Here is a 67844-nt window from a genome sequence, read left to right as displayed (position 1 = left end):
GTTCTGTGGAGGGGTTTGGCCCTCACCCTGGGAACCAAGGGACCAGGAAAGGGCTGCTGGCAGCAGAACTCAGGCTCCGACTTACATTTCAGAAGGTGAAAGACCCCCTGACAGCTGGGAGGGCGCACAATGGCTCAGGGGCTGGTGAGGAGTCCGTGAATACTGCCCCACCCCCAGTGCCCGCTAGAGCCCCATGAAGCCAGCCCCTCCCAGCCACCCCCGCAGAGAGAGAGGAGAGCATCCCGGGGCGGGGGGTGGGGGGTGGGGGACGCCTGGTGGGCGGGGAGTACATTTCTAGCACATTCCCTCCTCAGTGATCTCCGTGCATTCCCAGGGCCCTGATGAAGCAGAAAGTGGGGGCAGGCAGGGAGGTGAACCCACTGGGGCCCCTGCTCGCCCACATCCCCCCCCACCCATGCTGCAGAGCCTGCTGGGGTGTCTGGGGAGGAAAGGCGTCCTGGGCCTGCAGGCACGAATCCAGGCCAAGACTTCCAGACAGACCACCCTGGCCGGTGACCCGGGGTGACCTGAACCTCAGCTTCCCTGTCTGTAAACAAGAGAGCGACAGGGGCCGTGTCTCTGGGAGGCGGTGAGCAGGTGGCTGGAGCAGGCCTGTGCCAGCCAGGGCAGCTCTTAGAGAGCATGGTGACGTCCATTCCAGAAACATGCACCGTGCACCCGTCAAGGGCCGCGGTAACATTATGGCCTTGGTTCCAGAAGGCTCCGCCTTGCTCCTTTCCTGACCCCTGCCTCCCTGCCCCTCCGGGAGAGATGGCCGGGGAATGGCACGGTCCGCATCCCTCATGCAGACAGGGGTGGTGAGGACAAGCTCAGACGAGGAGCACAGCCCTGGGGGGCCCCATGTTCCCGGTGACCTGGCGGAGGCGCTTCCTCTGCCGGCATGGTTGGGCTGACACTTCCTTCTGTAGCCCAAGGGGGCAGGAGGTCTCTGGGGCCTCCCAGAAGAGGCAGCCCGCCCTGGGGGGAAGACCCCGGCTCATCCCGACTCCCCGGGCCCCACCCTGACCAGTGAGGCCGTGTGTGAGGGGACGAGGTTTGTCTGAGCCCACGTGAAGTCTAGGCCCCCAGAGCCCCCAAGTGGGGAGGAAGTGGCTGGCCAGGGGAGGCAGAGCCGTAGTGGCTGCGGGCTGAGTGACAGGCCCCCGAGGGCACTTGGACGCATCACGTGGGGGAACAGCTTACAGTGAGGGAAGGAAGCTGGGTTTCAGCTGTGAACATCCCCTTTCCAGTGCAATCCTGGCTCCCACCCAGGGAGGGAAGCAAGTTGCTCCTCCGTTTGCAGATGGGGGGACTGAGGGTTGGAAGGCTGCCCAGCCGAAGGGTCTCAGCTCTTGGAAGGGGAACAGTGTCACAAGACAGCCCAAGCCTGGGAGCAGCTGGCAGGGCTCAGGAGGGGGAAGGGAGAGCCTGGCTCTCCCACGGCCCCAGGCGAGAGGCCCCGATTCTTCCCCACGCTGCTGGCCAGCTTCCGAAGGTCCCAGAAAGGCGTCTTCTCTCCCTGAGCACGGGGACAGTGTGATTGGCAGTCCATCCTTCCAACAGCTGCCTAGCCAGCCTTTGTCACCAGGTGGAAGCCAGAGTCCCCTTCTCGCTGCTCCTGGGGACGGAGGCGAGGTTCCTGAGCGCTGGGTGGAGAACACGAGGACTGTAGCCTCAAACACCCGCTCATCCCAGCGGCTCACATCCAGTCCCTCCTGTGCGCCTGCCAGGGAAGAGGGGAATGTCCTGGCCGACCAGAGCACGTCCCTTGAGAACACCAGGACTTGAAGAAATCCGTCCCCCTTTTGGAAGTCCACGCACTCAAGATTGACACGGCTGTGGCCCTGTGTTCAGGCCTCCCTGTGACCACGCCTGGTGCCGTCCTGCCCATTGTCTCTGGGCTTGGCCGTGACTGGCTTTGGCCAATGGAGCATTATTAAATGGGACAAGAGCAGACAAGGCTATCCCTCCGCAGCCTCCCCGGGACACCAGGGAGGAAGCCCGACGTAGCTGTGGCTGGAGCCGTGTGGCCCACTGAGTCCGCACCAACCCCCAGCTGGAATGAGGCCATCTGAGACCGTCCAGCACCAGCGGGGCTGCCCCGTGACTGCAGGGGATGTATGCCTCTGGGCGACAGCAGCCGAAGAGCCACCCAGCTGACCCCAAGCGGCTGGCCCCCGGAGTCACGAGCAAACAGGGCCGACGTTGTTTTAAACCACCAAATTCTGGGGTGGCTCGTTACGCAGACATGAATAAGTCACACGCTGGCCTTTCCAAATCCATGACTTGGCAGGATGCACTGCAGACAGAGTTAGACCAGAAATGTGAAGAGACAGGGATTTCCATCTTGTCTCTGTAACTATTCTCTGAGCTTCTTTCCTCTTCCCGACGGGGGGATGGTGGTCTCCCGTCTCCCGTCTCGTGCAGAGGGAGTGGGACCCGAGAGTGACAGGGGAGTCAGCCGGTAGTCTGAGGCACCATCCCGGGGATGGTCTCGCTTCTCACTTCACCTGTCACAAGTCTGGAGAGCTCCCCAAACCTCACGGAGACTTGAGAACTCACTAGAAGGACTCACGGACTCACCGTTAGGGTTCCTTACAGCAAAGGATTAGAATCAGCCCAAGGCAGTGCGGCAAGATGGCAGTCCGGGAGGGTCCACAGGCGAGGTTCCTGTTGCCCTCGGGGTGTGTGACCAAATGCACAGAGCGTGGCCAGCTGGGGGTGCCCACTCCAGCCCCGGCGTCCAGAGTTTGTGCGTGGGTTCCGTTAGGCAGGCGTGATCGATCGATTCATTGCCCGCATGATTATAAGTGGATTGACGCTGCATGTCCCGAAGCCCCCATCCTAAATCACACGGCCGGTCTTTCTCATGTGGCCAGTCCCTGCCCTAAACAGACACGGCCACTAGACATGACGTGGATTTCCCTGAGGCCGAAGGCAAAGGCCGGACCTCAATTTGGACGAGGACAAGTTGTTCGCTACCCAGTGGCCCCAGTGGCCCCGTGGCGCCTGCCACAAGGGTGATGCTCTCTCTGGCTTCCTGGCTCGGGACTCGGGGCGAGTGGTTTCGTGCTCTGGGCTTTGGTTTCCTTGTCTGTAAAACGAGGGAGTGACGGTTCTCTCGCGGGCTGCAAAGATGAGCCGTGTGGCTCCGGTCGCGTGTGTTTGTCCGAATGTCTTGCTACGTCTTGTACGTAGTCTCGCTCCCTGCATGAGAAGAGCCACTGAACACAGCTTCCTGCTTTGTTGATAGCCAGCATTGAGGATCGGAGCCTCCGTTTTCCCAGCTGTAAAATGGGGACGCAGGGCTTAGCGAGCATATAGCCCCTGATGGTGACACAGGTTTCCAGAGGGCTCGTAGTTGGTGGGCAAAGCCCGAGATGAGCCCCAGGTCCCTCCCGTGATTCTTGGCACAATGCTCATTGCAGTGAGACCTCGCTGTGGGCTGTGGGGAAATCACCCCACCCCGGGGGGAGGGTGTCTCCGCGATTGCTTTCCACCTGGGTGCCAGTCTTCCCTCCTATCAGCCTGGGGCCCGGAGAACAGCCAGTGCTGCGTGCTGGGCCTGGAGTAAGGAGGCTCTGAGCAAGACAAGGCTTGCAGGCTGGGACCTGGGGCGGGATCCCTGGCTCCCAGAGGCCATGCCTCCTGATTTATTGCTTCCAGGGGCTCTCTGGATAGGCAAGGCCGGTGAGGTCGTTCCGGACAAGCAAGGGGTGCTCCCCTCCTCACTCTGGCAGGCTCTGTGTTCAGTTTGCTCTGTGGACCCTCAGGGACCACGCTGGCTGGCATCTCCCCAGCAGGCCACCTTGCAAGCAGTGCTCCCACGGCTTTCCCACGGCCAGGACCCAGGAGCCAGGTGTCTGCAGGGAGTGGGTGTGGGGCTGGCCAGGCAGCAGAGCATCACCCAGCCACATCGCAGCAGGCGCCAGGGAAACCCGGCCGCTGGCTTTCTCTTCTCCCTGCCAGTTCTCATGAGTGCTATCTCCATGGAAAATGTGAACCTCTCTGGAAGCGGTCCAAACACAGGGGACGCCATTGTTCTGGCTTCCGCCCCAGCATCTGGGGACCTGGCCCGCCTGCCCTTTCTCCTGGCGCCCACAGGTCTTGGGACAGCCATTCGGGAGCCTCAACCCAGCCACCTTCCTGGCCTGGGACACGGACCCTGGGGAGTGCCTGGCCTGGCCTGCCCTCCCACTCCCTTCCAGATGCTTCCACCATATGCTTCCAAGCAGCTTTCTCATCTCTGTCCTTCACTCACAAACTCGACTTCACCGGAAGGAAGGAAGGGAGGGAGGGGGCGGGAAGGTTGTAATCACATTCTGTGTGCGTGTGGTAAGATGTACACAATGATTCTGGCCGTTTTTAAGTGAGCAGTTCAGTGACGTTCGGTACACTCACAATGTTGTGCAACCAACACCTCTCTTCCCAAAATATTCCCATCACCCCGAGCAGAAGCCCCGACACCCGTGAATCAGTCACTCCCCGTTCCTCCCACCCCCGCCACCCCAGCCCCTGGCAACCACTCATTCACTTTCTGTTTCTGTGGGTTTACTCACTCTGGACGTTTCTAAGAGACGGAAGCACACGAGATGTGGCCCTTTGGGTCTGGCTTCTGTCCCTCGGCGTCACGTTTTCCAGGTTCATCCACGTTGTAGCGTGAGTCAGTGCTCCATTCCCTCCGTGGCTGGATGGTATACCCCGCTGGGAGGCTGCCCCACATCTGCTCACCCGTGGATGGACACATGGGTGGTTTCCGCCTCTCGGCTGTCGTGGATGGTGCTGCTGGGTGATGTCGCTTCACTGGCTTCTCACCTGCCCCCGAGCCAAGCATGACTCTACCCGTTTCAGCCGCGAGAAGGCGAAGGCCCACAGACGATCTGGGACGGGCGTGTGGGAAAGTTAACTTAGGAACGGAGGATAGAAGAGGTTCGGGGCTTGGAGGCGGAGAAGTCGTGGGAGCCCCAGAATGGAGCCCAGGCACGAGGCGCACCTGGGAGCCCGGCTCCTGCTGTGGTCCCCAGACACAGCCTCCCCCATGCCACCTCCCTGGGACATGGGACGGGTTTAATCCCATTTCAAATACACTTCATCTATTCCCATTTCAAATACAGGACACTGAGGCCCGTCTGTCTGCCGCCTGACAACGTGTCTTCATTTCTGAGTCTTGAAACCCCCCTCTCCTCCCCTCTGTGATGTGGGCACCTGGCTGGGGACCAGAGGATATGGTGGGTGTAGACGCTTCAGGGGCACCTGGCTCAAGGCTGCTCAGCTGCGGACTGTCAGCTGTCCTTCCTGCCTTCACGGACTGGCCATGCTGAGGCCTTTGGGGCTCCTGGCTCCGGGTCCCCATGGTAGAGGGGATGGGATGTCCCAGCGGCTTATCACCCCATAGGATGCCCCAGCTGCTTCCCTAGCTGGGGGATGACTAACTGCTTCCCCATCTGCTACCTTCTCCTGAGTCACTGCTGAGTCACTGAAAGTATGTCCCTTGGCGCCCTGGTCAGTGGCCAGCTAGCAGACTGAGTCCTCTCTGACTTCTAGGCCCACTAGTGCCTTCCTTCAGGTCATTCCGTTTATGGCAAACAGCACAAGGCTGAATCTTGGTTCTCTGGTTGGGTGGTGATTCTCATGCCTCCAGAGCAATGGTGGGCCCTGGGCCTCAGTTTCTCCATCTGTAGAGTGGGTCAGGATGTCTGGCCTTATCAGAGGAAAATGCACAATATTTTGAGGCTTCTGGAAACATGGAAAGAGATCATAGACCCCATGCCTCCCCAGGGGGACCCTGGTAGGTCTGCCACACTGGTGTTGGGGGCACGGGAGTCGGGATGAAGCAGGGGGTCTGTGGCTGTGTGACCTGCTGCTAATAACCAAAAAACTACACCCTTTATGGATGGAGAATATGACTTCTCTCTTCCTGCCAGGCCGTTATGCCCCAACGGGGTGGTATCTAAATATTCCCGAGGGTAGAAACCGCAGTTTTGCAAAGACCCCTCCTATGCCCATGGAGGCTGAGTGAGGCCTTTGCAGGAGGCTGAGTGAGGCCACCCAGCTTTATTACAAGAAAACAGACAAGTCAGGGCAATCAGGTGAGCAGAGGGACAGGCCTTTTGGGAAGCCACGGCCCCGTGTCTGCAAGAGCCTATCCCAGCCTGCCAGAAGGGACCTGTCTGCCCACAGAGCTGGCTGAACCTGAGCATAGCAGGTGGCAAAGTCCCAGGTGTAGGGAGGGACCTGTTTCTCAGAATGCAAGAGGTCCAGAAATCATGCTGCGGGGTGGTGACAAGCCGGAGCCAAGAGGATATGTACCTACTGCCCTGGGGTGCAGAGAGAGGGGCGAGCCGGGGGCCAGCACTTCTAGCATTTGCAGACTCCTCCGTTCTTGGGGCTCCCAGCTGGACTTTAGCAAGCATGATGATGCCTAGTAGGAAGTGTGACTCTGTGGCTCCAAAGTCCACACTGGGCCTTCCCTGGCCATCGCCTTCATTTCCAGGCTCAAGGAGGCCAGGACGGAGCACTGTCTTTCTCTTAGGTCTTAACAGAAGACACAACCTTCCCCAAAGGGGTGGCCAGGCAGGGACTGGATCTCCCCGCCCATCCCCTTACGCGCTCTCCTGGGTCACACACACTTCGATGTCCTGAGCACTTTCACTCATTGCACTTCCCTTTCGCAGTCAAGGGCGTTGATGAACAGAGAGCTCGTGTAACTTGTTCAGGATCACACAGCCGTGGATGACCAAGCCAGGCTGTGAGTCCACACCATCGTTCTTTGACAGCCTTGCGGGCGACGCAGGCTGCTCGCCAGGGAGGCCGGCCCAGCCCCTCCAGGCCGACCCCCGCAGAAGCTCAAGGAACGTGCAGTGGTCAAGCCAACAAGCGAGCGCCCTGGGAAGCGCGGCTAGGCGAGTGGACGTGCGGCCAGGGTTCCAGCCCCCGCCCCACCCCCACCTGCGGGTGGAGAGAACGCGGCCGGGCATCCACCCCACCTTCCCCGCCGGGCGCCCCTCGGCCGCGGGGAGGGGCCCTGGAGGGCGGACCCTCGCCCAGCGAGCCAATGGTGGGACGGGGGCGGGGCCGGCGGGCGGGCGCGCGCGGAGGGGCGGGGCCGGCGGGCGGTGGGCCAATGGCGGCGGGGGGCGGGGCTGGGGAATCGGGGCGGGGCCGGCGGGCGGCAGGCCAATGGCGGCGCGGGGGCGGGGCGGCGGGCGGCGGGCGGCGGGCGGGGGCGCGCGGAGGCGGTGGCGACGGCGGCGGCCGCGGCGGCGAACAAAGAGGCGGCGGGCGCGGGCGGCCGAGCGGAGCCGAGTGCAGCCGAGCCGGGCCGAGCCGGGCCGGGCCGGGCCCAGGAGCGCGCGGGCGATGCGGACGGCCAGGCTGGGGTTGGCGGACCCCTGAACCCCTCGCCGTCGGGCCAGCGAGGGAGCCCCGCGGCGGCCCGCGCCTCAGGCGGCCAGCCCGCCATGGCCGGGGTCAGCTACGCGGCGCCCTGGTGGGTGAACCTCCTGCACAGGCTGCCCCACTTCGACCTGCGCTGGGAGACCACCAGCAGCCAGTTCCGGCCCGAGGACACCGACTACCAGCAGGTGACGCGGCGCCCCCGGGTCGGGGGTCAGGGCCCTGGGTCACAGCCCCTCCTTTCGAAGGTCCGACGACTCCCGAACTCCCCCCCCCCGCAGTCAGTCGAGGGTCTCGGGGGGCCCCCCTCCCCGAGGGTCGCCGCCGCCCCCGTGCTCCTGGAGGGTCACGGCCTCCGCCTTCTCCTGAGTCACAGCCCCCTTTCTTCTCCAGGGTCTCCTCCTGCGTCCTGGGGCTCCTTTCCGTGAGCGTCTAAAGACCCCCATCCCGCATCGAGGGTCCACGGCCCTCCTGCAGATTCTAGCCTCCCTTGGTGTCCCTTAGGCCCTCCTTTCTGGGGTCATGTGGAGCCTCCTCGCTTCCCTCCATGGAGCCCCCTCTGCCAGCTGTTAGCTCCAGCCCAGGCCCCTGCCCATCACCTGGGGCAGCCCTGACCTGGGGCCCTGCAGAGCCCCCAACCCAGAGGAACCGGGGCTCTGAGACCGAGCTGATACCTGAGAAGACTAGGTGCAGCCGGGAGGGGATTCCTCGCTCCCTCCCCCAACCCCCAGCTGGGGAATCCCACTCCCTGCCAAGATTTTGGTGGGTGAGTGAGCTGGGCAGATGTCAGCCCTCTCTGGCCGGCAGTGACCCCCTGCTGGGTGGCCAGGCTGTGGGGTTGCACACAGTCCAGTGTGTGCTGTGGTTACACCGGCTGCCAGGAGCCCCTGAGGAAGGGAGGCCCAGCCACAGGCACTCAAGGTGGGCCTCCGTCTGGGAGGCTGGAAAGGGGCTGAGCCTGGGCAGAGGGGGGGGCAGTGGGAACCTTTGCAGCCTTCTCCGCAAGGGGCCAGGCTCTCCCAGTAGGACCCTAGGCCTGGGGTCATGCCAAGCCCAAGCACCACCCCCCTCACTGAGCCACTGTCATTTGAGTGCAGGGCAGGGGACAAGGCTGTGGACATTTCCTTCCTGCTGGAGATCCGGATTCCAGAAGCCCATGACTGGGAGGCCTGGTCACCCGGAACACCCCTAGGGTTCTTTCTTTCCATTGGTCATTGCAGAGCCCCGGGTGGAGTGGAATGGCCTTGCTTGTCAAGATGGCCTGGGAATCCAGGATTCCGTGGACATGATCACAGTGTGCTTATGTAGAACCATGTCTTCCCTGGTCACCCTTATCTAGAGGAAGAGAACCGGAAGCAGAGAGCGAGGGCGCCGTGGGCACCCACCACTCCCAGCCTCAGTGCTCACCTGGGTCCTGCTCCCCCAGCCCTGCTGATGTGTTTCCAAGCAGACTAGAAGGGGGCCAGGGATTGGCCCAGGCATGCCCAGAGACGGCAAAATTTTTATAAAGCTCGACGCCCACGTTCTAGAAGCCCAGCCTTGGGGTGCCGACCAGTGTAGGAGCAGCACCCTTCTGTGCCCCCCGGGGCCTTCCATATGTCATGGCTCTGCCACGTCTGTCCCCTGGCTCCCGCAGGCCAGGGGCTGTGCTTTACTTTAGGAAGTTCTCTGCCAGTTATCAGTTGGGAAGCTCTGGGGCTGCCCCTGGGGCCACCTGGAGTGTCTGGGACCTGCACAGAGCTGGCCTGCTGGCCTGCGGGCTGCATCTGCCATGCTGCCAACCTCGGTTGGACCAGCTGCTGCCCCTCCTGCCCTCTGGCGCTCCTGGGACACGTTGTGGGGAGTGAGGGGCCGATGCCTGTAGCCTGTGGGGGCCTCCAGAATGGTGGCCACCCCCCCCCAGCTCACCCTGACCCCCTGCAGGGCCCTGTGCCCCTGAGAGGTCGCTGGTGTCTGCCCCCAGCTTGTGTGAGCACGGTTCCCTCCTCCGCTGTGGGAGGGCTCTGACTCACTCTCCTGCCTCCTCTCTGCGGAGCAGAATTAGCCACTGAATAATTCACGGCGTGGAAACCAGCCTGTCTCCATCCCCCGCCGCCTCTGCTCCTGGCTGGGGGCTATAGAATGAGCCAGGCCTGGACATACTCCTCCCCCTGCCCTCCCGTGCTGGTGCTTTTGGGCCAGCACTTGACCTCTCTGATCCTTCATTGTCACATCCTGAAATCTGGGCCGGCACACTTTTGTGGGGTCACAGTGGGGGGTGCAAGGGCCCTGTGCTCTTGCTCCATTTTTGGTTGCAATAGACAGAGCTCCTTTCCTGGAAGGCTGGGCAATGGGTCAGTGTGGGCTGTGGCCTGGAGCCCCTTCCTGCCTCCCCTGGTGGAGGATTCTTCGGTGTGGAGGGGGGGGGCAGCTGTTCCCATCCTATTTCCTGCTGGTGGGTGGTGGAGCCCTCATCCTCCTGACCCAGGCACCCCCTCTTGGTCTGGAAGCCTGTTATGCCAGCCCCCACCTGGGCTACAGGGTCTGGCAGTCCCCCACCCCCCATGTGGCCTGGGTCCAGCTGGGGAGGAGGGCTTCTGCCTTCTGGACTACCCAGGGGAAAAGTGGGGCCTGGGTCCAGGGAAGAGGAGGTGTGTGTGGCATAAGGAGACCAGCCTTTGCCCTTCTTTGCTATGTCCTGCCCCCACCATCCACTGTTGGGAGGTCTGGTAAAATCCGCTGGAAAACCCCATGACCTAGGCCCTGTCTGGGCACACTGTGTGGGGCTGTCTCTCACTAGCCCTTTCTCACACAAGCCTGGGAGTTGAGGATGATTGTCTCTACTGTACAGATTAGCAAACTGAGGCTCGGAGACCGGATTGGCTCAGAATCACATAATGAGTAGGTGGTAGGAGCCAGAGTCAGTCCTGGGAGGGTGGAGTCCTCCTGGGTCCCCCTCTCCCGGCCCCCTGCAGGGGTTGGGAGTCGATACAGGGCTACTCTGTGGGCTCCCAGAGCCCTGGCTGGTCCTACACTGGGGACTTTGGAGCCTCTGCAGGAGCAAGGGTGGCCTTTCTCTTGGGACTGAAGGTCTCGGGCTCCCATGTTCCCAAGGCTTCTGTCCTGGAGAAGAGGGGCTCCATGGCCTTTGCATCCATCTCTTGGGCCCCGTGATGTTTGCAGAATGGACACATTATAGGGAGGGTGCCAGTGTGTTTCTGTGGGGGCTGATGGGATCTGTGGGTAGGCAGAAGGAGGCAGAGAAACTTCTGGAGTTTGCTCTGTGCTACCCCGCCTCCCATCTGCCTGCCAGGAGGGGCTGCTGGTCTGGTTCCTCTGGGGCTGGGGTGGGGACTCTCATTTTGGGGGGGGGCAAGAGGGAGGATTGCAGGCCCAGAGGAAGGAGGAGACTCCCTGGTGGCCGCACAGCTGAGCGGAGCCGGCTGGGCCCCATGTCTGGGGGCCTGATGTGGCCTGAGGCCAGCCTGCTCTGTGGTGATGGTAGGGCCTCTCCTGGCTTTGGGCAGGGGTCCCAGAATCTTCTCTTCAGGCTGGAGAGTGGGGGCCTGCAGCTCTGTTGTTTCCTGTTTGTGTGACCTTAGGTGGGACCAGCCATCTCGCTGGGCTTCCTTTATGGAGTCTGCCCCATCAATCCCCACCAGCCCTCACGAATCCCCTCCCAAGCCTCTCCACACCCCCGTATCCTGAGGCAGAAGTCAACTTCACTCTCTCTGCCCTCAGCCTCTCTTATTCTTGCGTGCTCTCTGCCAATTCTGGGTTGGTGGGGGTGGGCTGGAAGCTGTGAGGTGATGGAAGGGTCAGGACAGGGCCTGCAGGAACGCAGTGGTCAGGGAAGGCTTGTTGGAGGAGGTGCTACCTGGACTGCCGTGGAGGGTGTCAGCCAGACAGTGAACACCCAGAGGGCTGGGACTTGCCTGGAGCCTGGCATTAAGTGGGGACACTGGCTCACTTTCCAGGTCAGATGGTAGCGTTCACCTCATATTGGCTCAGCATGTGGGGCCTGTTTCTTGTCAGTACCCTGACTGCTGGGATGTTTCCATTGAGACCCTAAAGATAAGACTGAAGTAGCCATGCAGAGACCTTGAGGAAGACGGTTCCTGGCACCAGGAACAGCACATGCAAAGGCCCTGAGGCAGAGAGAAGCCTGAGCTGTAGCCCCAGATAAGGGAGTCTGAACGTCCTGCCTCGGGAGGTAGTGAGCTCTCTGTGCCCAGTGGTATGTGAACCCAGATCGGGTGGCCGTTTAGAGGTCAGTTTTGAGCTCTGGGTTGTATGACCGTCAGGCGCCAGTGGTCTCCTAGCTACGACCACAGCACATTGGTCCAAAGCTGAGACTCAAGTGAGGTCAGCCACGTACCTGACTGAGGCTGGTGGTGGCACTGCAGCCGTGTCCTGTGGGTGGGCTGGCCCTGTTCTTAGCCTCCTCACTAATACAGAGGTTCAAAAAACTGTGTATCACCCGTCCTCTCATTTACAAAAGAAGTAACACTCATGGAACATTTGGAAAATGGGAAAAAGCATGAAAAAGCCCCCAGCAAGCCCCTCTGGCTGGATTCTGTCCGTGCAGGTCTACCTGTGGGGTGGGTGTCACTTAAAACTACAGTCACACCGTGTGCCCTTACTGTCACCGCCTTTGGGACCTTATTGTTGGCCCTGGGTTCTCGATGCTTGGTCAGTGTGCCGATAACAGTCAGGATGCTGAGGCTGCAAGTGACAGAAACACCGAACGTGACCGAGCTCACAGAGGAGTGGGCGGAAGCTTCTAGAGCACCCTGTGCATGTGTAGAGCTGAGGAGCTGGACGTTGGGGGTGCAGTGGTGGGCAGACAGGGTAGCCCCTGCTGGAACAGATCAACTGGCTGTTTCCTTTTTGGCGGGGGGTGGGGGGTGGGGGCGAGTGCGGCCTTTGGTCACTTCTGCGCCCACGTCTACACCTTGGTGGCCGTGTCAGTGGGGGAGGTCCCGGAATCCTGGCACATCCCCCGCTTGGCGTTGGTGTGGGGTCTGCATCATCGGGCCCCACCCTTACACCTCTGGTGGCTCCTGGTGTTCAAGGGCCTGGGGACGTGGTGAGGAGCTGTGTCCCCGACAGCATCCTGCTCTGCGCAGGGGATGTGCGGGGAGGGACGTGAGCTGTCTTGGCCCCAGCCGGGGGCTCTTGGGCAGGCTTTGGGCAGGCTGCACTGTGGCTCTTAGCCCAGGCCACGGCTGCTCACACAGAGGGGCTCCCGCTGGGCTTTTTCTCAGCGTTTCTCTGGGCGGTCGCACAGTGGCCTTCGGGGAGGGCGTCGTGGTCCCTGTGGCAGCAGAGTCAAGGCCGCTGGCCAGCCAGCATCAGTGGGCTGGGAGATGTGTGCCGGCTCCTGGTCCAGCCTGCGGACCCCCTTTTCGTGGACACAGCCCTCTTGCAGAGACTCCCTGGGACCCCCAGCGGGGGCTGGCTCTGGGGAGTGCAGCAGGTGTTGGGACCGGGCCCCGCCCCCACTCGCTGCTCTGCTGACTCTTCCACTGGAGAGGAGGAACCGAATCTGCAGCCCAGGGACCGGGTCACAGATGCGGGAAGTGCCCCCCGGAGTTGCGGCATGTGACCGGGCTGGTGGTGGGTGTGGCAGAACCCCAGGCGTGCCTGCATTAGCCCTGTGCCGGCCCAGGACGCACAGGGCCCTCGCATGGCTCCGCGGGGCTTCTGCTCTTGGGTGGCGTGGGGGCTCACAGCCACACCCAGGCCATTGCTGTGCAGTGTGGTGAGGCTCTGTGGGCACACGCTGGGCCCTGTTGCCCAGAGCAGGGAGCCATCGCACTGTCATTGGTGGGGGCCGTTGTCCAGAGGGTACCCTGGGCTAACGTCAAAGGAGGGCCCCAGGAATGCCAGGGTCTGCCCTGGGGTACCTGCCAGAGATGGGACGGCACACGGCTCCCAAATCGGGTGTGCTGTCTGCCCGGCAGGCTCCTGTAGGGTCTGTGGCACAGCGGACATCTGCCAAGGCACCGAGTCTGCTTCATGCTCTGGATGGGGCTGGGAGGGCTTCGGTGGGCTTCGGCCGAGGCCAGGCCTCCAGGCCAATAGCAGGGGCAGGAGGAGGGCTGCAGGGAAGGTGCCTGGGTATGGGGTGTGCCCCCAGGAGCAGCACCAGGTAGAGGGCCCAGGGTGGGCCAGGGTCTGCAGGTGACGGGGGGGTCATGGGAGAGGGGCCGTGTGGGGCCCCTCATGAGACTCCCTTTCCACGGCCCCCCTGCCCAAGGCCTGGGTTGTTGGGTGCCCAGATGGGCTCGTGCACACACAAGCCCGCACATGGGGGCCACCTCGGGCCTCAGCTGGCGTGCCCCTTCCACTCCCCAGAGCAAGCTGGCTGAGGCCTGGGTCCCCACAGGAGGGGCAGGAGGGCTATGAGGAGTAGGTGTGTCGAAAGGGGCTCTGTTTTGTCCCACAGGCACCCACTGTGGTCGGGCCTCTGCCGTACTGGCCAAGGGCGTGGGGTGAGGCCGGCTCGCCCACAGCCTGAGCGGCCACCCCCTTCTTCCTCTGAGGAGGGTACCGGCCCACTGTGCCCCCCGCCCAGTTCTGCGCGCTCTGGCCCCGTGCTCTCCGGCTGGGTTCCTGACCATCGGAAGGGCTGCTACAGAAGCTCTGGTGTACGTCCGGCCCTGGCCCCCGAGTCTGGGGTTAGGCTGCACCCCCTGAGCCAGATCTCCCTGGTTGCTGTGTGTCCTGGCACTCGGCTCGGGCCGGCCCGATGATGGGACTGGGCCCATCTGGTGGCTTCTGGCTGCGTCTGAGGCCAGTGGCCTGGGTCTACCGGGGGTGGCCCGTGAACAGGCGCTTGTCGACAAGCCTGGGGAGCAGCAGAGGACTTTCCTGGGGGTCATGCTGGGAAGCGTGTTAGAGCACCAGGACCAAAATAGACACCCGCCGTGGGCAGGGCAACTGCTATGCCCTGCCGTCCTGTGACCGTTCACTCTTGAGCCCGTGTGGCGCGTGCAGCGGGAGAGCGGGATGGCCCCGCACCTGGAGGGCGGTGCGCGGGGGCTGGGTTAGGGGATAACCCACCAGATCTTCTCTCAGAGCCTTCGGCCCAGGTCCCGCCTCGCCACGCCTCTGCCCCCGTGGTTCCTGGAGGACAAGGGCGAGTGTGGTGTGGACCCCGTGGGGACATCAGGGCGTAGCTGCGGTGTGTCCGTGTGCAGCCTCCTGCTCCGGGTCTCAGACCTCAGCGTGGGGGGGGACTTGGACAGACAGCTGGGCCCCTTCTGGGCTCCCACTTGGCCGGCTGCTGGCTGTGCGTTCTCCAGGATGGCCACGAGCTCACCGTGATGGAATTCACGAAACCCAAGCCCAGCTCAGTGGAAAATCTGTTTTTAATTTCTGGTCGGCATCTGGGAGCCGCAGCCAAGTGTGTTCGAGGGGTGGGGGGCTGCAGGCCCAACAGCCAGCCCGGCGCCCAGCTCCGCTCCGTGGCCAGGGCCCTCGGCACCCACTCAGCCAGGCCCGGGAGGTGAGGAGGGCCTCTTCTGGACTTTCCTCAGGAGGTCTGTGTGCGCTCAGACCCTGCTTCCCATCACTTCTGTGTATGGGCCTCCGGCGTCCCTTCTGACCTCAGACCCCTGGCCTGGAAGGTGGGTGCCGCCCCCTCCCCAGGTGGCCTAGGGACCAGCAAGGCCGTGTGTGCAGATGGGCCACACCGGGTGCTGAGGCAGAGAGCCAGCCCTAGGGGAGTGGGCAGCACTGTGTGGTGGGAGCCCTTCCCGGCAAGGGATCCCGGACAGAGGAGCTGGGGCAGCGGCTCAGCCCAGGCCCAGGGCTGCAGCCGAGACACGTGTGGGTTCCTAGAGGGTGCCTTGGGGTTTGGGATCCCGCCAGCCTCCTGGACACCCTAGCCCGGTCTCTTCCTCTGGAGGAAGGCCCTTGGGCGTTTGGGGGCTGGGGTACGACATTCCCACCGGGAAGCAGTTGGAGGGTCCTGCTGCTCCTGTCCCCCCGCACCTGTCTGCCCCCACTCTATCCACCAGAGCCCCTCGGGACGCAGGCCTGCAGCCTGGATCTCATGCCGGGCCTGTGCCCAGGCCGTCCCCCTCTGGAAGCACGGCCTACCTCTCATGGTGCCCTGCTGGCGCTCTCTGACACTTGTTTTTGCACCCCTGGTCGTCTGCCTGGCTCCCACGGCCTCGGAGACTGTGGGGCCTGCCCTGCCGAGGTCCTGGGAGACGCCCTCCCCGCAGGGGCTGTGTCTCTTGTACCCCGTGTCCCCTCGTCAGACACGGTGCTGAATCTGGATGCCCATGTGCTGCTGTGCCGTGGTCTCAGGCTGGCCCTGGACCAAGGGCCTCCCCATTCCAGTGAGGCAGGGGTGACCGACAAGAGGATATTGGGGTGTGGGGCAGTGAGGTCGTGGGCCCCTGGAGGAATTTGGACTTGCCTTCTCTTTGGAGCCTCGCCCTTTACTGGAGGAGCTGCCTTGAAGGGAGGGGTGGTGCAGGGAGGGGTGGGGGCGAGCTGAGGGGTAGGCCTGCCAGCCATGGCCTTCTCCAGGGGCACCACCTTTGCAGGGTTTGGGGCCTTGCCGGCCCCTCTCGTGCCACGGGCAGTGGGGAGACCTCAGGCACAGAGGCTCCTCTCCAGGGAGACAGTCCGTTGGAGGTTCCGATGTGTGGTCCACGTGTGGCATGCTCCCGCACAGGCTTGCGTGCAGCCGTGGCCGGGCTGCCTGTTGCTGCCCGGGGTCCTGTGTGGCTACCCTGGCCTGGTGGCCTTGGGCACATCGGTGTGGCCTGCGCTGAAGCTGAGCCTGGCGCTGCACATGGGTGGGGTACAGATGCCCAGGCACTGACAGGCCGTGTCCAGGCCAGCGGTGGGGTGTCGAAGGGACAGGCCCGCGGCTTTGAGCCCCTCACACCATGGTCTCTGTCAGTGGATGGGGCCAAGCCTCCTGCTGCAAAGCTCTTAATAAGGTCTGGTGACACACTGTGGGCCCTCCCCTCCCAGGGCTAGCTTGGGGCCCCCAGTACCCCGACTGCCAGCAAGCCTGGGCTGAGCCAGGTATCCCCCCATCCCGTGCAGGGAACGAGCTTAGGCTCACATGGAAAACAGCTGCTTCCCTGGGCCCCCTCCTGCCCCCTGCTCCCCCGCCAAGGCTGGGGTCGTCGGTCCCTCGGCAGGCCTCAGACCTGGGCCAGAGGAGGCTCTAGACCCGAAGCTCTGGCTCACCAGTGTTTCCAGCGTGGATGGGGGCTCTGGGGGGCCTCAGGGCTTGCAGGAGAGTGGGTGGGCACAGGCCAGGGCAGGGGGCCGTGCTCTGCCCGGGACTGCAGGGGCCTTGGGAGGACAGGCTGGTCTGGGGCTGAGAAATGAGCTGGAGAGCCAGGAGGGGCGGGAGGGCCACACTGAGGCCTCCCCGCAGGCGCCTTCACAGAGCCCCATGTGTTCTTAGCGCTTCAGGTGGCTGGCAGCCAGCACTGTGGCCAGCGGTCAGGATACGGGCCCGAGCGTCTCGCCTCGCCTGACCGAGTGCTGACATCACTTCCATCACAGACGGAAAATTCCATTTGGTCAGGGCCCAGATGCTGATCAAACATTTCCCATTCTCTTTCTGAATGGGTCCAGGGGAAGTGATGGGGACGCCAGCTCCTGGCAAGGGGAGGCGGGGCTGCCACGGGAATGCCAGCGGAAGGCTGTTCTCTGGGAATCTGGCCTTAGGAGATGGGGGCAGAGGTCACGCTGGGCGCCCCTGTGCCTGGCTTGTGCACCCAGCTGGTGACAGGCTCTGCAGCTTTGCCCTGATGGGCTGGACGCCCCCCCTCCAGTGCCACCGAGCCCCAGTGCCCCCCTGTATGAACCGGGAGGGTGCTAGCACCTTCCCTGGGGGCTGAGGGGAGCTGTGGAGGTACAGGCCCAGACCCTGCCGTCCTGCCAGACATAAAGCTCCCCAGCCGCTCTGACCTTGGGGTGGGGAGCCAGGGGGCCAGGGTTGAGTGCCAGAGGGGGCACCGCCTCTGCTAAATTGATGAGCTCAGCGAGGCCTTTCCAGCACCCCCCCCCCCGGAAGGTGTGGGCACACAGACCCCGTTCTCCTAGTCACGAGGCTTCCTGGAGCTGGGCAGACAGGCATGGTTACAGGGCTGATGTGTGGGTGGCAGGGGGGCACCTGGGCTTCTGCCTGATGTCATTGGTTCCAGGGAAGCCTCTGGAAAGTAACTTACCCCCTTGGTACTCAGCTCTGAGCCCCAGGACATATGATCACCGTCTAGCCAGGCCCTGGGGCTCCCTGGGCAGTGGTCCTCCCCTAAGCCCTGCTCCTTGACTGGCTCTGTGAGGCAGGTATGGGATGGAAGTGTCCTCCACCCCTGTGGCTGTGGCGGTTATGCCCCATGTGTGAGGCAGCCTTCCCCACTTCCCAGTCACGGCAAGTGTCCCAACACCAAGGTGCTTGGGACCAACCCCCCCCCCCTGCCCACAACCCCCAGGAACTCCAGCCACAGGCTGCTGTTCCTGCCTCTGCTGGGGAGATCACAGGGTGACAGCTTCACGTGCACGTGTGAGTGTGAATGTGGGCGTGAACGTTTGGGAATGCATGGGTGTAGACGTGCGCGTGTGAGTGTGGACATGCGTGTGCAGGAGTGCACATGTGGGCATAGCTTGTCCGTGAGCAGCCCTGGACACCCCCCCCCAAGCAGTCAAGGGGCCCACCCTCTGCCCCCAGCCCACCGGGCTGCATGGTGGCAGAACTGGCCGTGGAGCAGCAGCCCTCGGCACCCTGACCTTTCCAGGGGAACCTCCGTGGCGGTGCTGTTCTGTATGTTCGCAGGGACAAGCTCCTGCAGTCCTCACAGTCCCCCCGGCCAGGAGAGGGACGCTCTTGTCTCCACTTTATAGGTGGGGAAACTGAGGCATGGAGGTTGAAGTCACTGACTCGAGCTCACGTCTTTGAGCCAGTCTGAGCGGCACTGGAACCTTGGTGCTTTGGTTCCCAGCAAGCTGGACCGCCCCACGTGGGCATGAGATTAAGGGTGGCTGGGGGGAGGGGCGGAACACCCCTCCTTTGTACCTCGGTCTAGCAGCAGGCAGTTCTGGGCTTCCTGAGCCAGTCAGGGGTGTCCCTCCTCTCCATCTTGGCTCCTGGGGGACTGGGCACCCTCAGGGCCTGTGTGACCACGCCATAGACGGAGAGGGGCCCAGTTCGGCTGCCAGGGGCCTTCTCCCCAGGGTAGCCCAGGGGGCCGGGGAACGCTCACATCACCTCACAAAGGCGAAAACGGGGTGCAGGGAGTGTGGGGCCTGACTGCATGGGAACGCTCACGTGGCAGAGCTGGGCTCAGACCAGGGGCCTCCCACGCGCAGCTGGAAAGAGCTACTAACAGGTTTCTGGTTCTGCATTTTAATTATAAAGTTAGTACAAGTGTGTGGTTTTAAAAAAAAGAAAACCCCAAAAGACCCACAACAACAAAACAAACCAAATCAAAGCTGTAGGAGAGGACCCGAGAAAGGTACAAGCGTGACTCCCGCCCACAGGGGCGCGGCGCCCCTCCCTGACCTTCCGGACGAGGACAGGCCGGCTCAGGGAGGTGCCCGGCCGCGGTCATCTCACAGACTCGTCCCGCTGTGCTCCCCCGTCCTGCTCTCTCTGGTTTGCGTGGCCTGGCTCGTGTCCAGCAGGCACGGCCCCCTGCTCCCTCCACCGGCCCGGCAGCTCCGGGGGCTGCGGGCAACACGCCGGGGACCTGCCGGGCGTGCACCTGCCTCGGCTCCCAAAGGTGCGGGGAGCCTCGCCTTGCTCCAGGTGTGGGGGTCGCGCTTGGCCGGTGGTGCTTCTCTTGCCTGTTTTCCCATCTGGCCAATGGGAGTGGGTGGTCCTGACACGCCTGAGGCAGGGAGCGGGCCTGGGAGCGCTCTGGGGAGTCGTGATGACAGTGAGCGCCGGGCTGGGTGGCTCTGGTCCCGGCTCCCCCACCTCAGGACGAGGTGCGTCCGTGTGTGTATTTGAAGCCCCACTCCAAGCCCACTGTGTTCTCCGTGTGTGTGTGGGGGGGTACGGGCAGGAGAGGAGGTGGCACGGTGGCAGGGCAGGGTTACTCCAGCCAGGGCCGAGGGAAGGCTGTTAGAGCAGAGGTCACCTCCAGGGGTACTGCGAGCATGGGCGGGGACAGGCTGGTGGGCTCGGCCCCAGAACCATGGGAACCAGGGTCAGCAGGGCCTTGAAAGGGGGCTCGTTGTGGGTGTGGTGTGGTCTCTGAGGGTCTGGGGCAGGGTGGAGAAGAGGTGGCAGTGTCAGGACATGGGGACTGGGGACCGGAGGGCGGCCTTGGCCATGGAAGCGCAGACGTCCCGAGTGATCCACGGCCCCAGGGGCAGTGCTGTGTTCTGCCCTTTGCCTCTGCCTGGGCAGGAGGGGCTGGGCAGGGCCTGCGGCATCTCAGGTCAATGTCCGGCCTGTGCGTGTGGGGCACATCCCGGGGACCCAGCAGACAGTGCTCTTGCAAGCACTCTCCTGTTTATTGACGGCCAGTGCTGGGCGGGGGCGGTGCCTGATACCAGGACCCTCACGGTGAGCCCCCTCCATGACTGGCCTTTGGCCCCTGACACGCCCCGGATTCCGGCCTGGAGACTCCTGGCTGCGGCCTGGGTCTCAGGAACACCCTCTGTGACCCGAGCGCCCCTGCCCTCCAGGAGCCTTGGGCTGATAAGGTGGCACTGAGGCCAGCTCCCCTCCCCCTGCCAGCGCGTGAGCAGGGGTGGTGGGCGGCTGCACCCCAGGCCTGAAGGAGGAATGGAGGGTGCCGGCCCACTGTGCCCAGATTACAGCACGGGGCAGCCCATGGGGCAAGGCTGTGGCCTGTGACTGCAGCCACACGGTGCCACCCTGGTCTTCCCCAAGATGGGGCCCCCACCCTGTGCCTCATGGTGCCTCCAGACAACACCCGGCCCCCAGGGCACCCATGTTGCTTTGAAGTTGGCTGGAGGGCCTCCCTGGTCAGGTGGAGGTGGGAGAGCCCTACCTCAGGTGTGGGGGGCTGGCCAGGGATGGTGGGCCTGGTGGGAGACCTTTGGGACCTGCGGGCTCCTGGGAGGGTGGGGAGTGCCATCCTGCCCCTGCTGCCTGGCAACCATCTCCTGGGAGACAGCTGCTGGGGGCCAGGTAGCGTCCCAGGGCCTCTGTGGTTGAGCCTCTCTTCCCCAGGGGGCCCTGCAGGGGGGCAGGGGGGCATTCCACCCCCCAGAGCACTCCAGGGCTAGCTACGTTGCTGAGCGTTCAGACATGGGGAGGGCGGGTGTTTCCAGGTCCTGGTGAGGCCCAGTGTCTCTGTGGCAGTGCCAGTGAGGGCAGCGTGGGTGCCCACACCACAGATCTGATGGCCCGTGGGGTGGGTGCCACCGTGTGTTGGATCTTCTGGTGGTACTTACCACCCCCCCATGTGGTGCACGTGGTCAGGCCCAGCCCACAGCCCTATCAGGCCACCGCCCGCACCCCAACAAAGGATGTGGGCAGAGATCCCAGAGGAGCCGTGACGTGGACGCATGGGTCCTTCCTCCATATCTTCTCTGAAGCCAGTTTCTTTACCAGTGAAATGGAGGGGACACACTGGGCCAGGCGAAAGGGAGAGCGTGGTGCCCAGGGAAGGCAGGGCTGACACGTGTTCCAATGGATGGAGGCCCAGCCCCGGGCCCAGCCCTCAGTGGGTGTCCCTGCTGGATCAAGTCAGCCACTTCCCATGGGGGGTGGTGACCTTGGTGACAGGAGGGTGCTGCAGGGGGCACTTAATCCCTGGTGACTCTTGGGGATGTGACTGGAGAATTCGGGGCCCTTCTGGCTGCCCAGGGTCAGGGGGGTTCGCAAAGGCAGCCAGGTCCAGAGCACTGTCCACGCTGAGGGGGAGGGCCCTGCTGTGTGCCTGGCCCTACGACAGGTGTGGCCTTCACTGAGACTCTCTACCAGCCTCTTTTGGGGAGCGCATTCCCCCTGTTTTACAAAAGAGAAAACAGGCTGTGGGAGATTAGGGGCCTTCCTCAGCCACAAGGCCAGCAGCAGCTGTGCTGGCCCTGCCCACCCAGCACCTTCTTACTGGGTTTGGTCAGGGGCCCCTGTTCAGACACATCCTGCCTTGGGCTCCGCTGCCCAGGGCCTGGGAGGACCCCATGGCTGTGCCCACCCGGCCCCTCCGAGTGTGGCTTAGGTCCAGTCCTGGTGGCTCGTGCAGGGTTTAAGGACAGGAGTCTGGGGGGTCGCAGGCAAGCACCCAAGTGTCCCTGGGGCTGCAGGATGGTTCAGTGAGAGTGCCCCCCGGGCGCGGAGTGTTACAGGTGCAGCAGAGCTGGGCGCACGCCCGCACCTCCAGCACCGCCTTCCCACCTCGCACAGGCGCTGCTGCTGCTGGGGGCCGCCGCGCTGGCCTGCCTCGCCCTGGACCTCCTCTTCCTGCTCTTCTACTCCTTCTGGCTGTGCTGCCGGCGGCGCAAGAGCGAGGAGCACCTGGACGCCGACTGCTGCTGCACAGCCTGGTGCGTGATCATCGCCACCCTGGTGTGCAGGTGAGTGTGGGGCGGGGCGGGCCAGGGAGGGGTGTCCTGATGGGGGCGGGGCCGGGAGGGGCGGGGCCAGGATGGGGCGGCCAGGCCGGATCCCCCCCCCCCCCCCCCCGCAGGGTTCCCAACCTGCAGGCGAGGGGCCGGCCGCACCCTCATGCACCCCCTGCCCCGTCCCAGCGCCGGCATCGCCGTGGGGTTCTATGGCAACGGGGAGACCAGTGACGGCATCCATCGGGCCACCTACTCGCTCCGCCACGCCAACCGCACAGTGGCAGGGGTCCAGGACCGCGTGAGTGGCTGTCCGATGGGGAGGGGGGCTCTGTACCTGCCCCTGAACGCCGTATCTGCGTGCATGCCCGAGGGGTGGGCATGTGCTGGGAGCGGGTCTGTGCTCGGGCTCACCGGCCCCCGGCCTGGCGCAGGTGTGGGACACAGCGGCCGCTCTGAACCGCTCAGCGGAGCCCAGCCTGCAGAGCCTGGAGCGGCAGCTGGCTGCACGGCCAGAGCCCCTGCGCGCGGTCCAGCGGCTGCAGGGCCTTCTCGAGACGCTGCTGGGCTACACAGCTGCCATCCCATTCTGGAGGAACCCTGCCGTGTCGCTCGAGGTGCTGGCGGAGCAGGTGGACCTCTACGACTGGTACAGGTTCGGCCTGCCCTCTTTTCCGCCTGCCCCGCCTGGTCCCTAGGGCCCGTGTGTTAGGGGTCGCCCTCCATGGGCTAGTTGCCCATAGAACCTGAGGTCTGAGGTTTTATGGGTGGGAGGAGCCGAGTATCCCAGGACCCCTTTTACAAGACCTAATGCCGCCTGGTAGTCTCCCGTATTGCAGAGCTGCCCCTGCCTGCCCCTCTGTCCCTCTGTTCTGCGGTGGCACCGCCCCGTCCCCTGGGCCCTGCCCACACCCACTGTGTGCCCGCAGGTGGCTGGGCTACCTGGGCCTGCTGCTGCTGGACGTGGCCATTTGCCTGCTGGTGCTGGTCGGCCTCATCCGCAGCTCCAAGGGCATTCTGGTTGGGTGAGTCTGTGGGCCTGAGGGGCAGAGTGGGGGAGCGCAGGGGGGAGGCACCCACAGCACCATCATCTGAATCAGCCCTGCCCTCCCCTTCCCCATCTGTGGGTCTAGCCACAGGTCTGACCGAGGGTGGGGCTCCCCATGGCAGGGCCCCACTCTGGGCCTCCTCCTGTGCCCTTGGCCTGTGCCCCCGTGGTGCGCACATTTGCCGTGGCTGTCCTGGGTTCCTGCGGGGCTCCTCCCCCTTGAGTCTGCGTGCCGTAACCCAGAGACACCTGAAGACCTGTGCAGGTCAGCTAGTCATGGGGACACCAGAACGTCAAGCTGGAGGCTCTGTCCTTGGCCTGGAGGCTGCCTGGGTTCAGGTCCCCGCTCTGCGGCTCACTCAGCTAGCCACCTTGGGCAAGTGGCCCTCTGACACGGGGACTCCGTCTCCTCACCTCAAAGACGAAGACGGGGATAGCTCATCTGTAGGATAGCGATGTCCTCCTTCCCCCCGGGACAGTTGGACAGCCGTGTCCTGCCCCCCCAGGCCAGGTGCTGTAGGTGACCGTGCTGTGGGGAAAGGGAGAGCCGGGGGTGGGTGGGCAGGGAGTCTGCAGTGCGCATGACCCACCAGGAGACCTGGTGGGGAGGGGAGACTAGAGCAGAGGCCGAGGGACCCAGGGACATCTGACCGCCAATGCATGGTCTGCAGTGTGGGGTGTGAGGAGCAGCAGGGAGACTGTGGCGGCTGGACCGCAGGGATCAGGGAGGCATGTGAGGTCAGGCCTCAGGTGAGGCTGGTGGTCCGAGGTGGCACCCTGCAGGGTTTGGGCCCCATGGGGTCTGGCCCAGGCTAACAGGTTCCTCTGGCCATGCTGTGGAGAGCTGGGTGAAAGCCAAGACCCTTTGTCTGCTAGGGGGAGGGGGAAGCAGGAAGACCAGTCCCCCTACTCTGAGTGCCACCCCAGCCCCTCGAGGTGGGAGGGGGATCCATCTGTGACCGGCCTTCGGGTGGCTCTAGCTAAGGCTGGGCCACAGGGGGAGCCACAGCCCCGATGTTCCCTGGGGCCCTGGCCCTCTGGCCTGCGGCCACCCCAGCCTGGGGGGTGCTGATTGGCTTTCTTTGCCCCAAGGGTCTGCCTACTCGGGGTCCTGGCCCTGGTCATCAGCTGGGGCGCACTGGGCTTGGAGCTGGCCGTGTCTGTGGTGAGTGACAGAGGGAATGTGTAATCCCGGTCTGCTGGGCCTAGGCATGGGAGGGGGTGGGGAATGTCACACACCTCTCCCCTGGGACACCGAGGTTCCACGAGGAGGGGGGACCTTTCCATGGACACACGGCAAGTCAGTGCCTCCCCAGATTCATATTTTACTGTCTGGAGCTGAGAGCACACCTGGGGCTCAGACTCCATCCATGAGAGCTGAAGGAGGGGTACCTAGCTTGGTCACCCCATCTTCCTTGCCTGTACCCCCCAGGGCTCCAGCGACTTCTGTGTGGATCCTGACACCTACGTGACCAGGATGGTGGAGGAGCACTCGGTGCTGAGTGGGGGTGAGTCTGCAGCTGTGTCTGAGCCGGCACCCCAGTGGCCAGGCTAGGGAGACCCAACTGAGCGAGGACAAGGCATCCCCTCCCTCCCGGGCCCTCGGTCTCAGGGAGGCAGGACCCACCCAGATCAGGAAGCTAGTGAGTGAATAGGAACACCTTCTGTGAGTGCGGGGTGCTGAGAATGAGGATAGGTGCTATGTGAGGCCAGTGATGGGGGGGTGGTGAGGGCGGAGGCAGGTGACGGAGGGGGCAAGTGATGACAGGCTGTTTTGGAGCAGACAGTGTGGCCTGCCAAAGAGGTGGCATTAAAAGTGAACCAGAGAAGGCTGTATGTTTTCTGCAAAGGCCCTGAGGCAGAGACAAACTTGATATGTGTGTGAGGCAGAAAATAGACCAGTTGGGAGAGGAGAGGGTAGGAAGGCCAATAGGTCAGGTTGAGGACAGAAGTTTGGGCTTAATTCTGGGGGGTCCGTTGGAGGGCAGGAAGCCCGAAAGAGACATGGTCCAAGATTGGATTGCCTTCGGGCTGTTGGAGCGACAAGGAGGTCAAGCAGGAAGGCAGGGAGCCTGTTGCGCCCCTCCAGGCAGGAGACGGGGTGCCTTGAGCCAGAGGGCCGAGAGGTGGATGGGGACGTGCTGTGAGGCAGCATGACGGGGCTCCTGGAGAAGCAGGCTGTAGGGAGGGAGGAACCGAGGACTCTGTTCTCTGCCTGAGCCGCTGTGGGCACGGGAGCCGTGGACCGAGGGTGGGGAGGGGGCGGGGAGCAGGTCTGGGGTTGGGGGCCAGCGGTGTGATGTGCGTCGGCCTTCCCAGGAGACGGATGCATGTGGGACTCCAGGGCTCGGGTGCAGCCAGGGCTGGAAGGGGCTGAGCTCGCGGGCTTGCCCGGCTGTGAGTGCCACGTGTTCCTTGAGAGAAGGGTAGAAGGATTGTCCCTGCGGGGACGGGGTGCTGAGGGGCCTTAAAACGCTGGCCCTCATGGGACTGTCTTCTCCTCTTTGCCTGAGAAAGCCACAGGGATGAGCAGGTGGGCTGGGTTTAGTTTATCTGGTTGAAGGAACGGTTCCATCTAAGGCCGAGGAGCCCCCGGGAGAGAGGGTTGACTCATCCCCAGTGGCGGAGGGGTGGGCCTGCCATGCTCACCACAGTCCCTGGCCTCCCTGGGTCCTCCTAGCTCAGGACTCTGGGGTCCTTAGCAAGCCTCAAGAGAGTGTGAGCTCCTGCCTGCAAGCCACAGACCACCCCTCCCAGGCCTGGCAGAGCCAACGCCAGCACGCTGGCTCCATTTACAAGGGGCCAAACTGAGCAGGGTTTCCCATAAGCTGGGTGGGAGCCCAGGCCTGAGGGGCCGAGGGGGGAGCCGGGCAAGAAGGTCCCGGGCTGTGGCCGGCCCTGTGCGCCAGCGCTTGCACTGGGCCTCACAGCCCCCCCCCCCCCCGGAAGGGAGGCGCCTGGGACTGCAAACCCAGTATTCCTGCTTCAGGGAAGGGCCCTGACCCCAGGGGGCCTGCGTGCACAGGAGTCTTGTGGGCGTGGCGGCAGGCAGACAGGGCCCTGGCTCCTCCTGCAGCTCCAGCCAGGCTCGGGTCTTCTAGGGTTTTCAGAGTCAGAATTGTAAGTGAATCCCCGTCTTCGAATGTTGGGCACTGAATCGACACGTGTTAACGGGGAGTAGACAGGCCACCTGAGTCTTGGGCCGTCCTGGCAGTCGCGTCCGGGCTATGTCCCCCCACCCCCGCCAGCCTAAGAACTGTTAGTCTGCCCAGTGGGCCAGGAGCAGACGTGTCGGTGTGCATCTTCTGCCTCCCGGCCCAGCCCCGGTGCGCTGCGTGCTGCCCCGGGCGGAGCGAGGAAGAGGGCTGTGCCCCGAGAGGCTGTTGTGCGAGCTGGAAAGACCCTGCCTGGAGCGGAAGGATCTGGGCCCTGGCCCTGGGCTCCCTGCGGGCCACATCTCCTAGCACACGTGCTCGAGCACACAGCCACAACGTGCAGATGCATGCACATGCGTGTGTGCACACACAGCCACGCACACATGGACATGTGCACACAGACACGCAAGTGCAGGAAGACACACACACACACAGAGCTCCATGCAGATACACAGTTGTGTACAAGCATGTACACCCACACACGTGCACACAACGGACATGCAGGTGCACACGGATGCACGTGAGCACATGTGGACGCGCATGCGTAGACATGCACACAGCACACGCACACGGCTGGCCTCACGCGGCTGCTTGACCTCTCCCCGCAGACATCCTGCAGTACTACCTGGCCTGCTCGCCCCGTGCCGTCAACCCCTTCCAGCAGGTGAGTGCTCGGGCCATTCCCACTCGTGGGAGGCCAGCCGGGCCCTGACGTCCACAGCCCCGGTGTCTACAGCCCCTCAGCCCTCCGTCCCTCTCCAAGACGTCGTTAGAGCCTGGGACCAAGGAGCTGTTGGGGGGCAGCTGGATGAATGCCACGTTGACATCACTACCTGCCCCTGGGGTTGGCGCCTTGATGCCCTCGGTGCAAGTCCTTTGGGTGGACTGCTTAACGCCCCCAAATACCTGAGATTCCTTTCAGTTCTTGGGTTGCCCGTGGCCACCCTGCGAGGCAAAGCCAGCCGTGCAGCAGGCGTGGAGGGGCCCAGGGATGCCTCACCGTGGGAGGGGTAGTGGGCCCACTCTGTGGAATAACTGGACAGGTGTCATGGTGGAATTTGGGGGGAAATGCTTTGGCCCACCACCTGTCACTCCCCTCGGGGTCCTGCATAACTACCCCCTTTGGAGTCACCGTGCTTCCGGTGATGGGTACTATCTCTGGGCATGTGGCAGTCTCACGGGGACCAGGGGGCGGAGTGTCCGAGCGCTGGCCAGAGCCGGGGGAGGGGAACCCCGGAACCGCCTAACCCGGGTGCAGGTGGGGCTGGGGGAGGGGGACCCGGGCCGCTGCGCCCCGGCTGGACTCAGCCAGGCTCTCTGTGGAGCAGAAGCTGTCCGGCAGCCACAAAGCCCTGGTGGAGATGCAGGATGTCGTGGCTGAGCTGCTGAGGACCGTCCCCCAGGAGTACCCGGCCACCAAGGTGAGTGGGCGGCAGGGCGAGGGGCACGCCGTGCAGTGCCCACCCGGGACCCTGCGGGGGGTCCACCCGTCCCTCTCACCCTTCCACGGGGAGGCTTCTCCTCCCCTTCACCCGCCCTTCATTGCCCTGGGGCTTTGGGAAAGGTTTTTAAAAATAATGCTGCTCTTCATTTTAAAAGTAATACAGACTGTTCGAATTAAAAAAATAGAAAGGGAAAATGGGGACAGTTGTACGAACAAAGGAGGGTCTGCCCCCGGCCCTTGGGGGTGTTCCGGGAACTGGGGAGGCGGCGTTTTTTCCCCTGCGCTGTTCTGGGGCCTGAGCGTTCTGTCCACACGTCTGTTACCACGCTCCTGATGAAGCCCAGCGTCCTCGGGGGGTCAGCCCGCGGGGGTCCTGCCGGCGTGCGCGCCACTGCGGAGCGCGGCGGGGGCGCATGTCTGTGTGCACGCCTGGGCTCGGACCTCTCGTGTGACAGCTGGACCTTCTGTAACAAACTGCTCACAGAATTTAAGTTAAAAAAAAGATGCACGCGTAACACACGTATTACATTTACTTCCTCTCATTTCTTATTTCTGCTCGGGCCAGGGCGTCCTCTGGGTATTTTGCGAGCGAGTGGGCAGGGAGGGGGGCCGCCGTGGCGGAGCTCCACATCCCGGGGGGACCTAGACAGCAGGGATTCTCTCCCGCACACACTGGAGGCTGGAAGTCAAGGTGATCGAGACCAGGTGTGGGCAGGGCTGGCTTCTCCTGAGGCCTCTCTCTGCGGCGTGTAGATGCCCTGTTCTCCCCGCGTGCCCGTGTGGTCGTCCCTCTGTGCCTGTCTGTGCCCTGACCCCCTCCTCTTACAGGACCCCAGTCCTGTGGGATTGGGGCCCCTGCCTCGTGACCTCCTCTTGCTTTAATTACCCCCTGAGAGGCCCCACCACCAAATACAGCCCCATTCTGAGGTATCTGGGGTTAGGAATGCAACATATGAATTTGGGGGGGGACACAGTTCAGCCCCTGGTGGTGAGTTCTGTTATCCTGGAATCCGCTTCAGAATCGCAGGGCGCTCTTAGACGTGCGCCACGTGAGGCGGTACTGGGTCCCGTGGCTGCTCTGGAGGCACCAGTCAGCCCCGAAGTGTTTCTGTGAGCTCGTCTTTCCACGGACGGGATGTGGGCAGGGGTGCGCGTGTGCACACACACACACGTGTACACACACACACGTACACGTAGGTGCACAGGCACACGTGTGCACACGCAGACGCGTGCGCACACGTACACAGAGGCACAGGCACGTGTGCACACACAGGCAGAGACACGCACACTGTAGGACCCAGCTCGCTCTATACAGAGTATTTGGATAATGTCTTGTCACTTAAAATATCATGAAAAATTTCCCTTTAACTGCTCCTTAAAGTAAGATCTTTAAGAGAACCAAGCCCCCACCGGGAGCTACGTGGGTATTTGCCGTCTCCCCTGTTTTCACAGGCATTGGTGGGTCCCACTCTCCCCTGTATACTCCTGTCCTCCACAGCCCCTCCAAGGCCAGGACACAGACTCTGGCCATCATTTCTAGAAGCCCAGGGTCCTCAGGACCTGTGCCAAGACTACGGGTCGAGGGTGGCCTCGGTGGCAGGGTGTGGGTGGATGGGCACCTGGGGGGCTCCCAGAGGACCTGTGCCTGGCTCGGGCTCCCGCTCCTGACCGTGGTGCTGACCCTGTGTGCTACGTGTCCCCCCAGGACCCCCTGCTCCGTGTCCAGGAGGTGCTGAACGGCACAGAGGTGAATCTGCAGCACCTCACCGCCCTGGTGGACTGCCGCAGTCTGCATCTGGTGAGGCCAGGTTCCTGGAGCCAGGCCATGCGGCTGGGGGGCAGGGGTGCAGCTGGGGGGGCAGGGGTGCAGCTGGGGGTGGGGGGCAGAGGGAGCAGCTGGGGGTGGGGGGCAGAGGGAGCAGCTGGGTGTGGGGGGCAGAGGGAGCAGCTGGGGGAGTGGGGGCAGAGGGAGCAGCTGGGGGGGTGGGGACTCAGAGAATGGGGGCTCGCCCATGGGTGGCCGGCCCAAGGCCCAGGCTAGAGCCGGGGTGGTCAGGCCGCTAGCAGTGGGCTGGGCTGAGGCTCTGGCATGTCTCATCTCACCCTGCCTTCCCTGTCTCTCTCCTGGTCTCTGTGGGCCATGCTGTCCCCATCTGGCCTCAGGACTACGTGCAGGCCCTGACGGGCTTCTGTTATGACGGCGTTGAGGGCCTCATCTACCTGGCCCTCTTCTCCTTCGTCACGGCCCTCATGTTCAGCTCTATCGTCTGCAGCGTCCCCCACACCTGGCAGCAGAAAAGGTGAGGGGCTCAGAGCTCGCCCCAGGCCATACCGCAGGCAGGATGTCTTAGGGGTGTGCCTTCTGGACACGCCTGTCCTCATCCCCAGAGACAGGAAGCAGATGCCTTCTCCCTGCCAGATACTCCGTAAGCCTCTCGGTGCTCAGACACTGGCGAGTCCGCACTGAGCAGCCCTGTTTCACAGATGCAAAACCGAGTCTAGACGAGCTCCCAGCCCAGGTGACACGCGAGTCCAGGCAGGTGGAGCCAGGTCTCCTGCCCGCTAGTGCCCGCTCCGTGTGCCACGCCCTTCCACACCCGACTGGCCGTCTCCCCGCCCCTCAGTGCGCGTGTGCAGGCCTTGTACATGAAAAGAGCAGCTGTCTAGCTGTGGGGACTTGGAGCTTCTGCAGGGAGGGAGGGCCCCAGGTGGCTGTGGCCTCCATGGCCCATCCAGCTGGGTGACCAGGATGGCAGCTACTTCCCGTGGGGCTGTTAGGTCCTTATCTTTGAAGTGGGGGGTCCTGGCAGCTCCTGCCTCAGTCTCCCTGATCAGTACTGGGTTGAGTGGTGTAGGGAGGGGCCAGGCCCCTTCCCTTACTTGGGCCCTTACACTTCATCTCCCAGACTCACCACCTCCCCTCCCCTTGCGCGGTAGCTGCTGTTTGGTGGCCCAGATGAGATGACAAATAGCTCAGCTCAGATCTCTTTTCTCTGTCTGGATTTCTGCTCTATTGTTTTCTGTGGTGATGCTGCCAGTGGTGGTGATGGTGATGATGGTGGTGATGGTGGTGATGGCGGTGATGGCGGGGGAGGTCATGACGATGGTGATGGTGATATGGTGATGGTGGTGATGGTGATGATATGATGATGATGATGGTGATGACGATGATATACTGATGGTGATGGTGGTGATGGTGGTGATGGTGGTGATGGTGGTGATGGCGGGGGAGGTCATGACGATGGTGATGGTGATATGATGATGGTGGTGATGGTGATGATATGATGGTGATGATGCTGATGGTGGTGATGACGATGGTATACTGATGGTGATGGTGGTGGTGATGGTGATGGTGGTCATGACGATGGTGATGGTGATATGACGATGGTGGTGATGGTGACGATATGGTGGTGATGATGCTGATGGTGGTGATGACGATGATATACTGATGGTGATGGTGGTGGTGATGGTGGTCATGACGATGGTGATGGTGATATGACGATGGTGGTGATGGTGACGATATGGTGGTGATGATGCTGATGGTGGTGATGACGATGATATACTGATGGTGATGGTGGTGGTGATGGTGGTCATGACGATGGTGATGGTGATATGATGATGGTGGTGATGGTGATGATATGGTGGTGATGATGCTGATGATGGTGATGACGATGATATACTGATGGTGATAGTGGTGGTGGTGGTGGTGATGGTGGTGATGGTGATGAAGGTGGTGCTGATGGTGATGATGGTGGTGATGGTGATGATGGTGGTGATGAAGGTGATGGTGGTGATGGCGGGGGAGGTCATGACGATGGTGATGGTGATATGATGATGGTGGTGATGGTGATGATATGGTGGTGATGATGGTGGTGATGGTGATGACGATGATATACTGATGGTGATGGTGGTGATGGTGGTGATGGTGATGATGGTGGTGATAGTGATGACGATGGTGATGACGATGGTGATGACGATGATATACTGATGGTGATAGTGGTGATGGTGATGGTGATGATTACGGTGATGATGACAGTGATGACGTGATGGTGATGACATGATGGTGATGACGATGATATACTGATGGTGATAGTGGTGGTGGTGGTGGTGATGGTGGTCATGATGATGGGGATGGTGATGGTGGCAGTGGTAATAAATATGGCAGCTGAGAGAAGTGGTCAAGAGAATAGACCGGGAACCACATGGCCTAGATTTCAGACTTTTGCTTATTGGGTGACCATGGGCAAGTCACTTAACCACGTTGGGCCTCCATTTCCCTAACTGTGAAGTGGGGGTTGTAGGAGTACACCCCTGTCGGGGCCGGGTAAGCACTAGGTGAACCACTGCGTGTAAGGGCTTAGCCCTAGGCTTGGCTGGTAATTGACGCTCAGCCGGTCGCTACCCCTGTCCTGCTTATCTCACTGCAAAGGGCCCAGAGAGGAGGCCCTCTGCTCAAGGTCACCCAGCTGGTGGGCGGGAGGTGGAAATAGAGCAGGAGGATTGGGCCCAGGCCGGTCCACAGGGACTCAGGCCACCCAGAGGTGCAGGCTGGGACCTGCAGGGCCAGAAGAGGGCACCCCCACTTCCAGGCCCCCAGCCCTCTCTGCCCCCCAAGGAGGGACCATGCCCCCTTCCCCTCAAAGCAGACAGCGTCCCTGTGTACAGGCCGAGGGTCGGGCCCTTGGCTCCCCCGTCTCAGAGGACGAAGCCAGGGTGACTTGCCCACAGTGCCATAGGCCATCCGTGGCCAGCCAGGATCGGAACGACATGTGTCTGCATCCACGCTGACCCCACACGGGTCTCGTGGCTGACTGCCGTGGGCCAGGGTGTCACCCGGGCTGGGTGTCCCTCCCTGCAGAGGCCCCGACGAGGATGGGGAGGAGGAGGCGGCCCCAGGGCCGAGGCAGACACACGACAGCCTCTACCGCGTGCACATGCCCAGCCTGTACAGCTGTGGCAGCAGCTACGGCAGCGAGACCAGCATTCCGGCTGCGGCGCACACCGTCAGCAACGCCCCGGTCACCGAGTACATGTGAGCTGTGCCCGGAGCTGGGGGAGGGGCGGGGCCCGGCTGACCCAGGCGTGCCCAGCCGCGGTGGGCAGCTGGCAGGGGCGGCTGGGGTGGGGGGCTCAAGACCGCGGGCTCACGCTAGGGCTGCCCAGGCTTTGGGTGGGGTTGGTCAGACGGAGGCTGCTTCTAGGCTGTGGGGATGCCGTGGTCGAGGGCCCGGGGCTGGCCACGTGGTTAGTGGGCGTCCGGGCGGGGGCTGGGCCTCCTCGGTCATGCTGCCAGGGTCACGGGTGCCCCAGGCCCTCGCTAGGGGGCTGTGTGCAGGGTGGTGATGAGAAGGCGCGGGGTCGAAGGTGGCCAGGCAGAGCAGGGTGGGCAAGGGGTCTGCCTGGCTCCAGAGCGGCCTTCGACGGGCGCGGGGCCTGTTGAGGCTGGCAGCCGCTCACGGCCCCCTCTCCTCACACCGCAGGAGCCAGAACGCGAACTTCCAGAACCCCCGCTGTGAGAACACCCCCCTCATCGGGCGTGAGTCCCCGCCGCCCTCAGTAAGTGTCAGGGCTGGTGGGGGGCGGGCAGGCCTGGGGGGTGCCTTGCGGCCTCCGGAGTCTGGTGTCACTCTCATGGGCAGTGTGGGCCCAGGGCGGCAGCTGTGAGCCTCGAGCGCCGGGGTGAGGGATCTCCCCAGCCGGGGCTCTCCGGTGGGCGTCTGGCCTGAGGAGACAGTGCCGAGTGGGCCCACAGGCTGGCCTGGAGGTACCTTGGGGCCTGAGGGGCAAGTGGGTCAGCTTGACTGCAAGGGGCCTTGGCTTCTCCTTTCCTGTCTGGTCCACTTTCATTTCTTTCCTCGATTTCCTGAGCTCAACTCAGGACTCAGCCTCTGGCTCTTCTGGCCGTTGTCCCCTCTGACCTCAGGGATGAGTCAGAAAAGAGGGGACAGGGCAGTTTGGTGCCAAAGAGAAGGAGCCTGCTGACTGACAGGGGCCCTGGTGGCCTTCCTGGAGGTGGCAGGCTGCAAAGGACAGGGCCAGAGAAGCTGAAGGCCACCCTCCTTGGGAAATCCATGCCTGCGCAGTGGCCCTGTCGTGCCCTGTGGGGCCTGGGGTGCCCTAGCCCCGGACCAGGGTCCGTGCGGGCATGCAAGCCATCTGTCACACTCCAGCGGCCCTCCCCGTCGGCACCGTGTTCCAGCCCCCTGCAGCCTGGCGTTCAGCCCCCCCCCCCTCTCCTGCACTCTTCCCACCCTGGGCCTTCCTAGCGCTATCTGGCGGCCTTGGACTCTGGCAGCCACGCAGGCTGGCAGTTTAAGCCCATGGATAGTGCCCGAATGCTGTGGTGGCCGTGCCCTCAGAGTGACAGGTACTGACCCACCCCAGGTGGCCCACCCTGCACCGCCTGCCCACCGCGCCTCCGTGCCTCATGCTGTCCGCTCACTGCTGCCCCCTCACCAGGGCCAGCCTCGGGCCCATGTGATGTGCTCCAGGGCTGTCTCAGCTCATGGGGTCCCTGCTGGGCCAGCTCTGGGTCATTACAAGCCTGTAGACTTGTCAGCCCTTGACACGAGAGACCTCATGCTGGCCTTGGGTCCATGACCCCATCAGGGGCAGTGAGCCACTTCCCCACCCTGGCCCAGCTGCAGGCGGCCCCAGCCCCTGTTGTCACCTCCCAGCAAGGGGACCATCTCTGCAGGCCTGAGGGTACGCCTACACCCGGCGTAGGCTCAGTGAGCTCGCTGCCTGGGGTGTGGCCAGCGGGCCTCGAGGTGTCACCCTGCATGTTCAGAAGTGCACACAGGTGCATGTAGGCAAGCCATCCCCCCACGTCTGCGCGTGCCTGCTTGGGCTCCTTCAGGGTCTGGGGTGCTGCCCCCACCCCTTGCTGCATGTCCGAGGAATGACGTGGCTCCCTGGTGCTCACAGCACCTCCTTCTGACGGTGTCATGGCCGACCGACTGGCGTTCACAACCTTTCTCCCCCCCAGGAGTTCCAGGAGGGCTGTCAGGGCCCGGGAACAGTGTCCCTCCTCACCGGGGGATGGTGGTGTGGGGACTTGGGTGTGGGGTCAGCCTGCCACGCTCCCTACCACTGGCGACGCTTGGCACATGCCTTGGCCTATGTCCACACCCCCTTGGGCCTGGGGCCGTAGCACATGCCTCCTCCATGTGTGTGCACCACGGGGACACCCGCGCACACGTGTGCACCGAGCGCCTTGTGCTTCGGGTGGGATGAGGGGAGAGAGGATGTGCCATCCGTGCCCTCCCCACGCCCCACCCCAGCTGCCTACGTCCCTGCATCAGGAGCCGGGAGGAGCCCACGCTTCGTTCCTGACCCAAGCAGGTGGCAGCATCCCCCAGCCTGAGGGGCCTGTGCAACTTCTCTGGGCCCCCCTTTCCCCGGGGTGACGGGGCAGAGTGGCTGTGGGGCCTCCTCGTTCCTGGGGCCTGTGGGCCGTCAGGACTCCCTGACCCTTTCTTGAACCCAGCCCGACTCTGCCTTTGCACAACGCTCTCCTCCCGGTTCCTCCATCAGGATCCCGCTGGGGGAGGAGGGCTCCCCACGTTCCCCGAGCCCAGCCGTTGAGGGCAGCTTGCGTGTGACCTGTAGGTCCTGTGCACGTGGGGTGCAGCTAGGGAGCCTCCAGACACTGGCTCTTTATAGGGCAGAGCTCTGCCTGGCCGGGGGCCCGAGTGCCTGAGTGCGCTCCCGTCACCGGAAGAGGAGGCTGGTCCCATCCCGAGCCTCACCCTGAGCTGCCACCCTCTGCACACGGAGCCGGCCGCCCACTCCGGAGCCCCTCTGCTGGGGTTCCACTGGCCGTGCCACCGCCGTCCTGTCCTGCCCACAGGGGGTTCTGGCTCAGCTCGCCAAGGCCCGTGCGGCCGCACCCAGCGTGCGCTGACCCCGTCCCCCCATCTCCCTGCAGTACACCTCCAGCATGAGAGCCAAATACCTCGCCACCAGCCAGCCTCGCCCCGACTCCAGCGGCAGCGGCCACTAGACCACCCCGGCCGGCCGCCCACCCACGTGCCAATCGCCCTGCTCCTCCCCGTGCCAGCACTGCCGCTTCCGCCCGTGACCACCCGCCGGACCCTCCGCACGTCTGCCAGGCCCACGGCGGGCACCTTAGCACCACTCGCCCCGCCCCTCCCCTCCCCGCAGGGGCACGGAGATGCGCAAGCTCTCCTTGGGTCACGCACCTGGACACAGGGGAGCAGTGCCACCGACACGGGGCCCTCCAGCCCCCCCATGCCCCTCTGCCCCTAAGGATGGGGGTTCACAGAGCCCCACTCCGGGCCAGACTTGCTGTGTCCCTGACGCTTACTCTGCAGCAGGCCGACCTGCGGACCCCCGTCTTCTCGGCTCGCGCCCCAGCCTGCTCTTTCCCTCCTGCAGCTCCGATGCTTCTCCCGTACCCTCAAGGCTTCTGTGCGGCCCTTCTTGCGTTCACAGGCTGTGCAGCGCCCCCTCTGGGCGGGGCAGCTGGAGGGGCCTCGGCGCGCTCGCCTGCTAGGCTCCAGTGCACAAATTTCCCGGGAGCTCCTCCTCCTCACTCCACCTGACCACCGGCCCCCTCTGCCAGCTGCCAGAAGCCTCCCGCCCAGCACCGCTCTCTCCCCCAGCGCCTACCCTGCCCGTGGAGCCCAGCCCTCCACAGCGGCAGGAGGACGGCAGGTGCCACGCCGAGCCCAGGCTGCTCACCCAGTGCTGGCCACCTTCTTGGTGCCAAACCCCCTCCCCCACCCCAAGACTTGGCAGCTCGTCTGGTTCATTTTTGCACTAACCACATTTGTCATCCTAGGGCAGGCGGGGCTGCCGGCCGAGCAGCACACTCCCTTCTCAGTTCCCTCTCTGTCCAGGACAGGCGCAGCGTCCCGAGCCCGGCCTCGGGGCTGGACCCGAGCTGGCTGTGAATGTGCCCTCGGCCCCTGCCGCCCCTCCTTGGGACTAACCACTAACCTCACCCAGCCTCTGCGGGCACCCCTGGCCGACCCAGAGCCAGCACGTGTCGCCCCGAGTCCAGGCTAGAGGTGAGGCCTAGGACAGTCGGCTGGGAGTTGGGCTGGAGAAGCTGTTTCTTCTTGGGGTGCTGCTGGGGAAGGGCTGTAGACCGACAGGCAGCCTGAGAGCCTGGAGACCCGTCCCTGGGCAGGTGCTGCCCCAGGACGACCGTGTCCTCGGGAATGAATGTCCCTTGGGCTGTCGGACTGAGGTCCCTGTGGCTCAGTCTCCCTACCTGTGAAGTGGGAACAAGGCTTCCCTAAGGTGCTCTGGCTTTAGTGTACAATGTTTGCTGTGTTTCCTGCCGTGGAGGGTGCGCCACCCCAAATCAGGATGGGAAGCCCCCTGCCAGTCCCAGCCCTGGCCTAGCCAACCTGAAACAGAGAGGCTCTGGCCTGTGTGGGAGGCGGGCAGCTGGCCAAGCCTCTTAGAGGCCTGTGGGCTCTTCCTTCCAGAGTCGGGGCAGTGCCCTTCCCTGGGACAGGCCCGGGGAGATGCCGCCTGCCCTTCCCCCACAATCCTTTCTCTGTGCTGGTGTCTGGGACCAAAAGGGCAGGTGGGCTGGGGCCCAGGCCACATCTGCCCCACTCCTGGGTCCGCCTCGGCCCCGGGAAAGGAGGGGATTGAGCAGGCAAACACTGGGGTGCCCCAGCCTGGGGCCCTGAGCCTTGCATCTGAGCCCATGGGCCTAGCCAGACCTCACTGCAGGGCCCTGTGTGCTCCAGGCCCCACCTGGCCGCTGTTCTGGGCCCCCACAGCAGATCTGCCCAGTTGTTCCTCTGGGTTCCTCCAGTGGCGGGAGCGTTCCTGGCCCAGTGTCAGGAGCGAGGCCCCAGCCGCCCTGCCTGGGTGCCTGCCGTTTGCTCGGCCACTGCTCAGAAGCACAAATGGCTGGCCGCGGCCCTGGGAGGCCGCCCGCAATGTGAATGTACATAGCATGAGGGGCCGGCGCTGTCCAGACAGGCTGCGGGCCGCAGCCGTCTTGGGAGTGCCCACCGTGCATCGTGTGCGTGTGCCTGCCCCGTCTGTGACTTCATCAAGTTCCTTTTACTCACCGAGGTTGAATAAAGGAAAAGGAGAATCATCAAAAGGGGTTCAAACCCAAGCCTCAGTCTCTGGAGGGGAGCAGGTCCTGCCATTGGTTTTCTTTCTGTTCTAAGTTTTAAGGGTCCCCTTCCTAACCACCCCCCATCCCAGTGACCTCTCCACATCCCTTCCCGGCCTTGCTCCCCACAGGCCCTGCAGCATCTGGGGGGAGGGGGGCTGCCCTCAACAAAGTGGGTGGCAGGTGGGAGGGAGGAGCCCCTGGGGCCTTGAAGCCCCACAGGGTCCAGCTGGCTCCTGGGGCCGACAGGCGGGGCCAGCTGGAGGCGGGGTCCAGCTGGGACATCTGGCCCATGGGGATCCCCTACCACGCCCACCCACCCCATCTCACTATGCAATTCCAGCCCAAGCACCATTCCCTCCCTCCCCAGGACTTCTGCCCAGCCCCCGCTGGGGGGGGGTAGCCTCCCTGGGCTCCAGCCGGGGGGGGGGGGGGGGGGCAGGCGGGCAGGGGCTGGGGCCGCCTCGTGGGACTTTTCGTTTAACCATAATGGTTGTGCGCTGTACCACTTTGTTATATATAACATATCACTTGATATAATTTCGTTAAGACTCCAACCTTCCCAGTTCCCCTCCTGGCCCCCGCCCCTCCCCCCCACAGTGTGATTTAGGGCCCTGAGCGGGAAGGGGGAACTGAGGCCCAAACCACTCGGGGTCTTCCTCCTGCATCTTCCTCCAACCTCCGTAGGGCCATGGCTGTATGTGCTGTCGCTGTTGTTTTTATTTTTTTGTTTTTGTTTTTTAACTGGGTTTGGGGTTTGATTTTTATTTCTTTGGGGGCTTTATTTTTCTTGGCAGATAACTAAAAATCTCGTCAATGTAATTTCTGTGGTTTCTATTCAGCTTGGGTTTCATGTTTTAAAATAAACAAATTTTAAAAAACAGGGCTCTTTTCCCAAGTTGATTTGGCTCCTACCCGAGTGTGTGGGCAGTGTGGTCGCGTGCTGGGGAGCCAAGAGCCCCCGGAGTGGGGGCAGGAGAGGGGGGAGCTGACCCAGGATTTGGGGGAGGGAAGGTCTCACCAGATGGGCTGGAGCGGTCATCTTGACATTCTAAAAGCCTCACTTTGCAGGCTGGACATCCCCTGGAGCGGCCCGGGGTGCCTGCGCGGAGTGAGCTCCAGCCACCTGGGGAGGGGACAGGCCCGGCCCTGGGCAAGGGTGTTGGAGGGGGACACGTGGGAGCAATGGTGGGTGCTCGGGAGGGGCATTTCCTGAGCCCCACTGTGGGGGCATCTGCAGTCACAGCCCTCCCCCCAGGCCCAGGTGGGATGGTGGCGGGTAAAGGAGGAAAACAGCCCCGTGTGCGCTGGGAGGGCGGCAGGCACGTGCCTGCCTCCAATCACGCACCCAATTGCCCACCAAAAGCGAAGACACGGGTATCTCCTTGCCCGGCAACAGCCCAGCCAATGAGAGGCCGTAGTGCTCAGCCAATGAGAAGCCACCCCCTGGGTGTCCTCCAATGGGCTCCCATGCAGGGCAGCCCCCCCCCGCCTCCCCTCCTTCTATAAAAGCAGGCTCCGCCCCCTTTATTCTCAGCCTTGTTTGCTGGTCGAGCGCAGGTGTGGGACCTGGTTGCGGCGTCCGTCCCGAGTCAACTCGATTGGCCGGTGAAATAACTGACTGCTTTAGTTTTAAGGTTAACAGTCACCCTTGTTCTCGTCTGAGAAATGGACTCCGGAAGGTGCCACCCAATGCCGCGCGGAGCTCCGGAGGGCTGCTGGTGAGCTCACTTTTCTCACGGGGGCTCAGAGCCCGGGGAACTGGGGGGACGCGGCACCCTTTGACCGGGAAAGCCTTGGTGTCGTAGGCCTGCAAGGCCCAGTGGCTGACACCAGGCTCAGGTGGCATTGCTGGGAGTCCGGGGGTGGGCAGGGGCGCGCTGGGCTACAGCACACACCAGCCGCCTGGGGCCCCCAGCCCCGGATTTGACCGGCTGCCAAGGAAGGGGCCCAGAACTGGTCAGCTCTGAAGAGGGGACGCTGAGCACCCAGGGTGAAGACAATGGAGGCTTCTAGGGCGCCGTGTGGTAAGGACAGTGAACTGGGGACATGGAGCCAAGGAACCCAAAGGCAGGAGAGCCCCACGAGGGAAAGAGCCCAGGCACTTCCTGCCCCTCTTGGACCTCGGTTTCCCTGTCCGTATGTCAGGGAGGGCCCAGTGACATCCTAGTTCTAGAAGCGTCACCTTCCTTGGTTCACAGCCCCTCCATCTTCAAAGCCGGCCGTGGAACGCCTTTGGGTCCCCCAGTCTGACCCTGAGCCTCCTGCCTCCCTCTCCTAAGGGCCTCTGTGAGTGCACTGGGCCCAGCTGCATAGTTCAGGATAAGAATCTCCCCATCTCGAGGTTCTTAATTTACTCACATCTACGAGTTCCCTTTGCCATGAAGGTGACATAGTCATCGGTTAGGGAAATGAAGATGTGGACACCTTTGGGGGCTACTCTTCTGCCCCACAGGGAAAGCTGGTCTTGAGGATACCTGGGCAGAGAGAACAGCCAGTGCAAAGGTCCTGAGGCAGAAACATGCCTGGTGTGTTTGCGCAAGAAGCAAGGGTCACTGGAATAAAGGAGCAGAGAAGGGTAGTCCGAGAGGAAGCAGAGGTGTGAGGGTCACAAAGGGCCTGTGGGTCTCATAAGGACTTGGAGACTGGCTCTGTGGGAGGGGGAGCCATGGAGCATCTGAGTGGACCCACACCACCTCACGCTCATTTTAACAGGATGGCCCTAGCTGGTGAGCTGGGAAGGGAGCTGGGACAGAAGCAGGAGAGCAGATAGGGGACCTTGGCCACGGTGCAGGCCAGAGCTGAGGGCAGGGTGCTGGCCAGCTGAGTGGTGAGAAAGCCCTGGGCTCTGGAAGGAACGCCAACAGCACTTTCTGGCACACTGTGTGGGGGTGTGGGGTTTCGGTGGAGCCACAGCCGGTGGGGGTCTGTGTTGTCATAAACAGAGATGGCAGCTGGGGAGGGAGCAGGTTTGGAATCAGGGCCTCAGAGGTCCACTTTTGGACATGTTGAGCCTAAGAAGTCTATAGGGTTCCTCCCCCGCCCTGGGGAGGTGGGGGGGGCAGTGAGTTGAGGAGTCAGGGGAAAGCACTGGGTGGTGATGGTCAGCTGGAGTGTTTGGCTTGGATGCTGTGTTGAAAGACACGAGCCTGGGTGACATCCCCCAGGGAGTGGGTGCCAAAGAGGAGACAGCACAGCCCATGTTTGGGGTCTAGGAGTGGGGAGGAGTGACCAGCGAGGCAGGAGGAGCCCAGGACGGGGTGTCCTGGGAGCTGCACTAAGACAGTGTGGAGGAGAGATGAGGGACCGTGCCACGTACTGCTCGTCGCCAGTTCCACGAGCACCAGAAGTGACCAGTGTTCGCTCAGCCACCTGGACACCACTGGAGTCTTGGACAAGAGCAGGAAGAGGGGACAGGTCATCGGTGGAGTGACGTTCCTGAGTCACCAAGAAGGGTGGGACCCAGGCCACAGTGGGGGGGGGGGGCATAGACAGGAGTGTGGGCCCCGGCTGGCCTGGTGGTCAGAGCATTTGGGCAGCAGGGGAGGCGGGGTGGGGGGTGGGTCCCATGAAGTAGGGAGGCTGGAGGAAGTGGTGGGGGTTAGGGGGAGAAAAGGTACAGCCCCCACCCCCGGGGCTGTGGGAGAGCCAGAGAGCAGGGACAAAGCTGGGACAGGAGACTCCCCAGCAGCCCCAGGCTCCATCTGGAACTCAGGGTGAGGCTCACCAGGCGCAGAGGGCAGGTGCAGGACGTCAGACACCAGAGGCTTGGCTGAGAGAGGACGTGGAAGCAAGAGGCCAAGGGAGGTGAAGGTGGTTCATGGGCCTGACTGGACCCAGGCCTTCAAGCAGGGTTGAGTCCGTGAGGTGTGAGGGGGCTGGGCTCCAGCAGGGTCAGGAAATGGGAGGGAGGGAGCTGGACAGACAGGAGGCGGAGGCAGAGTGGGGTCACGGGGCAGGCAAGATCTGGGGAGTGACCTTGTAGTGGGGACCACTGGGGGCAGGGAGGCCAAGGGTGTGGGAGGGATAACAGCAAAATAACCCGCAACGGACGCAAGAGCAGGGTTCGAGAGAGAGCCTGGGAGCCAGGAGCCAACATATCCCTGAAGGAGGGACCTGCGGATACCCACAGTGGTGGCTCCGGGGGGGGGGGGCGGGGGGCAGGTGTTGTGATCCCCCCCACTGGGAGGTCCCGAAGGAGGAGGGTCTAAGTCGTGGGAAGAACATTTCCAGGAGTGAGGCACAGATGTCCAGCAGGGGGCGCCGGGTCCTCAGAGGATGGGAGACTCGGGCAGGGCTGGTCCCAGAGACCGCGGGGGACCCGTCCAGGAGCTCAGGACACTCAGCATTCCCAGCAAGTCCCCCTGACCGCAGCGTGGCTGGTCTGGGGCTCACTGGGGCTCTGCTGAGCGGAGGACCCACAGATCCTGCCAGGACGGGCCACAAGGACGTGCAGCGGCCAGCACCACAGCAGGGCCAGGGCGCAGGTGGGCGGCCGGGGCAGCCTGTGCTGCGGGCTGCAGCTTGCCTCCTGACCTTACATGTTACGTGAACACAGACTGGTAAGAACTTCTAGGTTCGTGATGTGAACTTTGAAGGGCAAGAATGGGGCGTGCCCGGGATGGGGCTGCGTCCTGAGGAAGGTCGGTTTGGGCAGGGAGAGAAACCACCAGCTCTCTCCACCAGTTGGCACCCGAGGGCCAAGGTGGATTGCACCCTGGGGGGGGGGGGGCGCTCCCGGCAGCCTGCACGGGCCGGTAGGGGGCATGTGGGGGCGGAGGAGCCACAGCTCTAAGCTCCCAACCTCGACCACTCTGAGGGGGCGCAGACAGGAGCCCCCCAAGCCCCTGGGTTCCTGCTAGTGATGGACCAAGTGCTGGGCTCAGAAAGAGCTCTGGAAGGGGTTCACCTCCAAGAATGTTCGGCCAGGCCGGGGCTGGGGTGGGTGGCTGGGCCTGGGGCAGCAGCAGGATGGCCCAGTTAGTCTGACAAAAAGATGGGGCTGGATCTGGTCATCCCCCGACCCCAGCCCAGCCCCAGAGAGAGCAAGACTGGCTGAAGCCCCCAGCAGCCTTATGGCGAGCCCCGGTTGCCGGCGGGTGTCGGGCCAGCTTGCAGGAGGGTTGTGGGGACCCAGTCCGCTGTCCGTCCATCCTCCCTCACAGCCTTCCAGGCATCCTGAGCAGTCCCACCTCCGCACCCCTGCCGGGCTGTGCCGAGACCCAGACCGCCGCCTCCCACCCCACCTCTGCGAAGCCTTCCCTTCTGACCCTCCCACCCCACCTCTGCGAAGCCTTCCCTTCTGACCCCGCTCGGCTGGGATGCACCTCTTGGGGAGGTCGCTGGCATGGCCCCAGGTGAAGGGAAGTGTGTTTAAACTGGGCCGGGAGGGGCCCCACCGCACCCCTCAGCCCCACTGGGACCTGGATCTGGATCCGCACGCTGCCCCTGGGGCAGCACGGAAGCTGGAGGAGGGGGCCCCCAGCAGCCCCAGCAGTTGCAGTGTTACTTATCTTGGAGCCCACAAGCGTGGGCAGTTTGGGGGCCGGGCAGCCCCTGGGGCCAGCCACTAGCCCAGTGGGGAGGGAAGGGGGGAGCATGACACCCGTCAGTCCTGCCCTAGGGGAGAAGCGAGGTCAACGCTTCTGCTCTGTGACTCATCTCGGGGGAGGGCCCCTTCCTCACACCCCAGAAATCAGGCTGCCCGGTTCCTGTAAGGCCCCTCCTGGACCTGCTTCCCCTTCTGAGGAGGAACTTCCCTCCCTGCCTCCCTCCCTCCGCTTCTCCTCCAGAAGAGGGAAGGGCCCCGGTGCTTGTGCCCCTGTGGGACGCCTCCCGGATCCAGAGCCCTGGGGACTCACTTATCCCCATTCTCAGGTGAAGGCCACGGCTCCGAGGGCCTGGGCCGCCTCCCCACACGGGGAAGTTTGGAGCAGCTGTGGCGACCAGGTGAGTCCCCAGCTCTGGGACAGACCGCACCTGTCCCCCCCCCCCCCAGGGCCCGCACGGCCACACGTGTGCCCCGGGGCCTGGCTCCCCCGGGTGGGCGGGAAGGAGGCCCACGGCCTCTGCCCGCAGGTGGTGCCCCCCCAGCAGCTCCCTTTCCTCAGCGTGTCCTTGAGGATGGCCTTTGTACCACCCGGTGAGACGTGGTACCGAGGGGTGCCCTCTGGACAGAGATCAGCCTGCGATGCTGAGGGTTCCTCCTCTACACCGCCCCCCCCCCCCGCCGGGCAGCTGCTCCCTCCCAGCCCTTCGGCAAACCACACTCGCTGACTCAGGGCTACAGGAGGCCAAGGTGGGGTCAGGCCCCGGCCAGTTGCCCTGAGGCCGGAGGAGCCACCAGCAAGGGTTGGGGGGGCCCTCCCTGGCCACACGCTCCATTGGGAGTGCTGAGTATGTGAGCACGGGGCTAGTGGGGATGGGACTGGCATCACGTCCCTGGCAGGTCAGGGGTGGGAAGGAGGCACTTTTCAAACGTGTGTCTTTACTCTGAGGTGTGGAGAAGGCTAAGGGTGGAGCTGAGCGGCCGGCCGGCGTGGAGGTCCCAGGGAACCTGGAGCTGCAGAGCGGGCTCCGCAGGGGGGCGGCGGGGGCTCCGCATGAGGAAGAGGGAGTGCCTGCGCCCCCCCCCCATTGCGGGGAGGGACTTCCCCAGCTGAGGCTGCAGCAGCCCCTACCCACCCCTGCATTTGAGGAAGAAAGAGCAGCGGGGAGCAGGCAGAAAACAAGGTCAGTGTGAATCCTCCCCAGCCTCCTGGGGCCTGTCTGTGGGGCCCGGGGGCCCAGCTCCGGGACCAGTCCAGGCATGGAGCCCCTTCACAGAGGAGAGGTCGAGTGTAGGGTCCCCAGCACAAGGGGAAGCCAGGACCCACCACCCCCAGGCCTCTGAGTTTGAGCTCTTTACCACCCCCATCAGCCCCACTGCCTGACCGTGGCTGTCACCGAGCCTTAGTTTTGTCATGTGCAAAATGGAACAAGAATAGGCCCTCTGTGGGTTTGTGATGGGGACAAAGCCAGATGAGAAGGTCCAGATCTAGGCCACCGTGAGCCCCCATCCCTCCTGCGGGGACGGCTAGACTCCCTGCAGCCTCCAGAGCCAGGCCCACACAGGCTGGAGCCACAGAGCCTATGGGCCGCTGCTCTGGGTCAGACCTGTCCACCCAGCCACCCCCGACCACCTCCCTGGGGCTGCGGGCTGGCCGTGCCTCTCGGGCACCTGCCTGTGGCTATTCGGATTCCCACCTATGCACTCCCCCTCAGGAGCACAAACAGGCCCCGGGCCCCTGGAGCCCCCTCAGACCTGTGGCTCAGGCCCAACTTCAGGCAAGACCAGGACCCCCCAGATTGCCCCAAAGAGCACCTTTATTCACAGCAAAGGACGTCACCATAGCAACCACACTTCAATTCCCTGAGAACTTTTCCATTATTGGTCGCTTTCCTAGCTCTGTCTTTGCAGGAAGAAAAAGAGAAGACAAAACCACCCCACGGCCGGTGGGCCAAGCTGGGCCTGCGGCAGACAGGTACTGTGCGGGGCGGGGGAGGGGGGCACAGACCGGCGGGGGGCCCGGACTTATAAATACATGCAGTGGTAGACGTTCCCATCAGTTGGAACAATGATTATCTCAAGTTTGGCTTCTGCTTTTTCTGATCCACAGAAAAGATAGAATAACACCCACCCCACCCCCTGAAAAACAAAGACAAAAACACCCTACCTGTTACCCACCCCCGTATGAAAAACAAGCACAGTAAAAAATACTGTCACAGATATTTACAGGCACGCCCACTATGGGCGACTTTCTCTCCACTTCGGAGAGGAGATAAAAGGCTCAGCTCTGTCTCCCCAAGGGGGAGACAAAGAGACGACATCCATGAGGGCTAGAAAGACTCCCCACCCGGAATGGGAATGGGCGGGAGGGGAGCCCCTAGGCCCCTAGCCCCAGGGCCGCTAGGGCCACTCCTCCCAAACCCAGCTTCCTTGCAGTGACCATGGCTCAGCTGTCCGGGGGGCACCGAGGCAGGGGTCAGGATCTCAGGGGGCAGGTGCCCCCTGGCACGGAGCCTGAACCTGACAGGAAGGGGAAGGCACCTGCGTATCCCTGCCGCGCAGCCCCTGCGCTCCATGCTGCCGAAAGACCCGAAATAAAAGTGTCCTCAGAGTGACCTCTGATGCCCATCCTTCTGGGAGGGGGCTGTGGAGACTGCGGCCCCACGGGGCAGACAAGCGGCACTTTTGCCTGCTCCTTGGCAGAACAGAACTGCCCAGCAGCCCGCTCCACGACGGGCACGCGGCACACACACACGCAGGCACAGCCCTGGGGGAGCCTTGAATGCCAGGGCCAGGGTGCACAACACGGGTCCCCGGGCCCTTTGGATACCAGGGGTGCCCAAGGACGGGGTCTCAACCACGGCTGCTAGAAGACGGCGGTGTGGGGACACCACGGTGTGTCCGGGTACAGGTGGCAGTGGATGGAGCGAAACCTGTGGGGACAGAGTCGGGGGCTGGTCTGTGTGGGGAGGGTGTGCTAAGCACCCACCTTCAGACCCACAGAAGCAGAGGGGCCCTGGTCCTACTGTTTCAGCGTACCAGCCCCAGCAGACCTCCCAGGGCACCCCTCCAGCCCCAGCAGAGCCCCCCCAGGGCATTCCTCCAGCCCCAGCGGACTTTCCAGGGCACCCCTCCAGCCCCAGCAGAGCCCCCCAGGGAACCAGATGTAAGACCCAGCCTCTATCTGGACCTGCTTCCTCACCTGGACGGGTCAGCCTCCACTGAGAAGGGCCCCTTCACGAGGATGGCATTCCGCTTACTCTCAAACATGCCGTAGCTGAGGGTCACCTGCGGGGGCGGGGGGGGTCAGGTGAGACCAGGAGAGGCCCCCATGCCCCCGGCCCTGTCCACGGCTGCCCATGTGGCTCCGTGCAAGGGGACAGCCTTGCCTTCCGCTCTCCCTTGGACCAAGAAGGCAGGCCTGTGAGTCCCACTGTACCACACCCCACCTGTTCCGCACAACCCAGGAATGAAGTCTAGGGCTTCAGCGAAGGCTAGCGGAGTCACCAGTCGGGGCCAGGAGAGCCCTCATGGCACAGAGTAGCCCAGGATCGGAGCAGGGTCCTGGGGGCGGGGGGAGGTGTCCGAGGAGTGCCAACAGTGGGGCCTTTCCTGACTGCTGAAGACAGTGACTCCAGCCTGCCCCCACACCGCTTCGTTCCTCCTCTGTCGGATTTTCCCCTTCCTGCCCTGGCCGGGGACGCGTACCTGCTCATGGAGCTCGGAGGCGGGCACCTGCTGCAGGTTCTCCAGGTGGGAATGGAAGAGCCCGCTGCGGATGAGGGGCACGCCCAGCAGGGCCTCCACGATGTAGCCAATGGTGCAGTCGTCCGGCAGCCGGATGCGCTCGGCTGTGCTCATGAAGTGGCCCCCGCTGCAGGAGGAGAGGGCCGGGCCCGTGAGCCAGGCAGAACCCAGCCCGGGACAAAGGAGGGGAACATTGCCCCCTGCGGGGCAGCACGCAGGCCACTGCTGGGTACCGGCTGGCAGGCCAGCAGCTCTGCCCCACCCCACCCCCCACAGCCCCCGTGCAGCACCCTCCCCTGAACCGGTCTGATCACTGAGGGTTACCAGGTGGGTGCAGAGAGGAGTCCCATGGTAGCGGGGTCTGGCAGGAAGGAAGTGACCAGTGGTGGGGGGGGGATCATGACTCCCCGCCTGTGCGTGTGAGGCTGGGGACACCCACTGCTGGGAAGACCTTGGGACCCAGGGCAGGCTCACCCGTGTCCCAAGGGCACTCACCTGGCCCACGGGCTCATCTTCAGGGCCAGCCCACGGCTGATGCAGAAGCCAGCCCCGCCAGTGGCAAACCAGAAGTGGACAGGGCGCTGCGGGAGGGGAGCGAGGTGAGACCCAGGCCCTGGGGAGCCCTTTGGTCTCCTCCCACCGGGCTCCGGCGCACGAGGGCGGCACACTCACCATCTTGTTCTCGCTGACCCTCTCCGTGGCCTGGATAGGCCTGTCCAGGCTGGGCTTGCCGATGTACACGTCCTGCGTGTGCGGGTAGCTGGCCAGCAGCCGCAGCAAAGCCCTGACGTTCACGTAGTTGTCGTCGTCCACGTGGCAGAACCACCTGCAGAGAAGCGGGGAGGGCGTCAAGGGGTGCAGACCGCCAGGGCGGGGACCTGGGGGGGGGGGCTCGCTCCTTGGGCCGCAGCCAAAGGCCAACACTCACTTCCTCCCAGATTCGATGAAGTGGTCATACTCCACGGCCATCTTGCAGGACAACGCCTGGCGGCTGTGCGCGGCCGAGCAGTTGGTGTTGACCACGTTGCCTGTGAGCAAGGGAGGGGGCTGTAGGCAGGTCCGCGCTGGCTCAGAGGGGTCAGCCGGCCCGTGAGAGCAGAGCAGGATGGAGCGGGTGACCGTCCCAGGCGCCCTGGGTTCAAGCTGCCTCCCGCCGAGGCCTCCTCCCTCAGCCCCCTCCCCAGCACAGGGCTCAGGGCCCGGTGATCACGCCTCCCCCAGCCCAACCCCCTCCAGGGCAACCCCGGCCCGCCCCTGCCCATTCAGGCGGCTTTTTCCCAGCACCGGCCACCTGTTGCCGCCACATCAGCTCAAAGGGCCCCGGGAGCTGAAAGGACCTTATTTGCATGAGAATTGGGTGTCCCCCCAGTGGTGGGGCGGGGCACTGAGCAAACCAGTTGAGTAAACTGCCCTCTCTGGCCCATGGCCTCCGTGACCTCTCCGAAGGGGAGGGAGGAGGGGGAGGGGTCAGTTCCTCCCAGGAGTGGAGCCCCACCCCCGCCTCCCCAAGTCCAGGGCTCACCCGTGCGCCTGGCCAGGGCTTCATCGTCCCCGTCGGTGAAAATGAACGTCTGGAAGGAGAAACGTGGCCTTGAACAGGCGGCTCTGCGTCCCCCAGCCCCGGGCCACTGAGGGGGTGCAGGGCTGGGCACCCTCAGGCTTCAACAGCTACAGCTCAGTCACGCCCACTCTCCACCCTTTCGTGGGCCTCAGTTTCCCCACGTGCACGGAGTGGGTCTCAAGTGCCCAGCCTAAGTAGAAGCGGGGCCGGGACTCCTGCAGACCCCACCCCCAAGTCGACAGCTGGGCCCAAGGTCGCAGGGCGGCTGTGCCGGCACGAGCCAGGTGGGGCGCCACGCCCACCTACCAGGTAACCGGCTCCCCGTCCGCCCCGCACACCTGGAGGGGCACACACCCTTATTGACACAGCGCCCAGCCGGCAGGAGGGGGCAGAGGGCCGTGGGGGGGGACAGGCGGAGGAGGTCGGCTTTGGGAAGCCAAGTCTCAATCAGTCAGGGACAAAGGCCTCTGCTGGGCGGCTGCCAAGCCCTGGCGGACAAAGGGCCCGGAGGGAGGATGAATCACCAGGCATTGTCCGCCAGCTTTGTCCTGGGCCGCGCGCGAGGGGCGCCGGGCTGGCCTTAACTCGGCCGCGTTAAGCGGGAGTGGCCGCGCTGCCCATTACCATACAGCTGGCCTGGTTAACTGGGCCGGGCTGGGCGAGAGGTCCGACGGGCAGGGGTGCGGCCTCAGCACTGCAGTCCTCGGGGCTGGGCCTTCAACCCCAGCCCCCCCACACCCCAGGCGCCGTGACTAGACGGGCAGGTCACCTTCTCTGAGCCTCAGAAGGCACCGCTGTTCTCTGGAGGCGCTGGTGGTCAGGAGGGTTGAGGCGGGAAACCGCAGGTGCCCCAGCCCGCAGATCACTACCCCCAGCACCCATGGGGCCCGGCACCCCCCCACACACACCGCGCAGGCAAGGAAATCCAGGCTGGCAGACAGGCCTTGCCCAAGGCCACATCAAGGCTCTACCTGCGCCAGCACAGGGCCACCCCTGCCAGGATCGCTCCGAGGAAGTGGAGGGGGCAGCGAGGCGGGGCCAGGAGCTGCCGGCACCCGCCTGGGCCCGTCAGCACACGGGGAGGAATGTTCCTTCCTCTGCCTGGCCCGCCCAGCGCGTGCCGCCCAGCGCACCCAGGCATGGCTGAATGCAAAGCCTGAGGCCTGGTGGGGGCAGGTGCTCTGAGCACCGGCAGCAGGAGACCCCCCACCTCCATGCCCACCAGACCTCAGTTTCCTTTTATGGGTCCAAGGGAGGCTCTAGCACGTGCAAGCCCGGAGCACAGTACCTATCTAGGAACCTGGGAGACACACCTGGGGCCCCCACCCTCTTCTGGGCAGCCCCAGCTCCTTGCCCAGCCCGACCCCAGAGCGGGGCGCATACACAAGCTGCTGATCACAGGCTCAGAGCTGGGGAAGGGGCAGGCCCCGCAGACACCCTCTCCATACAGGCACCCCAAGGCAGCCCGCACGCACAGACTCGCACCCAGCCCCCCACCCACTCCCCAGCATCGCAGCCCAGGAATGCTGTGGGAGGCTGAGGCCGGCCAGTGCAGACGCGCCACTGCCGTCGCTGGATTAAAAGGAAAATGCTTTCTTAATGAGATCAAGCGAGGCCTGTTCTCCCGCGCTTTGCTGGTGCCCTAAAAACCCAGCCCAAGGCTACGGAGATTAAAGTCACCTTTGTTCAGCTGGGGGGAGAGCAAGGCGGGCGGCCTGGAGAGGAGTACAAGGGAGGGTGGGGCTGTGGGGCTGTGAGGGTGCCAGACCTCCCGTCTCCCTACATCAGAGCAACCAGCAGAGGAGGCGACAGGCTGCCTGGCGGTTCGGAGCCTCAGTATCCCCCTCTGTTAAATGGGCATAACAAGAGCTCACCTGTACCCAGAACAAAGCACTGAGACTGACTCCCTTCTTTGGTCTCCCTAACAGCCCTGAGAGGTGGGCACCGTTACTACCTGAGTGCACAGTGGGGACACTGAGGACCAGAGAGGGGCAGCCTCCAGCCTGTGGTCATACCCTGGGGCAGACATGGTGCTAGTCTAGCCCCAAGTGCCTTCCGGGGACTGTGACCCCACCCCCCAGGCCTCCTCCCCACTTCCCCAACGATGGGGCTGGAGGAGGAAGAGCAGGGCAGCAAGGGCGGCAGGGCTGGCCCAGAGCGGGCGGGGGGGACACCCACAGGAAGCGGCATTGTTCCTGGAGCTGCGATTCAAAGAAACACAGGATGCCAAGCTCTCCCCCCAGCAATTGTGGCCGCTGTGGTGGCAGCCGCCGCAGCCTGGCCCACGCTGGGGAGGGGTGGGGGAGGAACGTGGGGGCCAAAGGTCCAGCCCCTCATCCTGGACTTTGAGGACTGTCACAGTGTGGCCCCTGCAGACCAAGCCCTGTCCCCAACCCCCCCCCCCCCCGCCTTCTCTCCCCTTCCCCCATCACTCCAATTGCTAGAAGTTTCTTACACATGCTCCTTGCTTGTGCTATCAGTCTAGCTCAAATGGCACCTCCTCCAGGAAGTCCCCCAACCCTCCACGTGGTCAGATGCCCACTCTTGGCTTGCACAGACTCTCTGGGTTTCCCCCACCAAAGCCCTGACTTCTCTGCATCTCCCCCATCAGACCCGGTCTGAATCACCGTGCACAGGACTGGGAGAGGAGGGGCCTCAGTCGCGATAGTTTCAAGGACCCCCTCCCCCATGCCGCGACGGGAGCGCTCTGGCTTGCTGTGACACATGACCTGATGCTGGGGGCAGACGCAGCCTCTCCTGGGTGGGTTCAGCTGGCAAGGAGGAAACCTGAGTGGCCCTCAACGGGGGCCTGGAGGTCCAGGGGAGTGACGGCCCCCACCCCGACCCCGCGTAACTGTTGGGCTCATTCCCTCCACCTCCAGGTTTTGCCAGCCCTCTTCCAGGGAAGAGGGGACTGAGGGTCAGAAAGGCCTCAGGTCTTGCCCAAGATTACCCACCTCGGCTGGGACTGGCACCCAAGACCCCTCAACCACGTCGCCTTTGCTGGAGAAAGCCCCAAAGTCCAAGATAAGAGGTGCTCTGCGCGGTCGGCAGCCCGGTGGGTGCCAAAGGTCACCCAGCAGGGAGGCAGAGTCCTGGGGGGCAGGGTGCTTGGCTCAGGGATGGCGCCCCACAAGGGCTGTCAGTCAGGGATGGGGGGGCCCGTCGGCCCCCTCATCGCCAGGCAACCTGAGTGGCCAGCACGCCAGTGGCGGTTCCCATGGAGCACGGAGCGGCGCACAAGAGGCCGGACGCCTTTCTCCGCTGGAGAAAGGGGCTTTGTTACCTTGCCCAAGCGGCCGGCGTGAGAGCCGCCGGGCGCTGGGAATCCTAACGGCCCGGCGGCCAAACAAAACCCAGGGCCCCCGCCGCCCCCTCCCGCCGGCTCACTGAGCCCCTGGGAAAGGGGATGCTGCTTTCCCAGGAGGCTGCCACGGGGCTCCCAGGGCCCCCTGCCCACACTGGAACCAGAAAGAGCCCTTCCCCACACCCCCGGCCCCCATCATGACCTCACCAGAACCCTGTCCCAAAACAGGGCTCGGCTACACCAGAAGATCCAAGCCTTGAGGTTTGAACAGGGAGGAAGAGATGTGGGGTCCTCTCTGAGCCCTCACCCCGGTCAAGGGTCCCTCAGCTTCACCCCAAATGCCCACTTAGTCCCTTGAATCCCCCCGCCCAGGGCTGTGCTCACACGGCCCTCCCCTGGCAAAGCCCTGTCCCGCCCCAACCCAACCGTTCTGCTGCAGCCTCGAGGGCGATTTTCAAAGTGGGGTGTGTCTTTATTATGTGTAGGAAGCCAGGCTCGAGAGGGTGCAGTAAGCACAAGGTCCCAAGTTCCAAGGACTCCTGTGCTGTGGGGACAGGGTCTGCACAGACCCCCAAGACCCAGTGCTCTCTTTGGAGATGGATTCTCCAGGGCTCACCAACGCACACCCCAACTCCATATTACCTTTAACAACGACTTGTCCCCCATCCCACAGCAAAGACTCGGACGAGGGAGGGGACCAGGCTTATGCTGGGGGTTCTAATCTCCCCCCAGCTCCAACACGCAAGAAAAAGTCTTCCTTCCCAGGGTAGGGTCTGAGCCCAAGGGGATGCCCCACGAAGAATCTGCCTTGGGGAGATTTGGGGACAACAGCATCTGACTAATGCACTCCAATATTCGAGGGGAGCGTTAAGATAAATCACAGAGCACCAACCCCAAGCGATGGCAGCTGCTGTAGGGTCAATGCACACCATCCAGGGCTCTGGAAGTTGGTTGAGGTCGGGTCCCCCTCTGACACTTTCACAACCCAATGGGGAGAGTGACCCCATCAGGCAGACTGGGCTGGAAAGGGATGGACTGGCGTCGCTACCCCCAGATATTCCCGGTAGCTGGACAGAAGTGCAGGCTGGCGCCCATCGGATACTGCCACGGGCTGCACAAGACGGCATCCCCCTACCCCGCCCAGGCCGTGGGGGCTCACCATCTCCTTGTGGCGGGAGATCCAGGTCTCCAGCAGCAGGTCGAGGCGCGCGCGGTGAAACTTTCTGGTGGTCTTGACCGCGATGAAGACGTCGTGGGGCGCCAGCGACTCAGCCGGGGGCTGCGGGTGGCCGTCGGCGGGGCGGGGGGCGCCCCCGGGCGGTGGGCCCGCGTCTCTGCGCGCGCGGGTCAGCAAACTGAAGTACTCGGACAGACTGTGCACCTCTTGGGAGAGCGCAGCGGGCGCAGCCGCCGCCTCCAGCCCGGGCGCCGGGGCCGCCCCCGCGGGACCCGCCAGGCTGCGCAGCGCGCGCCGGCCACGCTCGGCGGGCACCGGGGGCGGCGGCGGGTCGGCCGTGAGCACCAGCAGGCAGGCGAGCAGCGCGCCCGCCAGCGCCAGCAGCAGGCGTCGGCCGCAGCGCTTGAGCATGGTGGGGTGGCGGCCCCCGGCGCGCCCTGCCCGGTGCGCCCTGCCCTGCCCCGCACACCGGCGCCGAAGATCCCGAGAGCCGCCGCGATTTCAGCTGTCCACGGCCCGCGCCCCACGCTCTTAAAGCTCCACGCCGGACTCCGCCCCCCTGGGGGCGTGGCCCTCCGCGAGGCCCCGCCCCGGCCGCGCGCTCACTGGCTCCCGGGTCCTGGGGCGGGACCTTGCGCCGGTCGCCCCCCGAGACTCGCAGCGCCCACGTGGGGCCGCGGCGGGGGTCTGGGAAAGGCCCCGAGAGCGCCGCCGCCCCCGCCCCCTGTGAGCACGTGCACGCCCCGCCCCGCCCAGGTCGTCCCCCGCGGGCGGCCGAGGGGCGTGGGGCTTTGGGCCCGGCCCGCCCCGGTGGCCCCGAAGGGGAAACCAGGCTGGCCAGCGCCGGCGGGGGCCGCACGGGGCGTCTGGCACGCGGAAGGGCGCGCCCTCAGCGTGGTGACCGGGGTTCTGGCCCAGGGGCTTCGGGCTCCGCAGCCCCGCAGGAGACGTCCCCCCTTCCTCGCTGTGCGCGCCCCTCCCCGAGCCCGGCGTCCTCCCCTTGGGGTGGTGCGTGCCAAGAATAGGGGACGGTGCCTAGGTGCACCTGAGCGCTCGGTCTAAGGCTGCGCTGATTAATACTGAGGAGGAGTTGAGCACCCCGAGCCACGGGCAGGGACACGTGTTTCCACCGAGAAAGCACCTGTATTAAATTCCACCTTCAGCGCTCTCCTCCCCACCCCCCGCCCTGAGCAAATTTCCTCGAATCCCAGCCCCGCGGCGGGGGTGGCGAGCTGGTCCCCGAAATCCTCCGGGCGCCCCGTGGCGAGAAGAAACTGAGGTCGCCCCGCCCCTCGCGGGATGAAAGGCTGCTTTCTGTCCCATTTGGTCGCTCTACGCTCAGGCCAGATGCGGCCCAGCTGTGCCCCCGCCCCGCCTCCCCGGCACACGGCGGCCCCCACCCCCAGGCCTTCCCACGGGCCGGGCCGGCCCACCGCACGAGCAGGGGCGGCAGGAATGCGCGCCAGCAGCCGGTGCTGAGGGTGAGGGGTGAGGGGCGAGGGGCCCGGAAGTGGCCAGGGGCCCCCTGGCGCGGGACCAGGGTCCGAGCTCCCTGCCCTCGGCATCTTCCGGAAGCGCAGCTGGGGGCGGCTCTCCGCTTGGCTGCGCCTCCTTCCCCTCCCTCTCGGTTCTGACATCCCCTCCTCGGAGGCCCTCTGCGACCACCAGGGCCCCGCGTCCCATTTAGCGCTCACTCTGCCTACTGGCCAGTTATCCGCACAGCGCTTAGCCCTCTGCCTGCAGTGGGTCCCCCTTCCTGCGCCCGAATGTCAAGGGCAGAACGGGACTGGCACGTAGTAGGTGCTCTGTGAGGATTTACTGGGGAAATGTCTGTCCCGCCCACAGCGGAGGGGGCGGGGCTGTGGCCCATTTGCTCTTAGGGTCCTGGGGCCGTACCCCAGCCCCTCTGACACGGGGTGTGATGGGAGCTAGTGGTTCCCAGGCCTCTTCCTGCCCCCCAGCCCAGGTAATTAGCAGGCGCCACCTCAGGCAGGCAGATGCCTGAGCAGATGGCGCTGGCCGTGCCCAAGTGACAAGTCTCCCGTGGTGTCACCTCCTGCCATAAACCCCTCCCCCACCAGCCAGAGCCCAGCCTTGGAGCCTCCAGGCAGCTGCAGAGGTGGGGATGGGCAGGGCTGCCCCAAAACAGTCCCCCTCCCCCCCGAGCGCCAGCCCAGCCTCACATCTGAAGTCCCCGTGTCCCTTGCCCCACCACCAACTCCCATCCATCCCAAATCGGGGCTATTTTGAGCAGGAGTCCCCTCCACCACCTTCATCTCTCCTCTGGACCTCTTGGGCAGTCTCCACCCTGGTCTCCCTGTCCGCCGTCTCCCTGCTCCATCTGTTCTGCCCTCAGGAACCAGACCGCTAATCATACCCCCCCCCCCAACACGCACAAGCACAACCAGGTGCCCCACAGAATCTTCAAGGGCTCCGCATTGCCTCTGAGCTCAAATCCTGGCCTGGTGTCTACTTATTCCCAGCCCCATTTCTCGCTGAACCCTGCCATCCTCCCCATTCCCCAACGGCCCAAGCACCACTGAGCCCCCAAATCTTTGCATGAGCTGTGCCCATACCTGGGATTCAGGTCAGTGGCATCCATCCTTGGTACCCTCTAGATGCTGAGTGTTCTCTAAGGGGTCGAGGGGGAGCAGCACAGTCGCCGTGGTGCCCCACACTCCCACCCGACAAGGCCCTGCCGAGGGGATGGTACTCCCTGCTTTCTCGGAAATGTGTCCTGCTACAGGACCCTCTGACACACCAGACCCCCCCCGCGAGCAGCGAGCCCATTATACAGAAAGCAAGGTGAAGTTCAGTGGACGTGGGGAGCGAGGAGAGGGAGCAACTGCACAGAGAGGGACAGGTCCAGCCTGGCGGGGGCTTTCCTGCGCCTGTCTGCAGCCAGGCTCGGGGAGTGGCCACCCCCCCCCCCCCGGCTGCGGCTGCCTGTCTGGGAACAGCAGGACAAAGCCTTCTAGCGTTCTTGTGGGGGCCGTGGGCTTTGGCAAGAGTGATTCAGTTTCTTTGCTGTCAGGAGAATGGAATTTCGTGGTGACTCCTTGAGGTCTAAAAACTGTAAGGGGGTGGCCGGCGAGCTACCCCCGCCCCCTTCCCCAGCCTGAGGCGCTCTCCTCCCCTGCCCTTGCCCTAGGCCCAAAGGCTCCCACCGGGAACCCACTGAGCCAAACAGCCAAGGCATCCGTGGGGGAAGGGGAGATGCTGGGCTCAGGACAGGAAATGGGGAGTCCGACAGGGCATGGAGAGGGCTGACCAGGTGGCCAGGAGGTCCTTTGGGGCCTTAGGGTCCTGGGGAAGGGGGCTGGGAGTAGAGGCTGCAGGCAGGCCTGAGCACAGCCCAGGGACTGGGGACCCCTCTGGAGCCAGACTGGTTGCCTTGCAACCCAGAGGGGCCCCCTTGCAGCTCCAAGACCCCGAACCTGCCATGTTCCTGCTCTGAACCTCAGTTTTCCTCCCAGGGCATGAGGATAACAGTACCGTCCACTTGCCTTTTCAGCCAAGCAGGCAGCCTGACCCTCTGTGCAGGGACATGGGTCTGTGGGGCTCCTGGGCAGCAGGGGGCTGGACACTTCAGAGCTGTCCATTAAAGGTGTACAGAGAGGTGGCCAAGGAAAGGGGGCCTGCATGACCACGAGGCCCCGTGGGGCTCTACTCTGCCCCCCCAACAGGCTCGTAGGCAGTATGGTGCCCCCACTTGAGGTCAAGCCTGCTTTCCCTGCCGGGGCTCAGCCTGGGGCCTCCCATGGATGCAGTCGATCCTACCAGGTTCTGGAAGCTTCTTCTCCACAGGCTCCTGGGAACTCTGGGACTGGCTTCGTCTGGATTGTCAGATCCAGGAGACACAACTGGTGACCCGTTAACTCTCAGGAAGTTGTCCAAGGCAGGCCTGTCCCATGTCCCTGGAGCAAGCCTTCTCCAACCCAGCGGCGGAGCCCAGAGACAGAAGGCTCTGCGTCTGTGAGCTGGTGGCAGGAAGTGCCGGGCCTCGCGCAGCCCCTCCGGAGGGCATGAGAGGCTACCTGGCAGAAAGGGAGCCTCCTAGATGCCAGGGTGCCTGCAGGCCCCCTCACAGGCAATGAGTGGTGTGGCCACGGGGCCCAGAAGCTTCTGGACGAAGAGTCCTGCTGGCAGGAGGCGAGGTAACGAAGAGGGGTTGGCTCAGGAGCCCAGGGCAGCCGGCTCCACGGCAGGAGGGAGAGGGCACAGCCCGCGGTGGCAGCTGATTCCCATTACTGCAGCTGGGTGGGCGCTGCCCCCACGAAAAGAACAGACAGCCCACAGCTGGGAATGGAGCCCCCGGCCCGGCCCGCCTGCACACCAGCTCTGCCCGGACCCACTCACCCCCAGGCCACGCACTGTGTGGTTTTGGGCCAGTTCCCTCTCTCTGTGGAGCTCAGGATTTTGCTTGACTTTGTAATCGGGCGTGGCTGCCACCTTCCCTGCCCTACCCACTCCCGGCTGGTACTCTGCAGGCGTGGATCGACCACTGGCAGCCTGGCCGTTCGGCCTGAACCCCGGGGCCTGGCATGGTCGGAGTGGCTACGGGCCTTGGCCTAGGTGGCTGAGTAAGGCTTCAGGGGATACCCTTCAAGGCCAGCTAAGTGCTACCTCTTCCAGGAAGTCCTCCCCTAGCCCCTGTGGTATCCGCCCCCATCCTCGTACTGACCGCATGAGATTATAACTGCCCATTTCCCTGCCTGCCTCCCCAGCGAGCCTGGGGGCTCTGTGAGGACAGGGGTCACATTGTGATCCTTGTCACTGGCTGCCCCAAAGTAGGTGCTCAGTAAACACTGGCTGAACGGAGGAGTAAGGGAATGGACCGGTCGATGGATGGAAAGACAAAAAGAGCGATGTCTGTGGATGCCTGGGAAGGTGCTGGATGCTGGCTACATAAGGGCAGAAACACTGTGCCATTTGGGGCTGTGCCCCAGTGCTTAGAACAGTACATGGCATGTATTAGGTACTTAAGAAACATTTGTTAGGTCATAGATGGATGGATGGACAGATTGGGTGGGTGGGTGGATGGATGGATGGACAGATGGCTAGAAGGATGGGTGAACAGACTGGATGGATGGATGGATGGATGGATGGATGGATGGATGGATAGATGGATGGATGGACAGATTGGGTGGATGGATGGATGGACAGATGGATGGATGGATGGACAGATGGATGGATGAACAGACTGGGTGGGTGGATGGATGGACGGACGGACAGACGGATGGGTGGGTGGACAGATTGGATGGATGGATGGATGGATGGATGGATGGATGGATGGATGGACAGATGGATGGATGGGTGAACAGACTGGGTGGGTGGATGGATGGACAGATGTAGGTATATGAACATAAGAGGCTCAAAGGAGTACCCCCTGCCTCTCTCCCCCAAGCACCCAGCCTCAGGGAATGGGGGTTTCAGGGTAAGGAGGCATAGCTGCCCACTGCACTCTGGGCTGGCACAGGGATGCGGCCTGAGGGCAGAGCTGTGGGGGGTTGCAGGGGCTGACACCCCTAGAAGTTCTCAGTGACCATACTGTGTGCCTGCACTGGGGGCGTTTCCAAACACCACTGCCTAAAGGCTTCTAAAGGTCTCACTCAAACTGCTGGTCTTGCAGATTGGACATGGGGGTCCAGAGAGGAGACGAGGCATGCCCTTGGCCCCACAACCGGTCAGGGAGGGGTAGACTCTCAGCCATGAGGCAGGAGGGAGACAGGCCTAGGCCTGGCAGCTGTAACTCTTCCTGGTGGCTCTGTGCGGGGGCCAGACTGGGCTAATCTGATTTGCAGCCCCCAGAAACAGAGCCCTGGCCATGAGAACACATCACTGACGTCCTACAGAGGCCAGACACCCACCGGGGAGACACCAGACCCACTTTACCCCAGGCAGCCTTTGTCTTGCCAAGAATGGCTAGCTTGTGCTGCGGCCACGGGGTGGGGCGTGGCGGTTCTGGTGCCTGCCAGGCCCCAGGCATGACCCCGTGCCCATGTCAGTGGGACCAGACCCTGGGGGCAGTGGAAGGAGGGGCTCCTGGCCCGATGGACGTAGTGGGGATCCGAGTCTTGGCTCAGAGGGGGCCCTGCTCACTGCATGGTCCTGGCCTCGTCTCCGTCACTCCCTGACCCCAGGCTCCTTCTCTGCAACGGGATGGGAGTTGAGTAAGGAGTAAGTCCCCTGACTCACAGGAGTGGAGGAGGACATGGCATTGGGATCTATTTACGGCTGCCCTGGAAGTGATGGCTGGGCGAGGTTATGTGCCCAGGAGCAGCCATCACACCCACAGAGATATAAGCCACCACCACGGGACCCATCCATCCACCTGTCTGTCTGTCCATCCATCTGTCCACTTCACCCAACCGTTCAACAGGATCCCTGGGCACTTTATCGCCGGCTCTGCTTGGCTCTGGGGTAGTTGAGGAGGTGACTGGGACGCAGCCCCTGGCCCCAGGGAGCTCACAGTCTGGTGGGGAGGATTCGTCAGGCTCGCAGGTGTCCCCCAAGCATGTAGAGCGGGGTCGGGTTGGAAGGTGGGTCAAGCCGAGTGTGCCTGGGGCCTGGGTGAGGGGTAATCCATTGTGTGCAGGGCTGGGAGTAGGAGGCTTCAGGCAAGGCTTCCAGGGAAAGCTGGCGACAACGGTAGACTGCTTAAGATTCAGCAGGCGAGGTGGGTGGGAAGGTGGGGAAGGGGTGCGGCCCAGAGGGGTCTGCAGACGTGGTGCTCTTTGGTGGGGGTGTGGTCACAAGAGCCGTGAGACATGAAGCTGCAGAGGTGAGCGGGAGCCTCTGAGTCCAGGCTCAGGGTCAGGCTGGGGAGGCAATAGGGAGCCATGGAAGGTCCGTGAGCAAAAGGGATGTGGTTCAAGCTGCATTAGAGAAGATCCAGCTCAGACAACAGGAGTCCACTCGGAGCCTCCCTCCAGGCCTTTGCTTTCCCTCCTCCCTTCCTCGCGTGGCTCCCCACAGGAAATCTTAGCCCAGGGAGGGTTTTTGGAGGAGGGCAGGGGCAGATTCCAGAGGTAGGTGGGCCCTGGTGGGAAGGGATCAGGGAGGCAAGGGGGACAGGACAGAGACGGGGCTGAGGCCCGCATCAGAGGGAAGGCCAGGCCTCTCTCTGCAGCCCGGTTTCCTCGTATACACACGGTCTGCAGGGACTGGCCCAGGGGTTCTCCACCTCAGCGTGATTCAGGGCTCTGGGAGACGTTTCTGAGGTAAAGCAGAAGGAGTGCCTCGCGTCCGTAGAAGCCAGGGTGCTGCTAAATGCCCTACAGCTTATAAGACAGGCCCCAGACAAAGAATTTTCCAGCCCGCCATGTCGAGGGGCAGAGTGGCCCGCGAGGTGACTGGGGCGCTCGGGGTGGCTCTCCTGCCATGCCCCGGGTCCCCACCAGGTAGGCCCGCGCCCGGCGATGAGGGCCCAGGCACTGCTTGCTCCCGGCTCCTGCAGGAGGTTACGCGAGGGCAGAGGATACGGTGGGCAGGGCTGCTGGGACAGTGCGCCCGCCCGGCAGCGGAAGGATGACACGGGGCGGCTGGTGCTGCGGCCTTGGCGGAGCTCAGTGGGGGCTGGGGGCCGGACCACCTGTGCTGTGGTCCTGGGCTTGACGGGAGGGGGCGGCCAAGCTGGGCCCTGTCCCCCCCCCCCCACCCCCCAGCCTCCAGGTGGTTCTAGGCCCAGCCAGGCTGGGTTTGGGAAGGTGGCAGGGAGGGGCCTCCTTGAAAGCTGTTTGCTCAGCCGAGGTTTAATCTCCAAAACAGGAAGGCTCATATTGACAGAAGCAGCCGACGGAACTCCCCAAGCGCCTGCCAGGTTAAGCTCCCTGGGCCCCCCTCCTCCTGCCCCCACGCTGGGGGGCCTCCCCGCAGCTCCTGCCCTCCAATCCACACGCTCCCACTCCCTCCCACAGCCCCTCAGTGGGACCACCCTGTGCCGACCAGGCCTCGGAGAGAGGGCACCCCAGCCAGCTCTGCCAACTGCGGGGGGGCTGGGGGGGCAGGAAAGTGGAGGGGAAGGGGGGCCCAGGGTGACAGGCTTAGCAGGGCGTGTCTCCCACTCTCGTTTTGCAAATGAGGAAGTTGAGGCTCAGGGAGGGAAGTGAGCTGGCCTGGGTCACAACGCGGGGGGGGGGTCAGCTGCCCCCACTCCAGTTCTGGAACACGCTTGGGTCGGTGCTGACTAGCAAAGCAGCGGGGCCCAAGGGGTCTCCCAAGCGCCCTCCTGGCTGGCAGCCACTCCGCCCTCCCCGGTGCGCCCAGGGCGGGGACGACCTGGCTCTGGGCTGCCCAGGCCATAAGTCTCCCCACCGCCAGAGGGAGCTCAGGCGTGGGCAGGGTAGGCAGCTCCGGGGTCCCTCTGGGTGGCCACTGCACCCTGACAGCGACGTCAGGCCGGCAAGAGCCCTGCGGCCCCTTTCTCTTCCCAGGCAGTTTACTCCACACGGCCAAAGTCCAGCAGGCGGGGCTAAAGCCAGCCTGCCCTCTGGACCATCTTGAAGGCCACGGATGTCGGATTTCGTGGCTGCCGGAGGTGGGAGGTGGATCACAATTCTTGGCCTGTTCCATGCCCGGAAGTGCTGGCTCCCTGAAGAGTGGGCACTGAGGTCCTGGATGGACACGAGAGCTGGCCCCCAAACCCTAGAAACGGGCTCCTGGTCTGACATCATCCCTGCCTCCCTGCCTCCCCACTCCCTGCCTGGGAGGGCGGCCCTGCCCCAGGCGGTCCCTGCCTGCCAGCCCCCAACTTCCTCTGCCATCCCCTCCATCCCAGCCTCCCCACTCAACAGCCACCTCCTTGGAGAAGCTTCCTGGGTTCACACTCTCTTATCTCCTCCCCGGGTGCCTCCCAGCCCCCCCCCCCCACACACACATTGCGGCACCCAGAAACAGGGCTAAGAACTTGCTAGACAGGGCAGTAAGAGCTAAGGCCATTTTACAGGTAGAAGGCAGGGCCCTGCCCAAGGCCACGCAGCGGTGAGTGTGATAGCGAGAATGTGTGGGCTCAAACCTCCTGTGGGTCCCCAGCAGCGCGGGGACTCCTGCAATCCTGTGGGGTGAGCTCCAGGACCCCCACGCGGGGTCTGCAGAGGGTGCAGTGCTCAGCTCTGAGGCAGGGGGTGATGGTGAATGGACCGCAGCCAGTGAAGGGCTGGCTCTCCGCCCCCACAAGTAGCTCCTGGCCGGGCCTGACTCTTCCTGGCCGCCCTGCAGTGCGCTCCGAGGGCCAGAAAACCGAACAGGAGCTGGGCATGCTGGGGGGAAGTCGAGGCTGGCTGGCCGACCAGCTCCAGGAGGGGAGGGGTGCAGGATGGCCTATGAGCACCTGTCCTGGGTGGGGGAAGGGAGGGTCCCCAGGCTCAGCTTCGTCCCCAACACAATGTGCTGGTCTTAAGCAGGCAGTTTCTCATCTCCGCTGTTCCCCCCAAACTTCAGGCCCTCTGTGGGGCTCTGAGCACTGTCCCTGGCCCTGGAGGGCTGGGTGCCCTGGGGCAGATCCTCAGCCTGGACCCTCCTCAGGGGCTGGCCCTGGGGGTCGCGGCTGCCCCCGCTCCAGTGTCATCCCTGCAGGCCACTGCTGTCACTCTATCCCAGCGACCCAGTTTCCCTCTTGTCTATGCTGGTGGGGCAGGGTGCCCTGGGGAGACAGTGTCCCCCTTTGAGGCGAGGGCGGCGGTGGATCAGATGTCCCAGGCGGGGCCGTCTGCGGGCCAGGGGCAGGGGCCACGGCTTCCAGTCTTCAATAGCCCGAGATTAGGTTCCCTCCCCGGGGGCCCTGTTGTGTGGCCATTGTGACGGCGTGGGAACGGAGGCATTCTGGGCCAGACGGGGATGCACTCCCTGCCCATAGGATCCCTGGCCTGGCGACCAAGTGGGCGCCCTCCAGGCTCGGAGCTCGTGCAGGGACATATGACCACGCGTCCCCACGGGGTCTCCGGGAAACGGGGACTCCGGTCAGGCGGGCTGGGGTGCACGCACACTGGGGCCTCAGCCCCCGCCAGGCACCTCGTGCCCTGGTTGGGGACAGGCGCTGCTTCTCCACAGCCCTGCGAGCAGAGCGTGGGCTGAGCTCAGGTGCTCTCCCGGGCCGGTGCCCATCCGCACACACGTGCACGGCGGCCCTCCCGTGGCCCCCAGCTGCTCCCCACCTCTCTGGAGGCTTTCTTCAGTCCCTTCTAGTCCCTTTGGCGAACTGCTCCCCAGCTCCCAGCTCAGATTGCCAGGCCGTCCTCTGCGGAGGGAGCCGCAGGCCAGGCCCGCCGATGAGAGAGCAGAGGTGGGGCAGGGAGAGGCGGCAGCCGGCTGCCACTTTCAGGAGCTGACCTCCAGGCCCGGCCTTTCCTCCCTGAAGCATCAAGTGTGGGAATGAGCAGGACTGTTGGAGGGCGGGTGGGAGGCCCCACGCGGGCCTGAAGCCTGAACATGCCGCCCCTTCCTCCCCCTCCCCTTCCTCAGCTGCGGTCCGGGACCTGCTGATCGGGGTCAGGGTGTGCAGCTGCAAGGCTGTGGCCAGCCCCGCAGAGTCGTGCCCCGGACGCCAGCGCTCCAGCGCGAGGCCATGTGCACAGCTTTGCACGTGTGCTGCACCTGGGGGTGAGGTGCTGCACACGTGAGCCGGAGAGCACACGGGAGTGTGTGCAGAGGACGTGTGGCCGAGCACACGCACACACACACACACACACACACACACACACGCAGAGGGGCCCCGAGGCCCGAGCGGCTCCTTCCCTCCGGCACAGCTGGAGACCTGGAAATGGGGAGTCAGCCGGGCTGGCCTCAGCCTTGCTCCCCAGAGAGGCGGCCAGGCCAAGGTGGGAGGCTGAGGTCAGGGCGCGGCTCCGCCACGCGCTTCCTGTCCGGCTGGTGGTGGCCACGGACGGAAGGTTGGCCCCACCAGGAAGGCGATGCCGGAGAAGTGGGGCGTGTGGAGGCTGAGTCAGCTTCCCCCAGAGTTCATCCCAATCCTCTCCCAGCTCTTCCTCCAGAGCCTGCCCTGACCTCTGCTGCTCCTGCTGTCCCCACTGCGAGCTGAAGCCCTGGGCCCTCCCTCCCCCTGCCCCACAGGCCTGAGTGTGGCAGCCAGGGGCAGGCTGAGACCCTCTCGGGGTCCCCAGCACCCCCGGGCTGAGTCCCTACTTCCCTGAGAGACACAGTCCCCATGTTCCCATTGCCCTCAGGAGGGGCTGGGGGCCATGAGACGGCAGGGTGTGCTTAGGGGGCACAGCCAGCCTGGAGGGATAGGGTGGGACACCGGGGAACCTTCCTCCTGTTTCGCACCCTCCTGACTTTGGCAGCCACAAACCCTCCCTGGACCGCTGATTCCAGAGCATCCTTCTGTTTGGACAGCGACTCTGGGTCTTGCTGAGCCTGATTCTGGGAGTGGAGGGGACTCGGGGCTGCTGCGTCCTCCAGGCTGGGCCAGGCCTCCCACCCCTCCAGATGCAGAGAGAGGTTAGGGGCCCAGAGGGAGCCCATCCTGAGGTTGCCAAGAGGCAGACACTGGGCACTCGGCTGGGGGCTCCTGCTGGGGAACCCTCAGGTCCCCCCTGCCTTCAGAGTCCTCCCCTTCATGCCGCTGGCAGCATACGGAGGCTGCTGGCCCGGTGATGGACCCTGGAGATCGAACAGGAGCAAAACAGACCCAGGCTTCCCCTCTGGGCTCATGGTACCCTGGGAGCAGCAGAGACTGTAAGCAAACAGATGTAGCTTACATCAGGATCAGCAAGGTAAAATAGAGGAAGGGGACAGAGACTGAGCCGACAGGGAACACGCTGGGGCTGGACAGTAAGGGAAAGAATGGAGGAGGCGACATGTGGGCAGATGCCAGAGAAAACAGCAGGTGCAAAGGCACTGGGGTCGACCAAGGCTCCCTCACCACTTGCTCACCCGTCATGGGACATTCACACAGCATATCCATGAGCCAGAACCGTGTGGACAACGGATCTGATCTCTGAGGGAGGTCACATTAGGGAGGGCCTGTCTGGGGTGGATGGGTGAGGGCTAGGCCGGCCATAGGGTGATGTCCACCCTGGAGGAGCTGAAACTCGAGGAAAGAGGAGAAGGAAGAAGCCTCCCTATCAGAAGGACCAGTCTGTGGAAAGGTGGCCGTTGGGAGGTACCTGTGGCTGGGCTGTGGGAGGAGCTCCCAGCTGGTCCTGTGGGCCCAGGAGGCCGGGTCTGCTGTGAGCTCACCCCTGCAACTCACCTGGACCAATGGGCTGTGGACCCAAGTTGGGGCAGGGTTCTGTGGGACTCGTGTCCCTGGAGGTTGTTGGGGGAGGGCTAGCCGTCAGCCCCCCACTGGGCCCCTCCCCCAGGCACCCAGTATGGGAGATAAGCTTTTTCACACCCCCTTCCCCCCATATCGGTGTCCTGGGGTTGGTCTGACAAATCACTGCAAACTTGCCTTAAAACAGACACTCACCATCTTCCAGGTCTGAAGGCCAGACGTCTGAGACCTAGGTGTGGGCAGGGGGTTCCCTCTGGACGCCCCTTTCCCAGCCTCTGGGTGTTGCCGGCCACCACTGGCCTACCCGGGCTCCCGGCCTTCCCTCCGCGTCTCTGCGTCCTCCCCTCTTCTTAGAAGGACACCTGTCATTGCATTCAGGCCCACCCTAAACCCAGGATGACCCCATCTCGAGATCCTTCACTCAATTTCTTCTGCCAAGATCCTTTCTCCAAAAAAGGACCCTTCATAAGTTCTAGGGGGTCGGACTTGAACCTCTCTTTTTGGGGAGCCACCATTCAACCCAGTACACCCTAAATGCCAGGGATCTGGGAGGCTGCGCCTTCCCTCACTGCCAAGCCCGAGCCTCTGCCCTTCAGAGCAGCCCCAGGCCATGGGGGCCCCCTGACATAGGTGAGTTAGGAGGGGCAGAGAGCCTGCCTGATGGTGGAGGCGGGGGTGGCTGCATCGAGCGTGGGCAGTCGGTGGTCCCCTCCTCTGCACGGGATGGATGGACAGACAGGACAGACAGGTGGCCTGCCTCTGTGCCCCCAGCCCGTTCTGGGGGTCCCAGGCACCTGCCTGGCACAAGGAGAGGGGCCCAGCACCCCCTCAACTCTCAGTGCTCTGCTGGGCCTTCTCACTAGAAGAACATCTCTGTCTCAGCCTCAGGTCTGGGCATGAGCAGCGGGGCAAGTGGCCACCAGGCCCCGTACCTGCCCCCCCGTGATTGCCCCAACAACCGGAAGGTGCCTCCTGTCTGGCGATCACTTGTGCCAAGACACGGGCTCACCTAAACCTCCAATGCATCTCGTACAGCATGTGGACCCGGTGCCACCTCACCCAGCCAGGCAGTGGCAGGGCCAGACCGAAGCCGGGTCCGTGCGCCCCGCGCAGAGGGCGGCCTTCTTGGCCCCGAGCATGGGCCCCACAGCGGCGGAGCCGGGAGCGCTAGGGTCAGGGTTGGGGTGAGCCCCGCTCTAGGTGTCGGCCGCCCGTGTGTGAAGTGGGGTGATGGTCCTGCACGCCTGCCTTGCTCCCAGGGGCCCCAGTGTCCCTGCTCACAGATTCAGAAACTGAGGCCAGAAGGTGCCTGGCCTCGTCTCCCAAGCCTAGCAGAAGCGGGTCGGGGGCAGACCCAGCTCCAGCTGGCCCACCACCTGCTGACCTGCTTCCTCCCAGGCCCTCTGGGGGCAGACGGTGGGAACGGGCCACAGCTCTGCCTCCCAGCCCCCGGCGGCTGCCCCCTGGGAGGCCTGGTCATTGGGCTCAGGTGTCCCGCACAGCCGGTTCCTCTGCCTCTTCCCGTCCTCGCCTCTGCGGAGCCAGAGGGAGGGTCACTCCCCAGGGGCCGCCGGTGAGGATGGCGGGCAGGCGGGGTGGCCGGGGGGCTGTGGGCGGGCCGGGCCGCCTCTGATGCCATCTCTGGATGTCCCAGGAGGCTGGGCCGCAGTGTGTCCGCAGTGAGCCCTCCACTGCCCCTTCCCAGGACCCCTGGGCCCACCCCCCTGGGCCGGCTCTGCAGCCCCCGTTCTGCTGTGGGTGGGAGTCCGACGGCTCAGGCAAGGGGCAGAGGCTGCAGCTGGCCAGGTGGGTCCTGAAAACACTCCCCTGGTGAGGGGCCTGCCCTCCTCAGCTGCCGGGTCATTTTGGGGTGTCCGGATCAAGACTCTATTTTGCAGGAACTGGAAGGGAGGTGCGATGAAGTGGGGGCCCCACAGCCCACACTGGGTGCTCCAGTGGCCACTTCCCGCTTCCAAGTACGTCACACCTGCCCTCAGTTCATCTCCGGCCGGTTAGCGTGGAGAAACTGAGGCTTGCTCAAGGCGACTCCACGTGTTTATTCGCCTCTGGGAGAACACGACAAGGCGTTCACATCTTGGCTCTGCTTGGTATTAGCTGGGTGACCTCCGGGGAGTCACATGACCTCTCTGTGCCTCAGTTTCTCCCACTGTAAATTAGAATAATTAGAGGGCCTGCTCCAGGGGGGGTGGTGAGGGCCCCGCGTGAGCCCCTGCACACAGCCTGGCACGCAGCAGGGTAGTTGCCACGATGGCCACTGTCCCTTCCTGCTGCACCACGGACTCCGGAGCCCCCATCGCTGGGCCCAGACATGGAGTTATGCTCAGAGGATGTTTTTAAACCATGAGCGGCAGTTTGAGCCCAGACCTGCCTCATTCCAGAGCCGTGGCCTCCCTGGCTCTGGTTCTCCAGCGAGATGCCCCCCACCAGCCCCGCACCCCTCATGGGGTTTCTCTCTGCACCCTCACAGTCACGCCCTAAGGGGTTGCCGCAACCTGCGTGATGCCAGTCGGGAAACTGAGGCCGGGGAGGGCAAACCTCAAAACAAAGATGCCAGTCGGGAAACTGAGGCCGGGGAGGGCGAACCTCGGAACAA

The 67844-nt window shown here is 63.9% G+C and overlaps 2 protein-coding genes across 2 annotated transcripts; one reads left to right on the top strand and one right to left on the bottom strand.

Moving 5' to 3' along the window:
* Positions 1–7238: 7238 nt before the first annotated feature.
* On the top strand, positions 7239–38538 carry TTYH3 (tweety family member 3). Its single transcript, XM_045813296.2, has 14 exons — positions 7239–7583; positions 21743–21912; positions 22087–22198; positions 22332–22552; positions 22827–22922; positions 24038–24110; positions 24378–24453; positions 26709–26764; positions 27429–27521; positions 29250–29342; positions 29708–29844; positions 32403–32576; positions 33025–33100; positions 35475–38538. Exons 1-14 carry the CDS (start codon positions 7461–7463, stop codon positions 35547–35549), a joined length of 1575 nt encoding a protein of 524 aa, XP_045669252.1. The 5' UTR covers positions 7239–7460; the 3' UTR covers positions 35550–38538.
* A 5741-nt stretch (positions 38539–44279) lies between these two features.
* On the bottom strand, positions 44280–53639 carry LFNG (LFNG O-fucosylpeptide 3-beta-N-acetylglucosaminyltransferase). Its single transcript, XM_045813386.2, has 8 exons — positions 52978–53639; positions 48473–48521; positions 47879–47978; positions 47623–47776; positions 47446–47531; positions 46912–47077; positions 46406–46491; positions 44280–46136 (listed from the first exon to the last, which is right to left on the bottom strand). Exons 1-8 carry the CDS (start codon positions 53404–53406, stop codon positions 46070–46072), a joined length of 1137 nt encoding a protein of 378 aa, XP_045669342.2. The 5' UTR covers positions 53407–53639; the 3' UTR covers positions 44280–46069.
* Between the last annotated feature and the right edge of the window lie 14205 nt (positions 53640–67844).

Source organism: Ursus americanus, chromosome 2 (genome assembly GCF_024610735.1).
Source record: "Ursus americanus isolate L20-20 chromosome 2, mUrsAme1.1.p, whole genome shotgun sequence".
NCBI lineage: Eukaryota > Metazoa > Chordata > Mammalia > Carnivora > Ursidae > Ursus > Ursus americanus.
The sequence above is the reverse complement of the archived record's forward strand: the minus strand, read 5'-3'. Positions and strand labels throughout refer to the sequence as shown.

Excerpts from the sequence above, each read along its gene's own strand:
- TTYH3 (XM_045813296.2), top strand. The coding sequence starts at position 7,461 with ATGGCCGGGGTCAGCTACGCGGCGCCCTGGTGGGTGAACCTCCTGCAC. Across the intron at positions 21,913-22,086 it reads ATCGCCACCCTGGTGTGCAG|CGCCGGCATCGCCGTGGGGT; the intron begins GTGAGTGTGGGG and ends GCCCCGTCCCAG. Across the intron at positions 32,577-33,024 it reads GCCCCGGTCACCGAGTACAT|GAGCCAGAACGCGAACTTCC; the intron begins GTGAGCTGTGCC and ends CTCACACCGCAG.
- LFNG (XM_045813386.2), bottom strand. The coding sequence starts at position 53,406 with ATGCTCAAGCGCTGCGGCCGACGCCTGCTGCTGGCGCTGGCGGGCGCG. Across the intron at positions 48,522-52,977 it reads TCTCCCGCCACAAGGAGATG|ACGTTCATTTTCACCGACGG; the intron begins GTGAGCCCCCAC and ends TTCTCCTTCCAG. Across the intron at positions 47,777-47,878 it reads TTCATCGAATCTGGGAGGAA|GTGGTTCTGCCACGTGGACG; the intron begins GTGAGTGTTGGC and ends GCTTCTCTGCAG.